The sequence below is a fragment of the Sinohyriopsis cumingii genome, chromosome 15, assembly GCF_028554795.1.
Source record: "Sinohyriopsis cumingii isolate HCF-2022 chromosome 15, ASM2855479v2, whole genome shotgun sequence".
Lineage (NCBI taxonomy): Eukaryota > Metazoa > Mollusca > Bivalvia > Unionida > Unionidae > Sinohyriopsis > Sinohyriopsis cumingii.
In genome coordinates this window covers 112,946,073-113,018,161 of record NC_142975.1, presented here as the reverse complement: position 1 = coordinate 113,018,161, position 72,089 = coordinate 112,946,073, and the positions used below count along the sequence as shown (strand labels likewise).

Genomic DNA, 72,089 nt, shown 5'->3' with positions numbered 1-72,089 from the left:
ACATCAAGTGTCGTGGCCTGGCCTAGGGTCCATTCAATACTGGACAAATAATGTTGTTATGCCATCAGACATGGATGTTGATACAAAAACTAGAGAAACGTGAAAACACTTATTTGTATAACATGAGATATAAATAGTATTGGAACAATTTCTAGAAATTGCATCATACTGACCCCGATTTCTTAGAACAGTACAATGGAAGTAACCTACAATATGAATATTTAGAATCCTATGCGTATGGTTATCTGATATTTTCGCCTCCTGAAAACGTTTACAACAAATATATTTTTTAATAATAAAAAAGATGCATACATGACACTAGACTGTGGTCTTGTGGCTTTAGCGCCATTATGCAGCACACGATACATTGCAGGCAGAATATATGGTAGACCAAGAACCGGCGAAAATCCTTGGAAGAAACACTCGCCCAATTGAAGCTACTGGCAAGCATTTTCACATGCTCATGTTGGCACAGCCGAGACTCGAACCCACGCAGAGAGAGTTGAGATGTCAGTGATCAGTAAATTTGAGTTCCTTTGACCACTCGGCCAGATGGGGCACCTAATTTCAGTTGAACACGTTAGCAATAACACTTGAAGCTGATAATAATTTCTTAATATAGTTATATTTATAAAACTAGCTTGCAATATTAATATATATATATATATAGTTAACGTGCTGAACCGCTGCACAATCGTACCTGGTTCGAATAAAATACACGCAGAACTGGCTGGCATTTTGTGTCTTTGAGGTAGATTATTTATTCTCATCGTAGAACAAAAGAGCAAACTTTGAAAGAAGCCGCTAGTCAAAACACGTTAATGCTGGCCTAGCGTATCAACAACAAGAACACCGTGCACCTATGATACACACTATGATACGCACTATGATACACACTATTATTTGTTTTTTGTCTTGAAAAACAGTTGTGAAAGAATTTATTAATGTAGCCTCTGGACTCAAGAATTAAAAGCATCGCGGATTGTAAACGATTAAATGATTAATTAAGTATCTGCTTCTGTTTACATTTTTAATTTTATGTAAGAGAAAGATTTTTTTTATGAGGAACATACTTCTTGTAAAATAAAAAATGAACAAAATTTCAAATTTATACCATTATTTATGGATAATTGTTGATAAAATATTTTAACTACTTTTGTAATTTTGTATTTTCTTTAAGCAAATTTTTTAAAATAAGTTTTGTCAAAAAAGCGTTTTAAAGTTTTAGTATTTCTCAGTTAAAGTGCGTGAAATATATTATCGCAACGTTTGTTGTTTAGAACTTATCATGTATTTAAAGTCATTTCGGTTATTCAATGTCACTGCCTACAAAATACTATATCGGCATAGCTGTTTCTTTTTCAGGCTTTTAATAACAGCTAAATAAACACAATATTTTTTCTTCTTAAACACTTTAAAATGTAATTACTTAGAGGAAAGAAACAATGACCTTAAAAATAAAAAATAATAATTTGCTAGTAGATCCAGGATGATCAGATGGAAGGACTTGAACCTGCAACCTTCTGGTCCTCTGAGCCTCTACATCTCCCTTGGGTGCAGATCTCAGCAAGATAAGAGTTGATATTCCAGGGGCAGAGCCCCATTGACTAAGCACAGAGTAAGGAATCCATGCTGACTAGACAGATTTACTCCAGTGAATATGTCAAGTAAGTTTCGGGTTGGGCTATCAACAGTTTCCGTGTTATGAATTAAGACCAAGTTCTCAGGGCTTACGAGATGCCAAGGGGACAATGTAAGTGTGTGAATATGCATGGGCAATTTTAGATATCTTAAGTACCAGGTGAACGATATCAGGCCCATCTGAACCTCCTGTTGATGATTACAAACACCCTGAAATCTACGACGTAGCCATTAGAAGAAAAAACAGCCCAGTACCATGTTGTAGTAATCGACTATTGATACCATAGCGACGATTACAGCTGGTTTTACCAGTTTCTGACAGAACATGATATAGCCATACGTTTTGTGTCCATTCTGTGTGCTTTGTGCTGTCCTACCCCCTTTTGTGTTGGTTTCTATGAATTTTAAGAGAGGGGGTCTGATTCCACTTCCTTATTATTATTATTATTATTATTGGGAAAGCTTGCCTGGCGGACGGATATTGGATTTGGCTCGGCCTTCCTTAGCGGTATTACTTTAATCCAAGAATCGAGACTAATGGTGCCAAGGGCTGGTTATTATTTTCTCTACTCAGTTGTGACCTTCAAGTGCCAACATAATTCAAAGACCCACATACATTTGATCAACAAACAAAAGAGATTGCTTCCGAATGCAGGAATTCGGGAATTTACTGTTGAGCAAGAGTAGTGAATGCGGACCTGATGGATTCTACACTAGCTTCCTGAGTGGCGTGCTGCAATTGACAAGTAATGACGAAATATCCGTCAATTTGACGGATGAATCTCTCTCCAGTGTATATGCATCATCGCTTTCTAATTTCTTTGGTGTTTATGTAATATAGTTTTGATAGATTCTTTGCATATACATCATTCACCTATCTGCCTACACGGATACACCCGTCACCTATCTACCTACATACATATATTCAGACAGACAAACTTACAGCGTGGCCACGATATAATGGCATAGTGTTTGCATAACAAAGAGGAGCATATTGGACGGAAATGGTGGGGTTCTTCTGTTTGACATCAACTATTAGCTTGTGTAAGTCCAGTGCCCATCCTGATTGCTTTTGACACATTTCATGTTAATCATATACAATCCTATTTTAGACTATTAAGGAACACAGACTGTTCCTTCTGTCTTATCTTTTGATTTATCCGATAAGATAATCTTAAAATAAGGAAAAACAGACAAATGACACCCACCCCCGCCCCAAAAACGAACGACAGTGAATTGAGTACCCTCATATTATTTTCTGATGAGTAAATGTAAACCACCAATCAGGAGATTTATCTTGGTCACAGGAACCTATTTATAAAAGCAATTTTTTCGTAAAGTTATGTCTTCATAATTTGATCATTTCATTTGTCTGTCATTAAATACCGAGATCAACGGCATAAGCAATGCTAATACTGAATATGATTTACCCCAACTATACGGACGATGCGTCTAATATCTTAGAGGTTACTTTAAAGTACATTTAATGCACTGAGGTTATATGCAAAGATTTCCCACCCGATCAGTAACATACATGTGCATTAATATTAGAGATTATCACACTCTTGATTTTGTCACGTGAATATCTATGCAACAGAAGGTGTCTTGTAAAACGAAGATTATTAGAGTTTATATTCCAGTATGTGTCCGTTTGATTTTGCTCACGTACTCTTCTTCTTCTTCTTCTTCTTCTTCTTCTTATTATTATTATTATTACTATTGTTGTTGTTGTTGCTTTTGTTGTTCACTTTGTATAGCCATCATATTGCAAAAATCGCGAAACCTTAATGGGATTGGTGTCGATTATCGATGGAGAGGGCAATGCCGAACAATTTATTCAATCAGTGAACAGAAATTTCATATGGTTAATCCTACAGTAAAAGACAACAGTTTTGACTTCAGGCAGTTATTACATCTTCGTCTAATTTTGAGGAAATTCTCTGCAAAATAAGGAAAACACATTTGTATGTCTTTATATTTTCTAACATATCATGGTTGTACTGTGGACAGTTTTACTTTTTAGTGGCTCCTTTCACGGGTCGCCTTTAATACTGTCACTGCACAGCAATGGACATAAGTCGGCAAATGCGACAACACGGAACCGTTATCTCATAGTGAGGAACTAAATTATTCTCATTAGATACAACTTAATTTGACTTGTCATCCGTTGCGTATCCTTAGCCTTAGCATTATACAAAGTATGTAAAGAACGATATATACTTTCAAATGTTATTTTTAATCTAACATCACCAAAAATGCATTTGTAACATTTTAGAAATACGTGTACTTTGGATTAAATCAGATGTATCTATATTTGTCTAACTGTATGGATAAATAATTGTACAGTTTAACAGTACGTGTGAAAAACGATAATCATTTCCTCATGCAGCTAAAAAGTATGGATATAACTATTACATAAGAGGCTCAAAGGCTTCACGTCTTCTACCATGAAAGGCTTCACGTGTTCTACCATGAAAGGCTTCACGTTTTCTACCATGAAAGGCTTTACGTGTTCCATCATGAAATGCTTAACGTGTTCATCAAGAAAGGCTTCACGCGTTCCACCATGAAACGCTTCATGTGTTAATCATGAAAGGCTTCACGTTTTCTACCATGAAAGGCTTTACGTGTTCTACCATGAAAGACTTTACGTGTTCCACCATGAAATTCTACACGTGTTCCCTCATGGAAATCTTCACGTGTTCCACCATGAAATTCTTCACGTGTTCCCTCATGGAAATCTTCACGTGTTCCACCATGAAATTCTTCACGTGTTCCCTCATGGAAATCTTCACGTGTTCCACCATGAAAATAGTCATAATAAAAAAAAAAGAACAGACAAATAGTTAATATCCGGTACGAACACTTGTTAAGTAGATCACCCAGTTTTTAAACATCGGGATAATCTTTTAGCAAATCAAATTATATTTTTATTTATATCAGTTATATATATGTCAGACTCCATGTCAAGATAAACATACAAAACACATGGTCAGCTCTTGACGATACACTACATATATAGGAAAGATCTGCAAACAAGACAGACACACAAGCTTATGTTGGAGTGGCGTACACGCTTTATGAATATTGTAGAAATACAAAATGTTTTATGAAGATAGTAAAATTCAAAGCCTTGCCTCTCAAACTCAAATTGTTATATTGTAATATAACACATCGTGTTCCAATTGATGTTTTCCTTTTTAAATTGTTTTTTGCATATATATATATATATATATATATATATATATATATATATATATATATATATATATATATATATATATATATATTCTATCTCATTCTCTCTCGCTGAAAACAAGTCCGGATTTTGGCTAAAGCTGCATTTTCTTCCAGTCGCTCATCTTAACTTAATCTGAGCTAGCAAGTGTTTACTAGCTAAACTATCACACGTATATTTTAACATAGAAAAAAGACAGTTGATGTTTGAAAAGTTAGTCTGTGATGTTTCAAAACTGTTTCCTGTTAAACCAATATAATTACTACATTTAGCCTCTTACTGTATGAATTTCACACCGAACTTTGGTACGAGAATCGATCCAACTCTACATGAGTTACCTTCCCTTCCCATGGTTATAACGAGAGAGAGAGAGAGAGAGAGAGAGAGAGAGAGAGAGAGAGAGATGAAATGTGGGTCCGAAACCTGACAATAAAGGAATTTATAAATGTGTGGCCTCTCTTTGTTTGCATTTGAAATCGTCCTGTCCACTGACTGATAATCTGTCAACAGTTATTCACTCATTTGCAAAGTATTATTACTACGCTAATTAAATTCTGTATATACTTCATATCCGTTTCCGTATTTTTGATGGCATCCAGTATGGGCGCCTGAGCACAGGGGCAAGAGGTGGGGCACTTGACCCCATTCCCGGATTTTACTTCTAAACATGTTTTGACCTTCATCCGTAAAACGTAATCGCTCACCATTGCATGTTTGTTCCATCTCTCCCGAAAATGGCATCAAGTGAAAAAATTATAAGTTCAGATTTATAGGATATCTTGTGTACATAAGGCACTAACATGGACACCAGATATACAAATAGGTTTATGTCGCATTTTCTAGAAATAGTTGCATTAGCATGAAATGACTGGAAAGTTTAGTTTTAATAAGCCTAACAATGCGGCTGAATCACACCTGCCTTCTTTGTTACTCTACACAAAAGCAAGTAACTGAACTCAAAGAACAGATCGGCTGCCACATTGTGTCCTTCGACAGCTCCCTATGCTTCCATTTCCTCAGCATGATATCCACAATAATGTTTTGAAAGTGATGCAACCACCAATCAAAACAAAACAAAACAAACAATAGATGATTAGATTATAAAGCTGCTGTCTACTGAATATAAACGAACATTCTTTATTAATTAGCAAACTTCATGAAACATTAGAGAACAAAGATGTACGATTTGATTCTTTGATAGCTGAAAGGTTGAATTAGTGTAGTTATTCCATGAAGAGGTGACGATCATTGCACTCATTTAAGGTAACTGTTATATGTTTCTTTGTATTTTCTTCAATGTGGTTTATTCGAGAATAGAATATATTTTACGTGAGAGTTTGTCTAAGCGGAGCGTCGTGCCATGCCATAGGTGACAAAAATACGTTGAAACGGACACATTAGCTATACTTATAATAAAAACGATGGAATTCTACGGGAAGTTATCATTGCGCAGAATGACACTATAGATCTTTACGGAGATTTAACATTACCGCGTATCTTATGGAACTTGACTGAGAGCTTCTCTTGAGGGGTCTTCGAGAAATTAACATGTTCGTACACATTGTTACAGTGTTAGAATTGCATGACCTGTAATGGGATCACATGGTAAGACTTTTAGATGCCGTTAAGCTCAGCACTTGAGAGCTCAACGGGATGTAACATTCCGCTGTAGGTTGACAATGATAAGATACTTGAGGGGCCTACGAGAAATTTAACGTGGGAGCCAGACTTGAGGAGTTAACTGGAATTTAACATTACTTTACAGTCCGTTTCCATTTTGAAATATTTATAGGGGCTACAGGAAACGTAATGTTAAACTTTTTATATACTATCCAACACCTATTTTCTAGAGTACTAATCAACAAAGGATTTGTTGATTACTCTCCAAAACACTCTTTTGATATAGCATCCACCACATCATGGGTAGTGACCGAACTCCCAGTCATCTACTAACCAATACTCCACATTATACTATCAACACGCCGTTTATAGTGACCAATACCCCACACATACTATCCAACATGCCGTTTGTAGAGACGAACACCCAAACTTCTGCTATCGTAAACCACACATTATACCATTAACACGCCGTGGGTAGTAACCTGCTGACTGGTGTCTCTATGCAAATTTCCGATATAGAGCATTACTTAAACCTCATATCATGTTCAATTTGTCAGTTAATTTGCATTTATTGTACTGATGTTATACACATCTACAACATAGGGAACCAACTCACAATAATACTGGAATTGCCTTGATTAAAGGTAGCGCTAAATTACGAAACTCTCGATGACTTTAAAAGAGAATTAAATAATTACGAGAAAAAAGATTTAGTCTAGACAAATTGTAATTCTAAAATTCTTAAATTGCACCTGACTTTAGCATAAACTGAAGAAACTGAATCAGGAAAAATGTTTAAAAAAATTGTTCGAGACTAAAAGTGGTACTACAGTTCCTAAACTGTACCTGACTTTAGCACATACTTAAAAGTAGGATGTTTAGTGGAGATTGAAAACAAATCAGGACAAAACGTAAATAAAAATTGGTCTATACTGAAAGTATTATTTAATTCCTGAAAATGTGCCGGACTTTCGCGGCGACTGGACAAATATTCAAAATTTGGCTTAAAATAGTTTTAAAATTCCGAAACTCATACGGACAAACAAATTATCCCTGAGATTTAAAGTAATACTAATATTTCTAAACAACGTAATGGAGAATAAAAATAAATCAACCCAAAATGTATAAATTGCAATTTTTTCAAAAATTGGACAGATCTATTTTTGTTTGCAAATAAAATGTTATCAAATTTGAAGAATGTAGCAAAATCTGACAGATGTCAGGTCAAATAAAAAATGCCCAGAACGTTTAAAAAAATGTTAAACAAAAGTGTAACAATTCTTTTTAAATATTGTGAAAAACATGTATAAAAATTTCACACATATTTGAGTGACAAACACCATACGCTTACTATCCAACAAAGGGGGCCCCGAGTGGCCGAGTGGTCTAAAGCCCTCTCCGTTACGGATCACTGCCATCTCACCTCTGTCTGCGGAGGTTCGAGTCTCAGATTCAGCCAATGTGGGTATGTGAGAAGGCTTGCCAGTAGCTTCTCGTGGGTCGGTGGTTCTTTCCGAGGTTTTCCCGGGTTCTTCTTCCACCATTAATACTGGTCGCCATGTATAGCCTATCGTGTGCTGAAAAATGGCGTTAAACGCCACAACAGCAACAACAACAACATCTATCCAACAAAATCTCAACCAAGGCGCGGACGTGAAGGTAAGCATCTTTCTTAGAAAAAACAAATCAAAGGTCGGCAGAGAGAATGTAAAAGAGCATATAACAATTCTTTGTTTCTAAAAAACGAGAAAGCACTTTCTTTTTCGTAACTCAACAATTTTAATCAGCTCCGTTCATCGAAACATTGACGGAACAAATGAAGAGGGAGATTAAGGGCTAGTCCGTCTGTCTTCATTTACAAATACCGAACATTAAACATGAACGGATTTAGATTGTTAGCAACTTTGTTGAGCCAGACTAGGCTTCCAATGATATCATACAGAGTTATCTTACCATCGATACAAACTACGTTTATGTGCTAAATAAATAGGTGCATATAGTGTTCACAAAACCATCGTTCTATTTTAGCATGCGTTCTATAATACATTCGGTCAAAACATGCCACTTAATGTTCTAAGGGAAATCAAGTACCGCGTTTATGAGAAAATACTCACAATATTGTCCATATACAGTTGAATCCGATCTTTGTACTCTCACATTATTGAATTGAGTGTGAACAGGATTTCTTCTCATAGCTTTGATGGTATCGTCTTCTAGAGAAAGTAATATATAAGAATCAAGATGTTTCACATAGGGTCGTTGGGAAAGTAGACGACTGACCAGTGGGTTCCTAGGTGATTGTTGTTCGTGTTGATGACATAGGCTTGAAAGACTTTAGGTTTTCAATCTTTAGCACACACCATTAGATTCCAATAAGCTGTGTAAGAACTGTGAATCAGAAAGTAATGAAGTTTTAGGCAATCATTTTATTCACATGTAAATGTAAGTCTTGAAAGGGATATCTCCGTATGCTTTCGCAAGAGGGCTTCTCTGTGTTTAGTTTCCAAAGAAATCAATGGAGGTAAGGAGGTAAGGAATACATCTATATACCCCTCGTTCAAAATGTTCCCTCCTGCGATGAGAGTCCATGCATCTTCCAGATATTCTTCCAATTGTTCTTTTTGACTCATCATTAAATATTTTGTCGTGTTGTTTCGGACTAGGATGATTAATTTGGTAAAAATGACAATATTCTCAGGTACGTTATGTGCTTCTCTTAGCCAAATTACTAGCAATACAAGAGACTAAGTGTTGTTCTTTATCTGGTCATCTTGATATCATGACTGTATTTGTTTCTTTTTTACTTCTGGTCTGTGACTATTGTTGTTCTTGATAGAAAACATCCACATTATCTATCACCATCGCTTCTGTTCCATCTTTTTTCTAATAGTCAGGGATCACTTCTCTCAGACTGTTTACTTCCAAAGCCTTGTCTGATACTGCATACAAGATGACGTTTACTGTGCTCGACAGAGTTAGTGAAAACAGAAGCTCATCGCGATATTGGCTGGAATTTATATGGTGGAAATGTCCTTCGTTGCTGCCTTATTCTTTAGGGAAATCAAATCTTCACAAAGCGTATCATCCTGCATAATAGTCTTACCAAACGCTGTGGTTTCAAACAGAGTCAAGTAAGATCTTAAGTAATATTTCTTGGCAAAGTTAGGTTCAGAAGGACTAGTGTACAGAGTTTGGCAATCATGGATGACTTCTATCATGGACACGTTGAAATGCTGGGACTCGAAGGAAGTTGAGAGATGTACGATGCGCAAGCGTTTTGGTAGTTGACCTCATAAAAAACACAATCTTCGATCTTGGATCTGAGTCCAGAGGCCATGGTGAAGCTTTTTACTTCCACTCGTCGGAGAGGATACTTGGCTGTCATTCAGTTCAGGGTTTCACTGATGTAATTTCCCATTTTAGGTAAGTCACACGTCGCGCGTAAAGTCTGGCTTCTTTGATGTTTGGTTTGTACTCATTAGCATTAGCCTTGAAATGGGACAACGAACTACTTCTATTCAGTCTCATACACACACCCATACCATTCAAGAAATACTTCTCTTGTAATCACAAGTCCAAATGCAAACAATCCATCATTTCTGAACTACTTCCTTGTTTGATTTGCTTTTGACTTTTGTTTAATCCAACGTTGTGATCTACATCATCATCTGCAATCACCGCTTTGTCGTTGAACTTGTCAGCGTGATAGGTTTCCACATCAATGAAGCATCCAGATGTGTGTTCTTAACTTCTTTTCCGTACGTCAAAAATTTTGCCAGTTATTCCAGCTACATGGAATTAGGGAGCGGAAAATTGATAGGGAATTAGTGGATATGTGTTTTACAAACACTCTAGTTGTAATTAGAAAGTATAATGATCCGAATATCAATTGACCGAAGATTTAACTATTTCGTTGTTTGTAGACGATTAGTCAACATTTGATATACTTAAAGTGGTCTAATTGCGTTCGCCTTTGCAGAGAACTCACTCATTTCACCTCTCCACACGAGTTCGTGTCTCGGTTCAACCAACGCGAGTATGTGAGAAAGCTTGCCAGTAACTCCCCGTGGGTCGGTGGTTCTTCCAATGGTATTGGTGGGTTCTTCCTCCACCAAATATACTGGCTGCCATGTATATAACTATACCAAACCGGAAGCGCTTAAATGTTCACTTTTTGCAAACTGATCTATTTCGTACACTATAGCTACAAGAAGCCTGAAAACTAAGTAGATTATCTTTTGAAAGAATTATGTTGCTTACTAAAAAATTGAGGAGGAGAAATTTGACGGTGAAAATTTGCATTCTAGTGGCAAAGAAATGTTCTGCTGGAATTTTTAACGATGTTTACTACTGTACTAAAACTGTTACAACACTGGTGTAAGCAACTGCTCTGATCTGTATGACAATATAAGACGAAGCAAAAGAAAACAGCCTAAAGCTTCCAAATCAATCGCATAGAAATTTAGCACCTTTGGGACTAGCCATGGTAAGTTTCTAAATGAGGAGTGGCTGTGATATTTTTAGAATCATGATATTATGTTTTTCACCTCAATATAATTAGTTTCCTTAAACTTACATAATGTATATAATTAATTCTTTTTTTCTAAAATTCAGAGAAAAAATAACTATTTCAAGCGTTAAGGTTGCCGTAAATTATTTTTGAAAAAATATTACCAGGATCCTAGAGAAAATTTAATGGTTGCTTCCTAATTCATTTCTACATAACGTCTCAAATGCAAGTTCTTAATTTTTCCTCCAGTATTCATCTATATAGTATGGCAAATAGAACAGAACTTAAAAGTAGATTATATTATTTAAGCTAGACAAGAGTAAAAAGAGGATTTAGTATGAATATAGCACAACACGGTATAGTAAAATCAAGTATTTTTTAAATTTTTATTTAAATCTGTGAATATTGAATTTTTTTACTGAAAAGTTGTCTCATAATGCTATTGATACATAACAATAATAAGAAGTCAGATATAGTTTTAATTTATTAGGGTCTGAACATTTAATTCCCGGTTCGAACAAACAATAAAAACAAAACAACCTCCCCCAAAACATTCCAGGCTCCGCCAATCAGAAAATTGAATGGTTGGTAATTTTATACAAATTATAGATAAAATTTACATTAAAATCATGTAGGTATTTATTCAAATCTACAATGGGGGAGGTTAACAAACAAATAAAAAGCATTACAAGCGAATTAGATGTCAAATTTGAAGCTAAGCTCTCCTTTACGTCAATGCATTTGATGCCAAGTGTTTGTTGTGAGATATAATTGGAATTCGTTTGGCTTACTTACCTGTAAATATATTTCTCTTGTCTTGATAATTTTCAATTATTATTGGATTCATTTTATATCAAATCATTAATTAAAATGTATGAATAAGCTAATTTTGAACTTTATTTAATGATTTAAATTTTCACAGAATCTAGAACATCTAGATAAAAGCGGGATCTGTCGAGTCTTCGTTTGCTACGTTTTGAAATGTACAAATTGTTGAATCCCATCCATGTCTGTGTTCGAAGATCTCTTTTGTAGAATTTCTGTGCTGATTGTTCCACATGGCAAAGAAAATTAAACCTAATAGTATGATAAACAATGCCTGATAGATAAATATAATTAATTATTACTTTTTGAACTACTATTGGTAAAACTCAATCTGATTAAAATGATATTACTAAAATTAAAATAAAGTTAGACTCTCAGATATTCTTAATTGAGATCGTTCCTCTTGTAAGACGAATTTCATTGACACGCCAAATCTATTCAGGAAATCTTATATCTAATGTGAGGTTAGAATTTGGGTTTCTTGATTGACAAGTTTCAGAAAACAACATTGCTTTATACTCCATCATCTACATATAATTCGTAGCACGTAGGGTCCAGCAGCTAGACTCTAGGAAATTGAGATCTATTATTAGCATATTTGTAGGTATTTATTATTATACATTTTACTTTTATAAATATAACAAATTTGTAATGGCAAGGAAAGGAAAGAAAAGAAATCAACACCTGAGCAATTAGCGCACTACATGCTCAGAATAGGATAATTATAAATAGAATCTATTGTAAACTTTTGCAATGTTCTATTGTAAACTTTTGCAATGTTGGTTATTACTGGAACAATCCAAATCAAGAATGCATAAACAAACAATATGTATACCGTCGAACACCTGATCAAATAGAGGGTAGATTTACCATAAAGATTATTGTACCTTTTGCAGACAACAACACCTTTATAAACTCTGATTAATGCCACGTTAATGCCAACAAAAGTAAAACTTTCTTTGGTCACCAATCTGTTGTAGCACAGACCTATCTCCGCATTACCGTTTGAAAAAATTCAAAGTGAGATCCTAAGCTAATATTTGTAGTTATATGGATCCATTTTACAAATATTATATGACTGATACACGAGCAAAGGTAATTTCAGTGCAAATAAGGAATGCCTGAACATAACGTTTCAATTTTACAGAGACGAAATTAAGAAAGAGATAACTTTACAATTTATATAGCTTATAAAGAGTTCTACACACTTAGTGTCTTTTGTATTTCATGAACCTCTTAGAACAGTAGTTGAATTTGATTTTAGCTGCTTCAGGAAGACTGACAATTGATCAAAGCATGCAATAGACCCAATCAATGCACAAATTCCTTTGTTGGGGTAGAATATTATGGTAATTTATTAACATGTTGTCATGCACATATTCCATTTTTGTAGTCGCGACGGTTTTAGGATGTAGCCATATTTTTAATGTCGCACAGTTAGACACTAAATTGATTTCAATAATTTGATGGAAGACATAAAAAGGCAGAAAATAAAGGTCTGTTAAAATAGAAATGGATGAAATGTTAAGACTCTCGGAACATAAAACCGGATTGTTTTTGTAATTAAGCAACACAGGAAAAATGGTTTTCCTGCAAAAAGTCAATGGTGATTTCTAAAACAAATGCTTTCATTCGTAACACTTATTTGGATACAGGTAGTAAGTCATCCGGAGTAAATATTTAATAACTCCCACTATAATTAAATTTGAAACCATGCATAGGATTTTGGTTGTGCTACAAGCAAGGAAGCATTAAGCTTAATGTTGTCTTAGATATATTAACTCTGCAAGGGTACTATAACAAGACGTTTTTAGAAATGAAAATTATAGAAATAAAACATGAAAGTAGCATAGATTTCAGTTTTAAAAATGTTTAAAAATGCATGTATATAATAGTGTTTGTATTCTGTTAAGAACATTCTGTATTCTGCAAATTACAATTGGCAGCTAAACCGAGCAACCTTGTTATGGCTCCTTTTTGGACATATTCAAAATTTCTTTCTCAAGAATATAAATTCTTATGGTTTCATTCATTTGTTATCTTGAATAGTGGTTTCGTATTTTTGCTTGATGTCACATATCTGTTGAGCTTACATTATGTATGCATTTCGATTACCATTAAATCTTTCAGCCGTTTATAGTTGTAATTACTTTTATTTTTTATTTTGATTTTGCTACGGCGTGAAGGATATTTGACATGCTCAAATATTTACTTGCTTATATATTTACAACGGTAAATTGACTTCGTGAGAAACATATGAAATATAAGAATCAAACGATTCCATCATCTATTTTGTTTATGATCGGATATTAAAGAAGATTTCATCACAGTAATTTAATTAAATTCGGAATGAAATCCATTGATCTGTTTTCACCTTTCTGATTCAGTGGTTTAAGTGTGTTTGTTGTTGCAATAAAATCGAGATCAAGCTCTTTAAACTTTTTCATGGCTGACGTTGACTCTTGAACCAATTTACTTGCTATTTTCACTTTGTATCATTATAAAGACAATACAAGTCCACATTTGTTTCGTTTTAGTAAAAAGGTTTAATTGGTTCTTTTAAAAATTGTTAATGGGATCGGACCATACTTTATCACAACATCAAAGTCTTCTTCATTACAATTATTAAACAGACCAATCAGCAGCCTAGTTCCTAAATATTACATATTTTTCAAAGATGTGAAAATAATAACTAAATAAATAAATACGGACGAGACAGGTCCTTAGATTGTCATTTCTGTCAAAAGTAATCATGTATTTATATTACAATTTAAGTCACATACGTAGGTTATGTTGTAATTTCTGTCACATATGTTGCTCTCTTTTATAATTTATATGATATCAGTAAGTTGGCATATATGGAACATAATATATATGTCAACTATGTTTGGAAAGAAGGTATGGTTTACACTGCTCCAAAATTATCATGAAGCTTTATTACCTGTCCGATTCGAGTTCAATAGTAATATGTTAAAATCATTCCAACCTTTGTTACTGCGAAGAAACAGGTTAATGGTGAGCAACAAAAAGGTCTGGCATTCGTGCTAGTGTTCCATTTTAGTTTTGAATGTTATACATAACGACTTAATGGTTTGAATGACGACCTTAATTTTCAACCAAGACGTTGGATTTAAAGTTTTGTTCATACTAGAAACTAATTTGAGGAAAATACATAAAATAACCCTATGTCATCTCATATTGTCTTCCCCACAGACATTTTTAACAAATGATTTTGAAGTGGGTATTTACTATGTTTTGCCTGAGCATGATGGTACCTTACAAATTTGTTGTTTCATAATCTGATATCCGTTCGTCCTTGTAGTTATGTTTAGGTCTTATACACAGTTGGCGTACAATATTCAGTTATAGACGAAAGTTTTGAGGCAACAAAAGTGAGCTATTTAAAATACAACTAAGTCATATCATTGTCCGAAGAACTGAACTTCATCACACATACATACATACATACATGCACACACACACACACACACACACACACACACACACACACACACACAAACAAACATACATGCATACATACACACATACATACATACATACATACAAGTGGATCCTTAATTTGCTATATTTATAGATTAACTATTTCGGTTCTGAAGTGAAGCATTTATAAACTTTTGAACTGTCACATTCTTTGTCGTACGGCCTGTATATCAACCTGGGCTTTATAAAACTACACCAGCCTTGCAGTGTTCACTATTAAACTTAAATCAAAAGCGCTAGTTTTTTTTATGATAAGATATAGTTTGAGATAATGTTGCTCCCTGAACCAGGAAGCGCCACTTATGAAATCGATACGCGTTGAAAGGTATAGCACCATTTTGAACAAGGAAGACAAAATAAAGTAAATCCACATGACTCAACCCGGTTTTGAATTGATCAAAGGCTGAGGTCTTGTGTTAGTGAGCACGTGTGTGTGTGTGTGTGTGTGAAATTGAGAATGTAAATTAACGCGTGTGATATTTACGTGTCTTGCTAAAAAATGAACGAAATATTGCTTAAATAATTTTAAAAATCGCAGTAAGATTCGTGTAAAAGAAAATGATAAAGTCGAAAGAAACGTTTATGAGATATCCCAACATCGTTAGCGATTTACGGTCCTCACATACCTTCTGTTGCAGTAATGCAATGCAATCTCAAGAACGTTCGCAAGCCGATATCATATCCTGACAACTAGAAAAATATTTGTCTCACCATTGGTTTGTCCGTGACGTGAAGTTTGCTCCCCACCTGAAGAAAAACAAATCTGCAGGGATTTGCTGGTATCACATTGACGCGGATTGTTATTATCAAAAAAGTACTAAGTTTGTATACGTTATTTAATCGTTATTGTGGTTGATAGTTATGTTCACGAACACAGGAATGACAAAGCAATCCGTGAGTTAATAACTGTCTTTTGAAACTATTCACTTATCAACATACGCTTTTCCGTGCAATTGATAAGTCCACTGTCTTCGACCGGTACAAATTTGATGAATTTTAGATACTCATTTAGCCAGGCCAAGTCATACCAAAGACTTATAAAAATGGTACTAACAGTTGCCTCGCCTGGCGCTTAGCATTAAGAAGTTAGTGTTAGGACTGGTCGGCCTGGTGTCAGGATAATGTGACTTGGTGGGACATCATGCTACATGTCTGTGGCATGATGCTCCAGTGCTAGACGTCATTATAAACTGCCACACCGCATACGCCGTAGCGATATGACTGGAAAACTGTTAAAGCTTCGTTAAAAATCAAAATAACACACACACACACACACACACACACACACATATATATATATATATATATATATATATATATATATATATATATATATATATATATATATATATATATATTCATTTAGATATTATTTATGGACAATTAATTACAGAGTACTTTCTTTATACTTTGTCATAACCATTTTTGGGGAAAGAGATTCAAGTGAGTAAGACTCAAGTATTGCCCAGTTTTTCTAAAGCTGCTTGATAGTCAGGTTTTGGTCAGGCTAACATACCACGTGATAGTGGAGCGTCTATGTTGGAATAGTAACTCTTCATGCCACGTCATCAAGATTTTCTCTTCATTGATGCGAGTCTAAGCTTCTTTGAGACAAGACTTGGACTTTTCAGATAGGTCATCGTCAAGTATCTGTCGTGTTCAACTTGTCTTGGATGATCAACTTGACATCCGTAACAACGTCATCTCTATAGTAGTGTCATTCTCTTGACAATGTATTGAGCAGAACAAGTTACTAACATGTTTTTACTAACATGTTTTCCTGTTCCGAACATCGTGCAGATACTTTTCTTTCTTCCTCCTTCATTTGTTCCTTCTATTGCACTTTCACTTTGTTGCAGCTGTTGTGGCTGTTGAAGTTACCGTTCCTGATTGTCTATTTCCATCTTGTTAAGTCGATGATCACTTTTATTAGAATGTTCATTCCAAGGGTATTTTCGAATTCTGCTAACATGATCTCGTTCCTGAGGACTAATGCAAACTTAATTTCCATACGCAATTCTCCCGATATTTGGGATCTAAATATCCTGCCCCACGACATTCATCTGGTGTGAAATAAAAATCTCCACAAACAGTTATCTCTTATATATTTGTCGAAAGCAATTCTGTTTGTATTATTCGTACCCAACTGTCCCGTGGCTCCAAACAGGGTCACGTTAAATCACAAATAATTCTTATCGGCTTTTATGTATATCTATATTTTTATAACTCCTGTTACATGATTTTATTTAAGTTTTATAATTTTTATTCATGGCTATAAATTGTAAAGAATATCTTTAGTTAGATTGTGCCTACGTGACCTGAGTCTGTTAAGAGCGTAATATTACATAGGATATCTAAATAGATGCTTACGTATGTGTTGACTATTGATAATCTGAATATTAAGACTTAATGGCATCTTTGAATTAATTTCTCATTGGCTGATGAAGTTGATAAGATTCTTGAAGAATTCAGTAACTTCCCATTGGTTGGACTAGGCCAAACAAATAGGCAATTGCGAGGCAAAATGAGAACGTGTGGTATATTGTGAAATATAGTCGCAATAAAAAGTGTATATAATGAGGGAACTGAACGATCAGATTCATTCCGATTTTGGAGTCATCCTCATTTCTTGTGTTCCTGTTGCAAGTCTACAGACGTGTTTTATGTTGTACTTAGATATTATACGAGAGGACAAACACTGTTTGGACTGCTTAGTGGAAATAGAAAGTGCTCATAAGTTGGACGATACTATTTTTTTTCTGGAACTGTCGTAAAGTATTAGAAGGAGTACTGGACAACGCCATCTTTACAACGTCATGACTCCTGGGGGAGCAGTACATTTCTGATGTTGAAATTTATACGGCATTTTCATTCATTTTGGACTTTCAAAGAACTCTGTCAGGATTATTTTAAATTCATTTCATAATACTGTAGGTTCCTCTCACATTTTCATTTATAACTTAGAAAAGTAAATTAATTCTAAAGTTTTATAAACCTTGTTGGTTTTGCTTCTTTCTGTTACTCAGTTTATTGCCGTAGAGTCGTAACAGGGCAAATATACTTTCAAAGTATCGGGTACACACATTTCGGCAGAATAAGATGACCTCTATATTGGAGACGTGGTAGTAAACAAGAAAGAGTGTTGATAAATAACTAAATAGAGGGCTTCGTTGTTGACGATTCAAATGAAATGACGCTTAGGAAAATATACTGAAACACGTCATATTGTATTGGATTCCATCAGCAATTGTGATGCTTTTAAGCCATACATTCTATGTGATACTTGGCAATGTTTCTGATCAAAACCTGATCCTAGACTAGATAAGACGTCAACACGTCGCTCGTGCATTCTCACTTCTTCGATGACGGTTTGAAATAGTCGGCGTCGGCCATAAAATGAAAGACGGCGCTACTTCAATTCAGTCTCAGCCCCACATCCAAACCGTTGAACAACTACTTTTCTCTCAAATGCCAGACGACAACCAATTCTAAGGATTATGGTGCACCTGACAGTCCTCTGCGATAGGATCAAGGAGGCTTGATTACGTCCAATCAATCGGGATATCCTATCGAAACAAAAGGTTAGGATCTGAAGTATTTAATCAAGATAGTTTGCGAAATATCCGCTGTGAGGCAATATGGTGTGCTGGAAGTTCATACCTCTGGTAATGTAAATCATTCCAACTTATATCCTTGGCACACATTTGTTGCGATACGTGCAAGAGACCAGCGAGATTAAGCAGATGTGCGGAGTTAATAAGGAAAATAGTATACATGTGCCAGGCCTAAAACATGTACTGATAGTGCCTTTGTGTCCAGAAATCGTCATTGCTACCTATCGGAAATGGCAGACATTAAAATTATCAATGAACAAAATCGACTTTAGGCTATCATCTAGCTGTTATTAACTACACAGCTAAGTTCTAAACAGAAAACGTAAGTAACCTTACATACACCATATCATCTAGCTGTTATTAAGTACACAGTTAAGTTCTAAACAGAATACATAAGTAACCTTACATACACCGTATCATCTAGCTGTTATTAACTACACAGTTAATTTCTAAACAGAATACATAAGTAACCTTACATACACCATATCATCTAGCTGTTATTAACTACACAATTAAGTTCTAAAAAGAAAACGTAAATAACCTTACACACCATATCATCTAGCTGTTATTAAGTACACAGTTAAGTTCTAAACAGAATACGTAAGTAACCTTACATACACCATATCATCTAGCTGTTATTAACTACACAGTTAAAATCTAAACAGAATACGTAAGCAACCTTACATACACCATATCATCTAGCTGTTATTAAAAACACAGTTAAGTTCTAAGCAGAATACATAAGTAACCTTACATACACCATATCATCTAGCTGTTATTAACTACACAATTAAGTTCTAAACAGAAAACGTAAGTAACCTTACATACACCATATCATCTAGCTGTTATTAACTACGCAATTAAGTTCTAAACAGAAAACGTAAATAACCTTACACACACCATATCATCTAGCTGTTATTAACTACACAGTTAAGTTCTAAACAGAATACGTAAGTAACCTTACACACACCATATCATCTAGCTGTTATTAACTACACAGTTAAGTTCTAAACAGAATACGTAAGTAACCTTACATACACCATATCATCTAGCTGTTATTAACTACACAGTTAAGTTCTAAACAGAAAACGTAAGTAACCTTACATACACCATATCATCTAGCTGTTATTAACTACACAGTTAAGTTCTAAACAGAATACATAAGTAACCTTACATACACCATATCATCTAGCTGTTATAAACTACACAGTTAAGTTCTAAACAGAATACGTAAGTAACCTTACATACACCATATCATCTAGCTGTTATTAACTACACAGTTAAGTTCTAAACAGAAAACGTAAGTAACCTTACATACATCATATCATCTAGCTGTTATTAACAACACAGTTAAAATCTAAACAGAATACGTAAGCAACCTTACATACACCATATCATCTAGCTGTTATTAAAAACACAGTTAAGTTCTAAACAGAATACATAAGTAACCTTACATACACCATATCATCTAGCTGTTATTAACTACACAGTTAAGTTCTAAACAGAAAACGTAAGTAACCTTACATACACCATATCATCTAGCTGTTATTAACTACACAGTTAAGTTCTAAACAGAATACATAAGTAACCTTACATACACCATATCATCTAGCTGTTATAAACTACACAGTTAAGTTCTAAACAGAATACGTAAGTAACCTTACATACACCATATCATCTAGCTGTTATTAACTACACAGTTAAGTTCTAAACAGAAAACGTAAGTAACCTTACATACATCATATCATCTAGCTGTTATTAACAACACAGTTAAAATCTAAACAGAATACGTAAGCAACCTTACATACACCATATCATCTAGCTGTTATTAAAAACACAGTTAAGTTCTAAACAGAATACATAAGTAACCTTACATACACCATATCATCTAGCTGTTATTAACTACACAGTAAAGTTCTAAACAGAATACGTAAGTAACCTTACATACACCATATCATCTAGCTGTTATTAACTACACAGTTAAGTTCTAAACAGAATACGTAAGTAACCTTACATACACCATATCATCTAGCTGTTATTAACTACACAGTTAAGTTCTAAACAGAAAACGTAAGTAACCTTACATACATCATATCATCTAGCTGTTATTAACAACACAGTTAAAATCTAAACAGAATACGTAAGCAACCTTACATACACCATATCATCTAGCTGTTATTAAAAACACAGTTAAGTTCTAAACAGAATACATAAGTAACCTTACATACACCATATCATCTAGCTGTTATTAACTACACAGTAAAGTTCTAAACAGAATACGTAAGTAACCTTACATACACCATATCATCTAGCTGTTATTAACTACACAGTTAAGTTCTAAACAGAAAACGTAAGTAACCTTACATACACCATATCATCTAGCTGTTATTAACTACACAGTAAAATCAAAACAGAATACGTAAGCAACCTTACATACACCATATCATCTAGTTGTTATTAAAAACACAGTTAAGTTCTAAACAGAATACATAAATAACCTTACATACACCATATCATCTAGCTGTTGTTAACTACACAGTTAAAATCTAAACAGAATACGTAAGCAACCTTACATACACCATATCATCTAGCTGTTATTAAAAACACAGTTAAGTTCTAAGCAGAATACATAAGTAACCTTACATACACCATATCATCTAGCTGTTATTAACTACACAGTTAAGTTCTAAACAGAATACATAAGTAACCTTACATACACCATATCATCTAGCTGTTATTAACTACACAGTTAAAATCTAAACAGAATACGTAAGCAACCTTACATACACCATATCATCTAGCTGTTATTAAAAACACAGTTAAGTTCTAAGCAGAATACATAAGTAACCTTACATACACCATATCATCTAGCTGTTATTAACTACGCAATTAAGTTCTAAACAGAAAACGTAAATAACCTTACACACACCATATCATCTAGCTGTTATTAACTACACAGTTAAGTTCTAAACAGAATACGTAAGTAACCTTACACACACCATATCATCTAGCTGTTATTAACTACACAGTTACGTTCTAAACAGAATACGTAAGTAACCTTACATACACCATATCATCTAGCTGTTATTAACTACACAGTTAAGTTCTAAACAGAAAACGTAAGTAACCTTACACACACCATATCATCTAGCTGTTATTAACTACACAGTTAAGTTCTAAACAGAATACATAAGTAACCTTACATGCACCATATCATCTAGCTGTTATAAACTACACAGTTAAGTTCTAAACAGAATACGTAAGTAACCTTACATACACCATATCATCTAGCTGTTATTAACTACACAGTTAAGTTCTAAACAGAAAACGTAAGTAACCTTACATACACCATATCATCTAGCTGTTATTAACAACACAGTTAAAATCTAAACAGAATACGTAAGCAACCTTACATACACCATATCATCTAGCTGTTATTAAAAACACAGTTAAGTTCTAAACAGAATACATAAGTAACCTTACATACACCATATCATCTAGCTGTTATTAACTACACAGTAAAGTTCTAAACAGAATACGTAAGTAACCTTACATACACCATATCATCTAGCTGTTATTAACTACACAGTTAAGTTCTAAACAGAAAACGTAAGTAACCTTACATACACCATATCATCTAGCTGTTATTAACTACACAGTAAAATCAAAACAGAATACGTAAGCAACCTTACATACACCATATCATCTAGTTGTTATTAAAAACACAGTTAAGTTCTAAACAGAATACATAAGTAACCTTACATACACCATATCATCTAGCTGTTATTAACTACACAGTTAAGTTCTAAACAGAATACATAAGTAACCTTACATACACAATATCATCTAGCTGTTATTAACTACACAGTTAAGTTCTAAACAGAATACGTAAGTAACCTTACATACACCATATCATCTAGCTGTTATTAACTACACAGTTAAGTTCTAAACAGAAAACGTAAGTAACCTTACATACACCATATCATCTAGCTGTTATTAACTACACAGTTAAAATCTAAACAGAATACGTAAGCAACCTTACATACACCATATCATCTAGCTGTTATTAGGTACACAGTTAAGTTCTAAACAGAATACATAAGTAACCTTACATACACCATATCATCTAGCTGTTATTAAAAACACAGTTAAGTTCTAAACAGAATACGTAAGTAACCTTACATACACCATATCATCTAGCTGTTATTAACTACACAGTTAAGTTCTAAACAGAATAGATAAGTAACCTTACATACACCATATCATCTAGCTGTTATTAGGTACACAGTTAAGTTCTAAACAGAATACATAAGTAACCTTACATACACCATATCATCTAGCTGTTATTAGGTACACAGTTAAGTTCTAAACAGAATACGTAAGTAACCTTACATACACCATATCATCTAGCTGTTATTAACTACACAGTTAAGTTCTAAACAGAATAGGTAAGTAACCTTACATACACCATATCATCTAGCTGTTATTAGGTACACAGTTAAGTTCTAAACAGAATACATAAGTAACCTTACATACACCATATCATCTAGCTGTTATTAGGTACACAGTTAAGTTCTAAACAGAATACGTAAGTAACCTTACATACACCATATCATCTAGCTGTTATTAACTACACAGTTAAGTTCTAAACAGAATACATAAGTAACCTTACATACACGATATCATGTAACTGTTATTAGGTACACAGTTAAGTTCTAAACAGAATACATAAGTAACCTTACATACACCATATCATCTAGCTGTTATTAACTACACAGTAAAGTTCTAAACAGAATACGTAAGTAACCTTACATACACCATATCATCTAGCTGTTATTAAAAACACAGTTAAGTTCTAAACAGAATACATAAGTAACCTTACATACACCATATCATCTAGCTGTTATTAGGTACACAGTTAAGTTCTAAACAGAATACGTATGTAACCTTACATACACCATATCATCTAGCTGTTATTAGGTACACAGTTAAGTTCTAAACAGAATACATAAGTGACCTTACATACACCATATCATCTAGCTGTTATTAGGTACACAGTTAAGTTCTAAACAGAATAGGTAAGTAACCTTACATACACCATATCATCTAGCTGTTATTAGGTACACAGTTAAGTTCTAAACAGAATACATAAGTAACCTTACATACACCATATCATCTAGCTGTTATTAGGTACACAGTTAAGTTCTAAACAGAATACATAAGTAACCTTACATACACCATATCATCTAGCTGTTATTAGGTACACAGTTAAGTTCTAAACAGAAAACGTAAGTAACCTTACATACACCATATCATCTAGCTGTTATTAACTACACAGTTAAGTTCTAAACAGAAAACGTAAGTAACCTTGCATACACCATATCATCATAGCCGTATAAATCTTGATTATTTCTGTTCATATTTAACTAGAGTAAAACATGATAACTTATACACCATAAACAATATATGAGTTTTAGATAAGAGTTGTATTGATGGCACCTTTGCCTTTGTGGGAAATTCAATAGTGTTTTAGTAGATATGATGCAATTAATAACATCACTATACATTATGCCACAGTGATCCCTTTCAAGAGTGCTCTTAAAACTCACCTATTTCGACTGCAAGAAGAAACTTAACGACCTAACTATGTTTCCTACCTTAAATTTTTTCAGCATGTTTTTTATGTTTTCTAATTTAATGGTGTTTGTTTTTGTAATCATATCATTATATATGTTTTTATGTTATAGGTGTTGTCTAATGTTGTAAAGTGCTTAGAGCTTCTAACGATTAGGCGCTATACAAAGTTCTCATTATTATTATTATTATTATTATTATACGTTCTATATAATTTGTGTATTCCAATTGCAAATATAAGAGATAAAGACCGATAAGTATGTACACGTCCGCTATAGCGTAATAAAACGATTTTCTAGAAGTCAATTAATGCGATACGTATTAGAATGAGGAATACCATTTCAGGATGGTTGTGGTAACTTCATATTGATTATTTCTACGATAAGATATATTATTGAAAACTATAGACTACATATTTACTCTATTATGAAGTTGATCTAGAGAATCTATTGATTAAATATTTTGAATTAAATCGCAAATTAATAGAATATACTCATAATGTAGATACAACGAAGGTTACAATTCATATGCCTGTGATATATAAGGTATTTCGTGGTACCTCTTGGTAGTGAGCATGTTTGTGAATCTATGTTTATTGAAAGTTACGACCTATGTAGTTAATCTATTTAATATACCACTGATTTAATACCTGAAACTCTGAACACAATGTATTAGTGAAACAATAGCGTTAACGTTCATACATATAAAATATAAATGACATCCGTATATAGTATCAACTCCGCTGCAAACATGTAGAACCGTATTTACCCGTGTGGTCTGGACGACAATAGGTTTTCACTAATAGACACTAACAACTTCCATACTTGCAAGATGTTCAGTTGGTACCCACACCAGTACATAAAATAGTGATACCAACTGTTCAGTGCATTAGTATTAGTATCTGTAGTCATAATAATCTTAGTTTAAGACAGCAGTCATTGTAACTAATTCTTATTACTCTGAGGATTGTATGATGAATGAATCGGTATCCTGTTTTCTATACAACTCAGCGTGATAGACTCATTACATTGAACACTCATTTCGGATCTTAACAAGTTATCCAACAATCTTGACTAATGTTTGATTCTTTTAAACTTTTGTATCAAAAATGTATAATGAAAAACGGTGAAATATTGAAACATATGATTTTGTTTAAAATGTATGTGAAAATAAACTAAACACATTAGTGCTGTAATAAATTTAGACTCTTACATCTTGTATTGTTAATGTTAAATTAAGACCTACTGAAAATTATTTCAAGCTAATGGCACATACTGTACTGAAGCATACAAATGGGATATTGTGTCACAAAATAATAAATGCTGATGTCTTTCTTGGTGGTTATATACACATTATTCTGACCATTAAATAATATGTACCAGTTCGAGCCACAAATTTGTATCTATCGATTGCACATTTCCCGAAACATGAATATAGGAATTTCAACGGAATTCAGATGAAATGATTATAGAGAGACGGTTTTTCAAAGTGTCGTATCTTTGTTAATGTACAGGCCTGGTGTTAAAAATTTCCTATCATTTGATGTGGTTTGATCATTGTGGAATTACATACATGTCTTGTATTATTGTAAAATAGCAACATATTGTTTTTAAAACAAAGTTGTCATAATGATCATATAACTTGCAATTGTTGGATTAAATTTTGTTAATGAGATATTTAGAAATGAACATTTTACTCGTACACTGATGATCTCGACCAAAATAAAGCAACTGAAAAAAATCTATACAAAAGGTGGATTGTCCTACAAGGAACTACGTGTACTCCTTAATAGATGTTGAATGACCCATCTAAACTTGGGTTTGTCTTCATCAGTTCTACAGCTTAAAACTAACTAAATTTTGAAGGGGTAGGGCCAAGAGAAAGATGTGTATATGGGTCGGTGGGTGGGTTGGGTAACTCGCATGTTAAATGTTGCGTAAAAAGCTTTTAAATAAATGCCTTATATCATTTTGGGGTGGGGGTGCGGGGGTGGAGTGAGTATGAGAGTTATTATTATTATTATTAGTAGTAGTAGTAGTAGTATTACAGCAATTACAAAGCAAAATGATTCCGACGTAAATGAAATTCTTAGCAGCTGGCGTTCAAGAAACATTGTAGCTCACCTGTATGCAAGTGAGTTGTCTTTACCGGTGATATATTATTCCTCGAATGATTATTCTTATGAATAAGGAAGCAAACCTGTGCATAAATATCATTAACAAAATCGCTTCTGTTTCATACCTGATACAAATATTTACCACCACGGATGTTATGTTACGACCAGAATTTGATCTATCTAGCGATATTATATTATGTGATATATATTCATTACGCCATTCTATGTTTATAATCTTCCGGTTTAATCAGAGTCGTCTTCTTTTGCTCTAACCAGTCTAGACGTATTCTTAGGCTGAGTCTGACATTTGCAAATTATGAACCACTCTCAGCTAACCGGAGTGTGGAATGTAACCTCAGCTAGATGAATCAGTCAGGTGGGATACGCTGTGTATGTACCAATCTTAGCTATATACTTGTATCATAGTATAAATGACTAGCAGGTTGTTAAAAGTGAAGGGATTGATTTTTGACCATATTACACGGAAACAACACGTCACCGATAGCCAAATTTACCTTCATCTAAACTGGACAATAATGAAGACGAATTTTAATCTAGCTTTAGTTTAGTGTGTCAATCACATTTCTCTGAGGGCTTTGCAAAGAAAAGAAAGGATTTTTATAAATTTTCTTGACTTTTTGCTATTTTCTTGATATAATGGTCTATTTTCTATTTCTTAGTATAATGTTCTTTTTCATGCTTGATAATAAGCGTGAATCCCTATATTTGAAAACAAAGCATGTCTATATTTCAAATATTTATTCTTGGCTGCTAATTTCCATATTTTAGGTGAACCAATACCTTGTAAAAGAATTATGTGGTCAAAAACAAAGAGTGGAAATGAGAAGATAAATTCATTGTAAAAATGTACTGAGAGTAGTAATATAAATAACCGTGTTGAAAAACCAGAATTAACATTATGCTGTAGGTTTACACTATGTTTGTGTGTGTGTGTGGGGGGGGGGTGGGGGTGTCAGGGGTCCAGCGGGAAATGTAATGTAAAAATTAAAATGGGATTTCTCGTTTGTCCTTATATAATTTTTTTTAATAAAATGGCAGCCTTAGCATACGCTGTAGGTTTAGAAGGAAAATATAATGCAAAATAGTGATAAACTATCCACAATTTAGTGATCTAATATACAACACCCCATATATAACATCAGTACCCTACATTTACTACCCAATACGCCGCGAGTAGTGATCACTACTTAGTCATCTACTATTCAACATTCCACATATCTATCCAACATTCAGTTATCTACTGACCTTCACCGAGTTATTTACTATCCGATAGCACATATATACAATTTAGCATGTGTGTAGTGACTTGAAACCCCAACACCTACTAATCAATGAAACGGATAGGATGACACAGAAAAGGGATGAAATCGCACAAAGATTAAGCGTAGTATTATTTTATATACAGAATTCCCAAGAAGAAACAAACACAAAAGGGTAGAATGGGATTTTAATTTTTAGTTGATTGTGAACAGACATAGATATAAACGTAGACAAACATATAACGTACAATGTATATAGTGGGTACGATTTTCAGTGCTATCCCTCTATTCGAAGAGATCTGAGTGGACCTGGCGCCGGTTACCACAGAGGGGTAAATATAGGGAGCACCGCGTTACAGTTCTTCTTCGCAAGCTTCTCCTTACAGCCGGACCACAGAGTAATACCCTCTTGAGGTATCCTAGCCTTTCGACATATATTCTTTTTTTCTAAATAGCCGTTCCTACGATGCGTGTGATCTCCCACATTGCCTTAATATACACGGGATACTCCGGGTCAAAGAGCATGCTTGAAATGATGGTAGATGATTCAACATTTGTCCACATCTTGTTAGGTTGTCTTGAGAACAGATAACACAGTAGGTCAACACACCACAATAGGTAGTCTAGGATCGGAACTAAACGGTTTGGTAAGTTATACCAATCAAAATGCGTGTAACATAATTCAACCAGTGCCTGTTGTCTATCTTACAACGAGAATACAGCGGATGTGTAACGTCACTTTCAAAATATATTTGCGTAAGAACATCCTATATCTGTTCCATTTCTAAACATTTCAAGGACAATACCTCTAGGTTGAAATAAAAATAATGTATTGAGGCGCAGCTGCAATTCATAGTTATTATACTTCGAGTGATAGTACGACTACTACTGCTGCTGTTGTAGCAAGCATTCTTCAAGAAGAGAATGACTTCCAATTGGCTTTATACGAATATTTTTTATCTTCTTAGCAAGATGTTTTGCTTATAGCACCATCTTCACCTCCTCCTACATCATTACTAGTTTCTGACATTTGTAGAAAAAGAAACAGTAGGAAGGGTTGGAGAGTATTTTGTCAAGTCAGAAATAAGAAGAAGTGTATGTTTAAAATCAACCACAACAGCTAGATGTATAAAGAACACAATAAGAGAAGATGAAAACTTTGAACAGTGATAAAAAGGAATATGGTAAAAACAAAACGGTCAGTTTATTGCAATATATTTTGGCAAAGTTAAAGCGTATTTAGCTAAACTGAAGAGAAGGAGACATTCACGATCCAAGACCTCTAAACCTTCTACGGCTGTATCGACGTTCACCATCACAACTGAGACGCCAGCATCATCAGCAATCACCACTACCACTACAACAGCAGTATTAGGAGTATAACTTATACGTAGAAAACTTTTAAAACAGTTGCACTTGATGTTAAAATGTCCCCCAAAAATATTATATAAAAAAGCAACGGCCCTTTTTAGGGCAACCAAAATCACTAAGGAAAAGGTCTACTATTTAATGATTCCCATACCAAGCAAAACCCAGATCGCTCCAAGAAAATATGTGATTGAGTGTATGTTATCTTATCCATATTAAAAAGCACAAACCAAAACAAAAAGACTATTACGAATCTATTGTCACGGAATTGTACAAATTCTTTCATTTATTAAATATATGTACTCGGGTTTTGTTTTTTGTGTACAACGAGGGTGATTTATGTATATTGTGTTGTATTTCGAATAGTGAGTTCGGTTCATCCTATGCCGCACGTGCGAAGTGCTCTCGATGGGAAGAACCAAATGCCTTCAGTGCACAGACTATATCTGTGTATAAATACCTCACCGTAGGTAAAATTCTTTACATTACGGATAGTCTTGTCAGTCAGCGGTCTACTTTAAGGATTTGCACATCTTCAGCTGTAGAGGTGTGTAAGTTTCTATATTTCTTGTATATAAGTTATAACTATTGTACTACCACGTTTATCTTTGTATGTTTGCTATGTAGCTTTGGTTTACGCAGTATAATGCACATATTTCTATTCTTGTTTGCGACTTAGCAAGGGATTTATATTGGTAATACAAAGCTACATTTTTAAGAAATGTTTAGTACAGTAGGATTCTTATCGAGCAGGGTTAGGTTTATTTCTGAACCTGTTTTGGATTATTGTGCCGATAATGTAATCTGTATAACTTGCCCGTGTATAACGTCATTACGTTTTACCTTGTATGCCCATATCATGTATAGTACACGGTAATGGATATATTTTCAGCTGTCCAGAGTGACCCGAGCGTTCAAAGTTATCGAAGTGATCGGGGTCGACATGGTGCAAGCTGTAAAACCAACCGCAAGAATTAACCGTAGCAGCTGTGAAGCTGAACTGTAGCAGCCGTGGAGCTGAAATAAGGTGTGCTGATGACGGAGTGTATCTCCTTACATATAAGCTTTTAGCCGTGGGCTAATTTTGGGGTTCGTAAAACCCATTGTATCTTTCGGGAATGGAAAGATGATTTGTATATCTTTCTCTTTGTTTGCATAATTTAACTGAGTGAATTCATTTTGCTACACGAGCAAAATTCTACATATTTACTAGCTTTTCATTATGAAATCTCTGTGAACCATTCACCCATTGCTCATTCAAGTCATTCATTATTAAACATTGTATTTATATCATCGTCAAAAGTGTTCTGCTGTGAATCTGGAAATCCCACCCGGTTATATCTATGTTCTTAAAATAAGTCGTAGAATAGAGAAGTAACTAGTTTTGAAAATTCAAAATATAATTTATATCCCTAGAATACAAAGTGAAAATGTAAAAGAGGAACTTACGGTATTGCGAATTATTTCCCAACTAATCATAGAATTAGACATAATTCATAATGATCAAAAGTTCTGAATACACTTTATTGGAAATCCAAATTAATCCAACGCTGAAGGTGTGGATGCGTCTGTGGTGGCCCGTATAGTGGTGATACGCCACCAGTCTTTTTGTTGGATCACAATAATACAATCCAAGAATCATAACCACAGGCCACAATTAGCATTTTCTAAAAAAATGCTTGTTACCTAATCGAAAATTACCTTCTATAACCCATACTGATAGGAAACTATTTACTATGTAGTAGGTCTTTACAGAATTAAAAAAAAAAAACAAATCAGTTCAGGTGAAGTAGAAAATGAAATTGATTTTTGACGAGGTGAAGTCCAACATACAATCTTACATTATCAATAGCATATAATGAAATGAAAAAATTAAAACAACAAATAATACAAATTAAATATACATAACATACGTTTACGTTATCTTCGGGATATTCTCTTGTATGTTTCTTTAGCTTGCCTCACCTTCTTGAAGTTCGTTACTAGAATGAGTTCTTGTTTTATTTTCTGCTTCTGCAGATCGTTCCTTATCCTTGTTTTGTTTTTTCTTGGGACACGCTGAAGACCAAATGTCTTTTATATTGACATTGATAATAGGTCTTTACTTTTGTACCTCTTTTAGTTGTTTCCTTTCCTATTCGCTTCAGGAGCCCAATGTCCTTTCTCTTGACTGACACAGAAGGTATGTTGACTTTTATCTTAAGAGGAGTAGTCAGATATTTTGTTGGCATTGTTGTACTTCGGAATGACCCACTGTAAATATTTGACGGGAAGCGTGATCTGTTGTGATTCGTCCATCCTCACAGACGGAAAAGCTGTACAACTGTATTCTGTTAGGCAGAGGTCTCTCAATATATAAGGAGAATGTTAAAATTCAACGTGTCCGCAAAGCGACTTCCAGTAAATGTCGAACGACTGCTTACACTTACGCAGTGAAATATAAAGTATTTAAGTCTGAAGTTCCACCAGGGAGACAGCTGAATTCATTGATTATTGATTAAAACAATTGGAATAATTGAAACTACATTGCCAAGGTCAAGATCGTTGGAAACTTATCGCTCGCGACGGTTTGAGATCTCGTGTATGGATAAAGTTAGTGCACATGTAGAGTAGAATTAATTGCTTTCAAAATCTTGGCCAATTTTTAACACGTCAAACAATTCAACGATGCATTTGACATGACCATTGTAAAAACTACTGTTCAATTCACACAAGTTTCACCTGCAAGAGGTAACGGACGATGTTCAGTTTTATAGGTGGAACAACTTCGCAGAGGATAGTCCAGATTGAACAACCAAAACCAGACGTGTTTCTGCCGTTCAATCGATGTGGCTCGAACTCCTGCTGAGAAAAACGAAACAGCCAAATGGGAGAGTATTAGAAAATCGGACAGATCCAAACAATGTACTATGCCAGAACTGCTTTTGCAAAACAGCAGGTATTTCCAAGGAGACCGTATGTGGAGTTCTTACAATGAAGAACGTCGAGACGTATTGGCACTAAGTTATATGATCTAAGTGTACCCTCGTGTCGTTCGTGGTTCTCTCGTGTTTCAATGACAGCATTTAACAGATGGAAAATACATTTACATTTATCATCACCAAGATAATTTCGATGCTATTACATTCGCTATTGCGAGAAATGTGACCAAGGATTACCAATTACATTCTGTTTGTGGAGAGATGTCATGTGAGTTTAGCTTCTAGACCTTGTATTCCTGAAGGAAAGGAAAAAAGTAATTGGTCTACTTGCAAGTGAACATTCGTCAGTGCAACCTGTTACAAGCAACATTGCACGAAACGATTCCAATAAGAGAATGGTGCTGGCGAATTATCGAGAGTGTGCCAAACATGTAGACATATTCGAACGAACAATGAAAAGTCACAAGTTCATCGAGGAAAGTAATGTTATTTTACCGAAGTCCTTAACTTGAATCGTAAGTGCTACAAAGATATGACAATACTATCGAGGAAGTGTTACATGAATATCAGAACAATAATAATAAGAAACTTGTAGATTTTCTTTCTTTCACTTTAAATGTTTGCAACAGCCTGTCATACGCATTCCTCATTTTTGTGTGACACATCGCGCTTGTAACAATTGCATTAAATAACGCTTATGTCATTTTTAAAGATTCCGTGATTTACATGGATTTCTCTTTGAGCAGAATGCCTAAAACGATTGGAATGATAGAAATGGCTAAGTGGCTATTTACCACACGTTTTCAATACCGAAACTAATGAGCACTTCGTGCTAGCTCTTTTCCCAGAAGATCGCTACTACGATCCATACGGTATGCGAACAGAAAACTTGAGATGCTTTCTCCGCTTGATATCAAACTCACACTTTAGTCCTTTTTGATTTTCAAGAAGAAATGTTGTCTATTTGATGCGGTAATTCTAAGACCTTGTTGGGGAAACTCTCGACAGCTATTTCTGGATCAAGGAGTTTTTGATCGATTTTAAAGGGCTTTTGCTATTGCCAGTACGTGTGAATCAGTATATCTAAAGAAATTCAAACCAGAGAACAAACTAGCCAACATTCCACCTCAATCCTTTCGAAATGCCTGCCCGAAAACAGCAGCGCTGTATCAGATTTTTGTCGCCTTTTCATTGTGTACAATGCTACATCTCACCAGCGAGAGATCCCGTAGTTCTACGGTCTTTATTTTTTTAAGTTTTCATTAATGTATTTTTCTGTTTTCTTCTCTCCAATTATCTTTGTACTCCTTGCTGTATTTATTGCAGTGTTCTCTTTTTCCCCTTTTTCTGTTTAGTTTATCCTTTAAAATTGTTGTCCTCATAGCTTTCTTGTCATTCTTTCATACAAGATTTGCAAAAAGCACTGCACAATTCATTTATGTAATTTATAGTTTGCATTTGCAATATATCGTGGCCTCCATTAATATTTTACTATTATATTTCAATGAACTTTGCACTATTAAAAAAAATTGTACTCCTGTCATTTTGCACCATGTAGTTCTGTTTAGTTTAAGTTGGTGTACTGATTAGTTTGAATAAGGAGCATTTTAATTTGAAGGGAATCTTGGGATAATATTTGTTATATATTTATGATTTCGCAGAGAAAAGAATTGAAAATGGCGGGGAAAAAACAATGGAGTTATTCTGGAGGACCCAACACTGATTTGCATTATAAGCGAAGACTTACATAAAAGCAATTTACAGGCCGTTCCATGGTCAATACATTTAGATTCAAACAATACTAAAAATCAATGTCCATATTCAGAAAATCTCAAACGGAGTACAACTAACCACCTTTAATGTATCATGCTGCTATTACTAATGTCAGTTCTTATAAATTTGAACTTAGCTCTTTATTAATCCTTATCTTTACATACACACGTATAGGAAATAACTACAGTAGTCTGGAAAAAGAATTGGTATATTACAAAGTATTAAATTCAGACTCGATAGATTTTCATTAATGACTCTTTGTTTCACCTTGATAAGACCTATTTTGGTGTGTGTGTGTGTGTATTAGTTGGGATAGCTGTAATCCGTATCTAAGAACGAAATATAAAAAAAGCTGCATCAACATAAATCGTTTGCGTGGCAACACAATCTACATAATATGTATTAATTTTGGAACATGGAAATTGGGAACGACTTTCAACAGGACGTTGTAAACACAGAATAATCACTTTGCAATAGGTTCAACGCCGGATACCCTTGGGCCTTCGTTCCGCCAAGTGACCAACAGGAATAATAATAGACATCTTCGTTACAGATGTAACCTTCATCTTCCTTTTTTCAAGACTAAATTATCTCAAAGTTCATTTTTACCAAAGTAAAACTTAAAATTTATTCTTCTCCCTTTGAAGAATAGGAACAAGCCTTCCTTGTACTCCTATTAATATCTAGGTGAAAGTTAGAATAATTTTACTCTGAAGACTTCGGCATTGTTTTAAAAGTTGTATCAAATATATTGTTATCAGGAACCATACGGTAGATACATTGTCATAGAATATATATACATTTTCATTACTAATGGGCAACACTTGAGGCATGCGAGAAGGTATTCGGCAAATTCCAACAAATCGTAACAGAACCCTTTTCTTGTTTGTCTTCACAATCCTGGTGCGTAGTATGTTCACGAACATCATCCGAGTTGAAGTTAAAATTTAGTCATCATCAACTTTCTATGAATTTTGTTTAGCAGCATCTAACAACATATTTCACTGCCAATACTATTTAATCACTACCTGATGTTGTATTATAATATTGCACGCACCATTGTCCATAAATATTGCATTAGTTAGCATCGAATTTCGCATTTATAATTTCAACGTTATTTGTATTAACATAAGCGCATCACCTTCGTTTTTCTAAATGCTGAGAGTGGTTTGTGTATATCATTTATGCTGTTCCACAGGGTATGTCAGAGTTCATTTTGATACAGGACTGAGCAGGTATGGATGCCGTCGCATGCCAAGTGTAAACAAACATCGTCTACTCATTAAACAACTTTTGAGACGCTTACGTGAAAATTTACTCAGCTACATTCACAATGCTTAGCTGAACGAACTATATAGCTCAGTCAAAGTTATGAATGCACGAAAGATAGGTCATCGTGACACACTTTTGATGTGATGATATATTAGTCAGAATAATGGATCCATTCACAAGACGACAGGACTATACACTCGAATTTATAGAACACACAGATCATATGCCAAAGGTACAAGAAGTCGATGAATAGTAACATAAAGATGACCTCCATTTTACTCTTCATCAACTGATTAATCCTATGGCAAATGGCAGTAACTTAATTTTGCCATGACAGTTCAGTTATCAAGGTTGGATCCATATCAGAAACTAAATGATTCTACAAATGAAATTGCCTGACAAATAATTCACATCAAACAATGCAAAACTAAACCAAGGAATGATACAAACCGATAAAAAGACAAAATTAGGGATGAGTAGGTAGACTTGGTTTAGACTAAATGACTCATTTACGTTATTTTCGATCATAAAGGAATGGTGAAAGAGGATTTCAAAATGTGGGCCTGAAAGCAAATGAAAAAAGATTTAATCTCTTATTTTTCATTTTAAATAGTAAAAACGATAAGTAAAAACTGTTTTTGAAAAAGAACAACAAGGGCCAAAAAGAAGTGAAATTGAAATGCGCTGTTATACACTTTAACTTTGTCTATATATAATATACCGTAGAAAAAACTTTAACCTCAAATGTTCCCATAATATGCAGGAAAAAGAAGTAAAAACTTGGGTTAAGAAAACAGCGCCGATGTCAAGCACAAGTTACGTATCATGTGGAAATAAAAGCTTAAAGTTTAGCTCCGTTCTACAAGCAATAAATACAACCAGTAAAACTGGGTGAAAAAGTATTAAATAAGGCAAAGCCTATGCTAAGCAACACAAAGCAGTGATATTAAAACGCATAGATCCTCATATGAGGCATACTCATACCATTAAACAATGGCCGAGACCTGATGTCCACATTTACACAGACGTAGACATCGCCAAGGTCAATACATAAGCTCTCCTCTCTTTTGTACAGCAAGCTAAAATTGAAAACGAATGCACGTCGACAATGACTAGAGAAGGTAACACAAAAGAAGAAAGATCCAAGAAGCGTTGAACTTAAAAGACAACTTGGGAAACGTTCGCAATAGTTAAAAAAATCTGCTTTAGTCTGCTGGTCGAAACTTGTTACAGTACTGTGCCAATGTAGAGAAAAAATCGTGACCTGATTTCCTGAACTCTTGAGAGGTGCTCTACGATTTGAACTATGTGGGTCGATGTCCTTGGCCAGTTTCTACAAAATTTATGGATACATTCTTATAGCATTTGCTAACAAACTTTTAGCTATTATGGTGATATAAAGTTTTTAAAAATTAAAAGGTTAATATCTTGAATGCTGGACACACGTATAAATTTTTTGATTGAAATATTGTACAAGTATATATAGTCTCGTGAGAAAGACCGCACAGTGGCCTAAGTGGTTAGAGCGTCCGCGTCGGATGCGGGGGATCGTGGGTTCGAACCCAGGCCGAGTCATGCCAAAGACTTATGAAAATGGTACAAGCAGCTGTCTTGCTTGGCATCCAACATTAAGGGGTTAGTGTTAGGACTGGACTGGTTGGCCACGTGTCAGGATAATGTGACTCGGTGGGACATGATGTTATGTCTGCGTCATGATGCACCAGTGCAAAACATCACAATAAACTGCCACACTGCAGACATCGTAGCGGAATGACTAAAAAATTGTTAAAGCTCCGATAACAATCCGAATCACACACACATGCACATACACTATCGTGAGAAAAAAGAAAATGAATACACCAATAGTTTATAATCAGCGTTACTGTAACAGTTAATGGATACACATATTAGGAAGAAACAGTTGTGATTATGTAAGTATTCTCCCACGGACGGCAAAAGGTTTACTAATGGAGGAATGGGGGTTGGGACATATGCCATAGTTTTTTTTTGGGGGGGGGCTTTTTTTCTCAATGAATTATTTCACGTAACCTTAAATAAGGGTATATATTGACGGGAGGTGAAATAGAGATTTTGATGTTTTCTTTGCAAAGTGGTAATTAGATTTAAATATTCTCAGCATTGCAAAATGTTTTCGAAGGTTCTTGTTACCCAGGAAGTTAAAGTGGGTGAATTATTTCTTCTGTTGAGTTTTGTATACAATACGGATTTATGCTTCCGGGCGTCTTCCATTGGTTTATTTTGTCTATGCGTTTAATGAACTGTGACCTATACGTAAAAAGAGACTACCGTTACAGGATTTTAAAAATGAATTTGAGACGTGATAACAGAGGGCAAGAATAACAGTATGTAAAAGGACAAACCAAAATTAGGAGCACTTACAACTGCTTTAAATCTCGAGTATTAAGCCTTATTTATATGGAGAGAGAGAGAGAGAGAGAGAGAGAGAGAGAGAGAGAGAGAGAGATGACAGATGAGAGAGAGAGATGACAGATGAGAGAGAGATGAGAGAGAAGAGACGAGAGAGAGAGAGATGAGAGAGAGAGATGAGAGAGAAGAGACGAGAGAGAGAGAGAGAGAGATATTTGGATTATTATCGTAGCTTTAACAAAAATTTCAGTCATATCCTAACCTTGAACTCACATCCGCCCCCGTTTTCGTTCGGGGGCCCTGAATTCCATAAAAAATCAAATTGTTTAGACGAAAATGTTTATCAAACTTGTTGAAGTGGCTCTCCATTGACTCCAATTTGTCGTTTCGAATTTTTTTCACAGATTTCATACTCTCGCTGTCTTGTTTTTGGAATATCAGTGTTAGCCTTCAAATTATTAGTGATGCAAAAATAGTATTTGTTATATGGACTTTAATGTATTTTGTCTTACACAAAAATCAAGGGTCTACTAATGTTATCGTAGGTAGGGATACAGGTTTCTAAGTTTTGATATTGCATGTGGTCGAGAACTCATTATCGTGGAACTATGGCTGTCTGACCTTGAACGGGAAATCCCCGTCTCAAACCCAAACGTAGTAATTATTAGAATTAATACTGTTGCAGTTTAAACGTCCGGGTCCAAGTTTACAGTTTGAAGTCAATATTTTATCGGATTTATTTTAAAGTGCCGGTATCTGTACTTTGCATTAGTGGTATGGTCAGAAGCAGAAAGAGTTGTGTTATGTATTTATGCGCAAACTGCTTGAAGTCCATGTTCCTTGCCGGTGAGTAGCTTTTGTTTACATTTTGAAATGTAGGTCAGTAAGTAAGATCATTGTGGGCCACATATGCTACAAGTTATCTGCAACATATTAACCATGCTTAGGAACGGATATATTACTGAGTCGATTTCAAATTAAAGGCGTTTTTATATAAATTTAAGCACCGCATAAGTTGGCAAGAAACAGAACCTTAAATTAAATAAAGTGGTTGAACAAACAATTATACTGACAGGACGACATGAGGAATCATTTAAAACGCCTTTGTATCAATTTGAATGATATGCTGTCTCTCAGCTTTGTTCCGATTTTTTTAATTTTTTTTATTTTATCGATTATGACTGTAACCAATCACCCGGACAAAAATTTTCAAAGCTAAATATTGGTCATTTATTTATGAGTACCTACCTACCTACACACGGTGGAGTCACAACATTATAACGTACATGAGACAGTTTCTGTCCTAATTATCTAATGCGAGTTTCAAATTACATTAAAAAAATATCAAATTGCTTGTTGAAGTAAATACGGGGACTATCTGCATATAAATGGTACATGCATGACGGTGCAAGTACGTTCTTGCGTTTGTGCTTGTACAGCGTTTGTATGAAAAGTATCAGGTACGCATACGCTGCTCAACTTGTATCAAACTTTTGCTTAATGAATTTGAATTAAATTGAAATGTGGTCAGCGGTTTCAGACGTGTGATCCTTCTTCCAGGGAAGGGGTCGTTGAAGAGCACCTTGTACATGGCATATATTGATTAAGTAGGAGTAAAGCTAAGTTATAGTTTATATTGTTTGGTCTTAGAGGCACCACTCTGAGTGTTTCAATTACGTTGCCCAGATATTAATAGAGTCTGTTCTCTACACTTCTACCCTCGTTCCATCAACCCATAAGTAACAGGTTTTCATCTATAATACGCCAATCCTGATGTCTCTTTTTCCTAGGAAGTAAATATGTAACACGTTTTATGGCTTAGTTTTAATAAACTAGCGGGATGTGGATTTCTTTATTTTTAAACTGTGAATCTGGCAGATCAAACAACAATCCCTTTCTTTTTTTGTTACTAATTATAAATTAACAACGACATGGTCAAAGTGGGGTTAACTATAGATATGAGCTTGTATCAGCTATAGAATAAGAAATATAACATATCTTTTAGTATTGCATCGGTCAATACCTCTTGCTCTTCTGATTGGATTATATTGCCATCTGGAATACGCTTATTAGTGCAAAAAAATATGGCTTCAGAAATTACAAGAAGTCGACAATAAACCAAACACTCAACCAGCAGAAGATTTTATAAACTTTAAATCTAAGCAAGGTTTGAAATTGTCCGTTTGCAGAGCATATTGCATTTCTTCTTATTTTCGAGGAACTTGATTGACTAAAAATGGTATGGGACACATGAAATGCATCTTTCAAAAACATTTTGTAATAATTTTCACAATGTTTCGACTAATAATAACTTATCTGACAACTCAGCGAAATGAAACAATTGAGATTCAGTTGGCATAGTTCAATATATTATTTGTACATGCATTGCAAAGGATAATGTTACATTAGCCAATGTTACGCACACACATTTGTAGATTTATCTCGAGATACCCTAGCCTTAAGTATGACTAAACTTCTGAACATGGAATGGAAATTCGAAATATTTATATACTAGCTTTGGAGCTAGTTGCATAACTTTACACTAAACTAAGAGACAAATATACAAAATGAATGTTCCCATGATTAACATTTTCTAACTTGGAACTCGTATTGATAGACTTCGCATCAGTAGAATATCTAACATTAATCAGATCATCGTTTTCCATCCCATATGATCTTTCCTCGATAAGATAAAGTGTTATGTGTACATAAAAAATCTATGTGACTGTTTCAAAAGCAATAATCTCTGTTACCACAGGATCTGGATCAAGGTGAGTCAGAAGTAACAAAAATGACACGAACATTTGACAATATGTCCCAGGGAAACGTAGAACCTGGTCACCAGGGGACAACAGAATGTCACGAAGATTACGTTTTCTTGATGGAAAGTGAACAAGAAAGTCACGAACATGCGCAGAATTGTCATCTTTACGTAGGCGAGAGCAAAACATTCGATTCTAGTCATAGTTCGGTTGATTCAGGTTATGAAACCAAAGACCCGAGTCAATGCCAATTAATATTAATAAACGATGCACCACAAGAGAAACCAGGACTTGGAAGATCTCCTGACGTAAATCAGGATGCCGGAAAAGCCTCATTCCTTTCACACGGTGTAGAACTAGAAAATAAGTGTGGAAATCGTCAAAGAGTGAGGAAACCGAAATGTATTCACATTTGCCTGTCAGTGTCAGTCTCGGTGAATATTGTGCTCGTATTAGTTGTAGTACTGCTGGCCACAAACACTATAAATATTGTTGAGAACGAAGGAGAAAATTGTGATTTACAACATTTATCGAAACAGGTCTTACAAGACTCCTTGTGCATCCCTTGTAACAACCCTGGATTACAGGTGACGGCAGAAGACGCGTTGTTTGACGTTATTTCAACTTGTGGCTTTAAGTTTTGTTGTGTGAGAAATGCTGCTATACAGAAGTTTTTCATCCTCGTAAGTATACTTTATTCGTTTGTCTGTCTGTATGTCTGTCTTTTTATATATATTGAATATCTAGCACAAGTTACTCCATGAAATAAATTTCTTATTAACGAGTAGACACAATTACAGGATTATGGAGTGGAATTGAACATTTCTGCAAGATTTGCAAGCAAAAGATAACAAAGTTGACTAAACCTTAATCAACAATGTAAAATGGCAGTCACAAGACTTTTCAGTGGACAATGTACCACAGATACCTAATTATGACTTTTTTCTAAAAGTATTTTTCATATTTATCTGTGATTGAGTTTGTGTCAATAATAGTAAAAACATTTGCTTATCAAATACGTAACTGGCAGAGTGTTTTAGGTCTCACAAAGGTTCAACTTTAGCGTCATATTTTTGTTCAATACATATAAAAATGAACTTATCCATTACAGCTATAATCGTTTGAGTATAACGGTCTCAGAAGGCAATTGCCATGCAGATATATTCAACGTTTACAATTAGTAAAGTAATTCTGCATTAGTTTTAAGGTATTTTCAGTGTGTTGCAAAATCTTGTGAACACTAAGCTAAGTGTATTTATACTGCGTCGTCCGCAACTTTGGACTCAACGTGTTTGTATCAATAGACCAACGGAATCAAACATATAATTTTTCAACAGGGGAAAAATCTCAGAGAGGTTATATAATAGATGCACATATGCTACGCATAAAGAACGCTACTATTGCTTTGGACTGAGCATGGCGTTTATCTGTGCTGCGCAGACATAGCAATGACAGCGGTCATCAGTCAACTTGAATACTGTTTCGCATCTCTTGTTGGGATCAGTAGGGATCGTCTAATATAGCAAATATACTACTTTCTCTGAAAGGCACTGTACTTAACAGTTAGCTTTGTGATAATACATAACCATATTACAAACCTTACACACACACACACACACACACACACACACACACACACATATATATATATATATATATATATATATATATATATATATATATATATATATATATATATATATATATATATATATATATATATAACAATATGTAACATTTTATCCACAGGTGTTACAGGAAGGATATACAAGCGAAGGTAACTTTTGTACCTTAGTATACAAGTCTTTAAATACTTTACATAGTATCAATATGAATATATATATATATATATATATATATATATATATATATATATATATATATATATATATATATATATATATAAGAAAGACTATATATCAGTATAAAATAAAAATTATCAGTAAAAGTGGTCATTATCTGTTTAAGAGCATATTTTCACTCTCACATTAACGCGTGATTACAATTACCTTATCAGCAAACAAGCAAGAGAGTATAGAGCATGCAGAATAATATCTTCTCCGAGTGTTACCGGTACATTTAAAATATGTAATTGTGGCAAGAAATCAAGGTTTTAATCTGATATTACAGAAAGAAGAAAATATCAATTTTAATCACGTAATGTCTGTGAAAATGAAAGCTATTTGCTTTATTCAAGTACATGTATTTCCTAGGGTGAATCTGTACATAAAGATTTTATAATTAGTATCGCTATTATACGCACATTACAGCCACCAATAATCGCCGTATAGCCTTTAACAACGCCGATGTTAACAGAACGCTGAACACCTGGCGTTCCAGAGAAATAGCAGCTCACCTGTATGCAAATATCACGTCACTGCCAGGTGAGACTACATGAATTAATCTGATTCACTCATATGGGTTTGGGAATTAAACGGTTAATGCTGATAGACAAGGGAAACGTTCTGCTGAGATTTTGTCCAACATTCGCACATTAACGCATATGACTGATAATTTTTCTTTCATTTCTGTGACAATTATGTTTTGAAAATCGTAATGCTGAATACTCTGCCATACACGTATAATGTGAAATGAAGAAGGACATGCATGATAGGTGTTATCCATCTAGTTGTCTCACATACACATACACTATTACGTATAGATCACACATGAATCAGGGCAATGAAAATTCTCTTTGTAAGGTTGTAAAGCACGCAAGATTTTATATACAAAGAAAGATGTGTATTCTCTCCTCAGAATGCCAATTTTATCGTTTATTCATCAGCTCATAAGGCCAAGTGAGCTTATGACACGTTAATTGATTCGACGTGCGCAGTCTGTCCTCTGTTCACAATTACTATTTACACCGCTCCGGTGGCCTAGTGGTTAGAGCGTCCGTCTCAGATGCGGGAGGTCGTGGGTTCGATCCCTGGCCAAGTCATACCAAAGACTTATAAAAATGGTACTAATAGCTGCTTCGCTTGGGGCTCAGCATTAAGATGTTAGTGTTAGGACTGGTCGGCCTGGTGTCAGGATAATGTGACTGGGTGGAACATCATGCTACATGTCTGCCTCATGATACCCCAGTATTATACATCACTATAAACTGTCACACTGCAGACATCGTAGCGATATGACTGAAAAATTGTTAAAGCTACGTTAAAAAATCCAAATCACAAACACACGCACACACACACGTACGCACACACACACACACACACTATTTACAATTTCTTCTCAAAAGTCTGCTAAAAAGAAAACATCCTCATATCAGGGCGTTTCAAATTGGTTAAAATTATTCCAATCCACCATCAAAACTGGCCGCCTGGCTAAAGATAGAGAAAGATTTAAACGACTTCTTTTCAAACACAGCTCAACAGAATTTCAACAAATTTGACATTTAAATTTGAAACAATTTCAAATTGCAGAGCGACATTTGACCGAATTTGACAGAAAGTATACTGGCATAGATGGCTTTCACTTTATACGTATGATGCCGATCTACCGTCAAATATGGCATTTGCACTAAAATTTTAAATCCTAAAACAAATTTGTCTTCAACACCGGTCAAAATAATTTGACAGAAAGCATTCTATTATGACGGTCGTTCCAATTCATTGAAATTATTCCGTACGCCACCAAATTTGGCTACCTTTGCGAAAATAGAAGAACCTTAAAACATCCATGCATATATGACTTTCAGTTTACGCAAAAGTCGCCGATCTGCCACCAGACACGGCATCTGTTACTAAATATACAAAAATCATAAAACCTCTTTATTCTCAAACAAAGGTCAACGTAACTAGAACTTGACAGAAATCAATCAGGTATGAAGTTTCTTCAGATTTTCATCAAATGATGCCGATCCATTGCCAAATATGGACACCGTTACTAGCGACAGGTAACCTTTAAATCTTAAACTAACTTCTTTTCAAAGGATGCTCAACATCATTCAACCAAATTTGACAGAAAGCTGTCTGGCATAGACGGCTTTCAGTTTTTGGACACGATACCGAGAGGCAAAATACAGAGTAGCTGTTACTAAAACTTTAAAATCGATATCGACGTTTTCTTAAACACCGGCCAACAACACTTGACTAAAGTAAAAGAGTTTTCAAATTTATACATGTTATGTCAGTCCATCAACAAGTATGGCTTTCACTGCTAAAAATAGGCAAAAATGCAAAGGACTTCTTCTAAGAAACCGCTCAGCAAAAATTGACAACGTTTGACAGAAATCATTCTAGCAATAAAAGCTTTTACATTTTATAACGGATACAATGTGCCATCAAATATCCCGCTGGTACTAAACCTGGAAACCCAATTAAACGGCTTCTTTTCCAACACTACTCAAAATAACTTCATAAAATTCTACAGACAGCACTTAGACATAAAAAGCTTTAAAGTTTATATAAACGATACCAATTTGTCATCAATAATGGCGGCTGTTACTAAAAAAAAAAAGAAAAACTTTGTATAACTTCTAATGAAATGCCACTTGACGCACTTTGATTAAATTAACAGTAAGTGCTCTAGCGAAAACCCCTTCAGACTGCTACAAATGATCTGTTTTCGCCATCAAATATGGCTGCCGTCAGTTAAAGTAGAAGAACATTAACACAACGTTAACCAACAAATCTGCACATAATCTGACCAGCTTTGACATCAGTGGTCGTGGCCTGGTCAAGGGGACGTTCAATACTGGGCTAATGATGTTGTTAAATTTGGATGTTGATACAAGAACTTTAGAAACTTGAAAATATCTACTTTTATAACGTATGCTACAAACAATAATGGAGTAAATTTCTAGAGAATGCAGGGTTCACGGTACTAATTCAGTTCCCATAGTAAACCTATGTAAACACCATGATATTAAAAATCCAATAACTTAAAATTTCTGAATGCTCGTGATCAAACATATCTTTATTAGTATAGATGAAACCTGGATGTCTGCTTCAATTCCGCACCAAAGAGTCAGGTGCTAATTTTAGTAATGAGTTTCGAAACTCAAGACAATTAAAGGACTGAAACTTCATCAGTAAAACAATGTCTCTATTTTTTTTTTCACTGATAACTTGGATAAGCTCTAAAAAGATTCTTTTTCCTAAAAACATAACTTACATTATTAACCAATCCTGGTCAGCCAAACTCATGTATACTCTATTTTATGTTCACCCATTTCCAGGCTGGTTCCCATTTTTCGATACAGTTAGTACCGTGTGTCCTGCATCATACCAACCAATATTTCTTATTAATAAATAAAGGGAAGTAACCTATGACATGATTATGTAGTGTCATAGATTCAAGGTTGAGCTGAATTCTCTCCCTTCAAGTAAAAATATAAAAATATTTTTTTTTTAGAATACAAGATTCACAAATTTGAGTAGCTTGTGGTTTATGGCTTTGTGGGTTTATGCCATCTTTCACCACATGATAGGCTATAATACATAGCGACCGTAATATATGATGGGCGAAGAACCCGGACAAAACTGTGGGAAGAACCACCAATCCACGGGAAGCTATTGACAAGCTTTTTCACATGCTCACGTTAGCTCAGCTGGGACTTGAACCCACGCAGAGAGGTGCGATGTCAATCATCTGTAAATCTGAGCGCCTTAGACCACTCGGCCAGACGGGGCACCACATTTCAGGTAAACAAGTTAGCAATAACACTTAAAGCTGATAACAATTTCAAAATATAATTATATTGTAAAATCCATGCGGTTAGCGTGCCGAATCCCTTATACAGTTGTACCTGGTACGAATCCAACACCATGCAGATTTGTCTGTCGTGTTGTGTCTTTAGGGAAGACAAATGACTCTCATTGTCCAGCAAACACGAACCAATGCCACTAGACAAAACACCTTTAAAGCTGTCCTAGCGTATCCACAACAAGAATGTCGTGCATATCTAATACACACTAATACTTGTTCTGTTCAGGAAAACAGTTGTGAAGGAATTTCTTAATGTAGCCTCTAAGTTCAAAAACTAAGAGCGTTTCGGATACACGCGACTAATTAACTGATTTGATGTACACTTTTAATTATATGCAAGAGAAACATTTTCCTTTCAGAGAAACATATTTCTTGTATAAAGAAACTAAAACGTTCCAAGGCCATACTTTTATTTGTAAAAAATAGTTGCTAATAAGCTTAACCACATTGTAATTTTTTAATATCTATAGATTTTTATAAGTTTGGTTAAAAAGCGTTTGGCAGATGCTAGCATTGCCCAAGTAAAGTGCGTGAATTTGTTTCTGACATGATTGTTGTTTGCATGTTATCACATAATTTACGGCATCATTGCCCACACATTACTGTATATTCATATTTGTTTTATTTTTTAGCTTTTAGAAACAGCAAATATATTAACTCAGTATGTTTCCACAACCACAAAATATAACAATTTTAGGATTAACACACGGATTCTCTCACTTTTAAAGATTTTGCGAGATAAAAAAATAGTTGTAGCAATATTATTAGTATTAGTAGTCGCCCAATTATTATTATTATTATTATTATTATTATTATTATTGTTGTTGTTGTTGTTTTTGTTCTTAGTAGTAGTAGTTGTAGTAGTAATAGTAGTAGTGTTGTTGTTATTATTATTATTATTATTATTGTTGTTGTTGTTGTTGGTTTTGTTAGTAGTAGTAGTAGTAGTTGTAGTAGTAATAGTAGTAGTGTTGTTGTTATTATTATTATTATTATTATTATTATTATTGTTATTATTATTATTATTATTGTTGTTGTTGTTGTTTTTGTTAGTAGTAGTAGTAATAGTTGTAGTAGTAATAGTAGTAGTGTTGTTGTTGTTGTTATTATTATTATTATTATTGTTGTTGTTGTTGTTGTTGTCTTTGTTAGTAGTAGTAGTAGTAGTAGTTGCAGTAGTAATAGTAGTAGTAGTGTTGTTGTTATTATTATTATTATTATTATTAGAGAAGCTTACATGGCAGAAGGATGTTGGCTTTGGCTCGGCTTTCCTTAACGGTATAACATTGACTCAAGAATCAAGACTAATGGTTCCACGGGCTGGATATTACTTTATCTACTCAGCTGTGACCTTCAAGTGCCAACATAATTCAAAGACCCACGTACATTTGATCAACAGACAGCACAGAGGGCGTCCGATTGCAGGCGTTCAGCAGTTACTGTTGAGAAAGAGTAGTGAATGCGGACCTGATGGATTCATAACTAGCTTCCTGAGTGGCGTGCTGAAATTGACAAGCAATGACGAAATATCCGTCAATTTGACGGAGGATTCTATCTCCAGTGTATATGCATCATCGCTTTCTAATTTCTTTGGTGGTTATGTATTATAGGTTTGACAGATTCTTTATTGCTACATCATGGTCACCTATCTGCCTTGATACCTACATACATGCATACAAGCATATAGACAAACTTACATTCTGTTTGAATGGTCGACCTGATGTCAGGATAATGTGGCTGGGTGGGACATCGTGCTAGATGTCTGCGGCATGTTGCCCCAGTGATAGACATCACTGTAATCTGCCACATTGCAGATATCGTAGCGATCTGACTGAAAAATTGTTGAAGCTACGTTAAAAATCCAAATTACACACACACACACACACACACACCACACACACCACACAAAATATTTTCTAGGGCCTTTGTGACAAGATGAGTTTCATTTTGTCAGTTCTTTCTTCATAATTTAATTCTTTCGTTTGTCTACCAGTAAGTCCCGATATCAACGGCATAAACAAATTATAATATTGAGTATGATTTATCTCAATATGCCGACGATGCGTCTAATATTTTAGATTCTACTGAAATGTACCTAAGATACATTGAAATTCTAAACAAATATTTCCCACCCAATCTGTAACATACACATACACGTACTTCTGATATCATTGTGTATTTCTTCAATATTCATTAGGCGTGTACTTCAGAATTAACAATTTAATTAATCAGAGATGAGAAATTTCATATGGATAATACTATAGTATAACACTACAGTTCTGACTTCATAACTGACTCTACAGAGCAAAGTTTCTACAAAATAGAGATAACACTTGTGTGTCTTTATATTTTATAACATATCAGAGCATACCCTTCCCATCGATAATCAACGCCAATCCCCTTAAGGTTTGACAATTTTTGGCAGTTTGTAGTTGGTGTTAGCTTATAAGCGAATACATACTATAATTGAATGCGTTATTAAAATTGGGATAATGTTTTAAGGCATTTGTATGGTTTAAAAAACTTTTGGATGCCACATTCTTTGATTGGTCAAGCATATGGTAAACTGTGTATTTATAACACAGAGTATATCTGCAATATCAGATTTTCAAGGGCACAGGAGTATTAATTTGCAATTGTAGATTTTATTTCTGCATATTGTAAGCGCATCGTACTGATAGGAAAGCTTGTGAGATAGCATTTGTCATTGAAAGCAAAACTGCAATCAAGATTGATTGCTGAAATTAAGAATTTTACTTTTGCTGTTAGATCAGATCACAGGCGGTTAATATAATTGAAAAGCTTGTGTTAGTAATTTAGCAGATCCGAGTCAATGAAGTCGCTACTACTGCCGGAAACATTACCAAATTCATTTCTACAGTGCAAACAATATAACACAATTTCTTTTAAATCATCACTGTTAAATTTATATCCATTTTCAGCATTATAGTTATATCGATCCCAACCATCGTACTTCCGTCATTACTTGTAATTGGAACCCCTTGCACACTCATCTGTTTTTCTCCTAGATTCCAAAGTCATTAATTGTGTATTTATAGTAGCTTGATGTAGGCATTTCATATCGTTCAGATAACATATTTTAAGTTTTACTGCATACAATGTTCGAGAATATTATTTGTTGAATTTTATTAAATAATAAAAAAGCTATTTTCCGTTTCAAGAAAGTAGTTGTAGATCAATTCAAAGTTAAGTTTACCAAACACTGGCCGTTATAATGATAGATACAAAATTTATTTTGCTTTTCTTTACATATGCACAGCATTGTCACCATTATATGTAGTACATAGTTTGAATAATATACAGCATGCTTATGATTCAGTATCTTGATTTTAATTATAGGCATACATTTTGCTTCAATGAACAATGTGCTGTTAAAGAATAAAATGCCTAAATAATCCCTGTGAATAGCTAATTTGTGATAACAAGAACACAGTAGTGTGCAAATGTTGTATGTGCCATCTTGAAAATGTTAACTATTTATATAATGAAGAGTCAGTGATGTGTTGATGGTGTGCTATTTCGAGAGTTTTTAATAAATATTTTGAATTATTATGAGTTCATGATTTACTTTTACTCACTGTGCATCATATATATTTTCAATATTCTTCTTGTGACAGATTAATTCAAATGATTTAAGTTTGTAAAATGCGTTCAGGTTCTTAATTCATCTTTATGTTATATTTCATTTCCATTATCATAACTATAAATAATAGTTATTTGGTAATTTTTCCTACGGTAGAATTGTGTTTGGTATCTGACCAAAATTGAGTGCCTAATCACGACTGCTTACCCTGTATTAAATTATTCAAGTCAGTTGTGCTCATATGATACGTTCGTAAATAAAACAGATTTAACAGTGAAATTCGTTTTTTTAGGGAAAAAAAAAATAACGCATCAAAAACCTGACAACTAAATTACTAAATTACTATCATTGCGTACTCTGAGACTTTCAAAAGACAAGTATAAATCAGTTTAAAACTTTAAAACTTCATAAAAAGTTTACTTTACATAAGAAAGGCTTCCGACTTAATTGATATATATATATATATATATATATATATATATATATATATATATATATATATATATATATAACGCGTGGCAGAAATTGTTTGTTCTTTTTTAAATTTATTTGAAGAGGTGCCATAAAATTACATGACCCTTTACACAAGTGAAATCAAGGTTATATTCCAACAGTCATGAAAATGTGTATACATGCAATAATGACATATTTTTACCAATTCGCTGTAACAAGTATTTAAACTGGTTGACGTCGTGTTACTAGTTCATTACACCAAAGGTTACACAAAGAGACGTGTGTTTCTTTGCAAAATCCATCATCAATGCAGGTATATAGGTATGAATTCAAAACCTGCAACGGATCAGACTACTCATTAAAAACGCAATACTGTTTAGCCAGGTAAAATCAGTCAATTATTCTACACATAAACATCGGAAAAGCAAGATATGTAGTATGCAATGTATTCTACTTTTCTTTATAGTGGCTAATAATGCACTGGTGTTGCAATAGTGTCATGTGCAATTTCATTAACATCCCGAGAAGTCGTTCATCTTGCTTTGTCGTCTGAACACGTAACTTTGTCCTGATGAATATAATTTAATAAATAAAAAGGAACATTTATGTTTGCATGCCACCCTCCTATCAGTAAAACCATACCGAAAGAAATCATTGATAGTGCATATTTGTGACAAGTCAAACTCAACGGTTCTCAGTACAGATAAGGTTTTCAACATTACCAGGTACAATGACATAATTTATCTTTCTGAGATGAACATATGAACTCGTGTGGTGTGTGTGTGTGTGTGTGTGTGTGTGTGTGTGTGTGTGTGAAAGAGGGATATATTTTCCCTGACATTCCAATCATTGTCTTTGCAATTAGCCAGGGTTACGATGTTCCAACATCAAGGTGTAAAACACCTTCCAACTGTGTTCCCTTCTGTGTGGTACGGGGTGGGATGGGGTGATTTTCAACTTTGAAATGGACTAAAATTCTTCATGAAAATATTAATGTTTGTTTTCCTCAGATGCCTCCATTGATTGTATATAAGACTTTTAGCCGACTTCAAATTGGATTGTGAGCATTATCACCTCTGTATCATAGCGGATTATCCTTTCAAACTGATTGAAAAGCAAAAGGCCTGAATGTTTTGGAGCGGTAACAAAATTGCATTTGGTCGTATGATCCTCTCGAACACGGATTGTTGGAGCCTTACGCTGCTTCAGACAAATTGTAGAGAAAACTGGATATACGGGAATGAAGGCTAGTATGGTTTAGTCTTCAAATTCGGCATGTTTTAAACGACAGCAAGCTTGATGTTTGACTTTGTTAGTCCAGCAACCTCACCCCCAACCCCCAGTCCTCCTCTCTCTCTTTGTCTCGAAGCAAACGAACGAATTTTAATGCCGGATTGTGCCCGAAGCTGAATTTTCCAATCACTCGCCTTAATCCTCGTAGGCATCTAGCTAGCTTTAACTTGTTAAACTATGACACATAGATTTTATAATGTCTGCCGAGGTTGTAAAAGTTAGTCTGATATACTTAAAAAGTGTTTCATCGTAAACCAAAGTAATTCAATCATTGGAATAGTAATATCTGTTTCGTTCTAGACTCTTCAATTAGTTTCTTACTGTATGAATTTGATACAAAACTTTGCTCACGAGCGAAAGATCTTGCTTTGCACGAGTTACCTTCCTTCGTCATGGCAATCACCACCAAGAGAGAGAGAGAGAGAGAGAGAGAGAGAGAGAGAGATGATATGCATGTCCAAAAACTTTAAAGAAAGAAATTTATTAATGTGTGACCTCTCTTTGACCTTGTCTGTATTTGAAATTGTCCTGTCCACGTGCTGATGTGACGTCAACAGTTATTCAATATTTTGTAAGGTATTAATACACTAATTAAATTCCGTATTAACTAACGTTTCAACGTTTTAGATGGCATCCACTGCAATAGTTATTAGTTCATATGCACCAGAATATATTGCGTATGTTAGACTCTAACTTAGACAACATATATACAAAATACCGCATAGATTATCTCGCATTTTTCTAGAAGTAGTTCCATTTGCATGAAATGACTGGAAATTTTAGTTCCATTAAACTTTCGGAATTGGCCTAATCATACCTGTTTGCTGCATTATCCCAAGGGAAAGGCAAGGGCTTGAACTCGATGAACTGGTCGCTTCCCTCTGTGTGTTCTTCGGAAAGAACCTTAGCTTCAAATCCCTAAGCGTTACATCGCCAAAACATATGTTAAAACTGTCGTTAAAAGCAATAAAAGAAAAAACAACAATATATGATTGGATTGTAACGTTATTTGCTATTGACTGCAAGCAACATGCTTCGCTGATAAGAAGAACTCCATGAAAAATTAGAGAACAAAGATGAATGATTTTCTAAGGGATTGCAATAGGATGTAATAACAGCTACTTTATTAAATTAGTGTAGTTATACCTTGAAGAGACGACAGTGGTTGCATTTATTCAATTATTTTGCTCTTCTGTATGTATTGAAAGACTACAACGTAGCTGAAAAGCTTGGTTGTATTTTCTCCAGTGTGGTTTCCTCGAGCATTCAATTTGTCTTACAAGAGAGGTTGTCTAGGTGGAGTGTCCTGCCATGCCATAGGTGACAAATATATGTTGAAATACATTGACAAACGTGTCATACTTATAAAATTAAAGCTTCCTTTGTATGCTTGCACTAGCTAGAATACATGTCTGCGAATAAATCCTGATTTGAATTGTAAAGACCTATGTTATTAAAATTTCATTTAGTCTTAAATATCTCAACTCAAAAATTGATAAAAGTCACAATTTTGGGGCAAAAAGTCTCCACCAAGATTGTTGTTTTGGAAGTAATATACAGACAGAAAGTTTAAAAGGGTACTTCTGATCAGTATAAGAATCTCCTACGATGAATATAACAAGATGTGATATCGATCGACCACTTCCAGATGAACTGAATGTATAGTAGTTTTTCTTAACATTGACTTACACAATAAATAGGAGTGTCAAGTATTCATTTACTTGTTGATTTCCTATTGTCAGAAGATAATGGACTTGTTAAGAATAGTGAAATTTTGAATTTGATCCATTCAGAGCCGGACATGTATATTCCTTACAACTGACCAGACCAGGAGCTCCAGTGTATGCTTGGATGCCTTATCATAGTGAAAGTTGCGTCACGGTCTCTTATCTCATTGTAAGAATCAAACCTCCCATTTGTGTTATATGCGCACTGAAGTAGTGTAGTGTAGGCCGACAGACGATGGTCTTCCACGGGAAATTATTGCACAGAATGACACAAAAGATCTGTGCGGGAATTTAACATTACCGCGCATCGTATGGGGACTTTGATATGGGAGCTTCAGCAGCAAAGAGGTCGAACAGGCTCTAATTGGTCCACCCGTATTTTCGCAAAATACGCCTTCCTGGGAGATCACAAAAAAAACCACACACACACACTCAAGAAAAACGCGATATCCAGCGTAAGACAATTCCGTCGATGACAAATTGGCTTATCCGGTTATCGCTGATAAGTTTTTTACTTTGCGACGCCCCGAAGGAAAATACGTGATAGTGTCGGTGACAAGTTGGAGGCGCGCCCTCTCTGCTGCTATTAATTAAATCATTATTATATCAATAATGGCAAATATCGGAGAAGCATATACCACTAGATTAGCTCGAGAGCGACTAGAGGCAATAAAGAAATTTCTTCCCGTACGAGATAGTGTCAGACAAAAATTACAAGCGCGTCAAGAATCTCAGGTTGAATTTAGAGAGGGTACAGAACAATTATTTAAACCAGTTGTTGAACCAACCAAAAAGATCGCTGAGGGTACAACAGCATCACAGCAAGTTATCGAAGAATTACCAAAACAAATCAAAGAAGCAATGGAGTCTGCTGACAAAACACGTGCTGAAATCGGAGATGTCAAAAATATTGTCGAGGATTTATCGAAACCAAAATTAAAAACTAAATATTTTACTCAGGACGCCTATATGCAAGTTATGGCCGATCCTGTTAGTGTTGCTGTAAGCGGATATCAAATACGGCATCAGCTTCTAAAGCCAGACTTTTATAACACTCCAGAACACGAGTGGATTGCTAAAGTATTTCGTGAGTACAAGGATATTTCACAAATCAGCAAAATATATAAGCGCGAATATGATGATTTTGTTGAAAAAGTTCATGAAATAAAAAAGGTTGCTTCAACGCCAACAAAGCAGCGATTTCGACCACGGAGATAACCATCACCTGACCCGCGTGTAACCGGAAGTGGTTTGGGAAGTGGTCTTATTACCTCTCTTAACAATATTCTCAATGACGTGCAACGGTTAGAAGTTCTCACAGGAGGAAAACGAGCTGGAAATAACTCACCAGAAATAATTAATGAAGCAGCTAATATCTGTCGACGATTATTTCAAGACGGTATCATGGATACTAATATCTACCGAGAACTTATCGATGAGCTCGTTGATGACTATCATAGTGACTAGTTGTTAGATAAATGAATAATTAAATAAAAATGATCATACACACTTCTCATCGTGGGCCCGTACCGGTCAGGGTGATAAACTCGCGATTACCAACCTATAAAGCAACTTACGGAGACGGACTCGGTGATGTTGTTCAGGGTTTATTCAGAAGGATAGCTCCCAAAGCAGTACCGATCGCAAAACAATTATCAATGAAAGCTATTGACGTTGTTCGTGATAAAGCTACTGGCGCTATTGGTAACGTTGCCAGTAAAGCGTTTTTGGCAATCAAGGACAGACTAGCACGATTAATACGTAAACCACCACCGCTAGTCAAATTACCAAGCACTGAGGTGATGCCCGCGAATGTCAGCAAAGTAATAAATCAAGCCGCAAATCAAAAACTAGCAGCGCTGATAAATCAAAGGGCTGAACAAATAAATACAAGTTTTATATCAGGAAGTGGTCTTCGTTTTCGAAGATAACAAATTATAATAAAATGTTTAAACGTGTATCTGACCCAGCGTTTGACATGGATGCACCAGTACTCAAGGATGAGTCAGTGCATGATTATCAGTATTATTCTTATGAAGTAATATCGCCAAATCAACGTGGACGAATTGAATTACGAGTTCAGGATACAAGTAGGTATTTCTTGCCCGCTGCAGCATTTATTGAAGTCACAGGTGAACTTGTAACAAATGTTGCCGCTAATAACACCATACGGAGCTAATGTCAGAGTTGGATTTGTTAATAATGGCATCATGGCGCTATTCAAAAGTGCCGCCTATATGATTGATGGAAAAGAAATTGAGACAATCCAAGATAATGTTGACGTTGCTACAACGATTATAGGCCTAGCAAGATATTCAGATGATTATACTAAATCAGCTGGCCCAACTATGATGTTCGCTAAGGATAATTCTAACCATCCTGATGGGAGACCTGATACTGTAAGACGACTAAGAAACTTTGCCGACGCTGATATAAGGCCGGTGGTTCATAGCAATCCAAATTACAACTTAGGATTTAGAACGCGTCAATCAATGTTAAAAGGTGATCGTAAAAGATTTTCATGTGCAATTCCACTATCCCACATCTTTGGATTTTGCAGAAATGTCAGAAAAGTTATTTTTGCAGCCAAACACACAGTTGTTCTTCATCGAAAAGAGGACAATGATGCTATCTGGCGAGAAGCCGGCTCTGCTGATAGTAAAATAATATGATTTAAACTCGCGTTATGGATGCCGGTAATGTCACCATCAATCGCTGAAGAGCAGCGTCTACTTTACTTTATGGATCAAGGCGGTAAATCAATATTGTCGTGGTTAACGGTAACTACCGACAGTAATCAAAATCCTGTCAACGGTTTATTCACTTGGCATATATCATCACAGCAAGGTGTTTCTGCACCGAGACATGTCTTTATTGCTCTTCAAAGGGCTGACCGATTAAACACTCAAGAAGGAAATCCAATGTATTTGACGATCTTAACATCTCTGAAGTATCTTTAAGAATAAACGGGCATCAAGAACCATCCGAGGATATATCATTGGATTTTGGCGAAAATCAAGTAGCACGTGCATATCATCGCTTGATGACATTCATGGGACGTGATCAAAATATTGATACTGGTTTACAAATATCACAACTGGATTTTAGAACGCTGTACCCGATTTATTACTTTTCGCTGGAACATCTTGATTTAGTTAAGCAGTCTGTCGTTGATATACACTTCAGAGCTATCGTAAATTCAGCTGATAATTACAGAGCAATTGCTGTTATACTCAGTGACAAATCAATGATACTTGAAGGTTGGTGGACGAATGAGAGTTGTTGATGAACCAGTGGAAAACATGTAGACAATTAGATCAGTCGCGTTTATTATAAAAATGTCATACAATCACATTAATGTCACCCTGACTCCTGGTCAGGCGAAACAGTTACAATCAAAAACGCGAGGGCATGTGGGGCAACGATAAAACTAAAACAAAATCAAATTGCTAATGGTGGCCCAAACAAGTTATCGTTGACTAAAACCCAACTAAAACATTTCAATAAAGCGAAGCAGGCAAAAACCGGAGTTCAGCTTGATTTCGCTCCAAAATCCATCAGCGACATGATTAAAACCGGTGGTATATTTCCACTTCTCGCAGCGTTACCAGCGATAATAGCTGCTGCTGCCCCAGCTGTCCCAAAAGCAGCTGCGTTATGTGCTGTTGGAACCCCTGCTGGAATGGCTTTAAAGAAAGCAACTGGGCAGGGAATTTTATACAAGGAGAACTTAAAAAAAAAGATCATGACGGTCACAAAAACCAACAAGGCGTCCAAAAACGTCCAATATGCCTCAGCCGGGTCGTCTAAAATTACCAGTGGAACAATACGGGGCGGGTCTAAGACTTCCAGGAACTCCGCCTTCATGGTACCCGAAACGGTTTTGAAAACCAGCGACATCACGCCGATGTCAAATTTTGATTTGCTTGATGGCGCTAAACAATTAAATATAAAAAATTTCAGAGGTGTTTTATGAGACATCAGTTACCGAGACAACCGAATAATCCAGAAACTGGAATTATTAATCTCGATAACAGCTATGGTCCAGGAACTCACTGGGTTGCTTACGCGATACATCCAAGTGGAATTGTTTATTTCGATTCGTAAGGGTTAGCACCGCCAGTTGAATTTCTAAAATACGCACAAAACACTTCCACTCCCATTCCAGTTTGGTATTCAACGCTACCAACACAAACATTAACCGATCCACCAATATGTGGCCGTGAAGTAATTAATGTGCTTGCAGCGTTATCAAAGTCAACCAAAATCTCTCATCGAAACAAAGACAAAAAAAAAAAAAAACAACGCGGCGATGAGGATTTATCAAAGTATGGGACCAAAGATGAAATCGACAATCTTTTATTTCTCTCCGGGATAGACCCAGATGAGGTTGCTATTTTTCAGGACCGACATATCAAGCTAAAAACCAGCAATATCAAATGGAATGACATAGTTCGCAGGGTTCTTGGAGCTACCCCGGATAACATCCCTGTGTTTACTGACAGCGGAAAAATCAGGGATTCAAGTATATCTTTTACAACCATCAGAGATGAAACCATACAGAGAGTTGATAATCGAGTGAAAAATACCGGCGACACAATGACAGGTGAACTCAACATGAACGGAAACAAAATAGTGGTTTAAAGAGATCCAACATCCGACGAAGATGCCGCGACGAAAAAATATGTTGACGTTGACTACAGCACCGTTGACGATAAATTATCCACGTTGCGGGCCGAGTATGACATTCACGTAAACGCGTTTGCAAGACTTCGCAGAAATTTTCAAAAAACCGATGAGGCCATAGATAAATTCTTTGGTACCCCGCTCACCGTTGACGCAAAACTTTTTGATATCAAAACTAACATTGACACAATCAAGAAAACACTCGAAGATATCGTAAGTGGAATTCCTGAGATTGTTAACAAAATTGATCTAATTAAAATCCCGCCTGGAGTTACTCCCGGGCACATTACCAACATAGTATACACGGTATCATCCGGATTCGTAACATGGTCAAAACAAAATAATACTATCAAATATACCGCGTCAGTCACTGGCGTGTACAGGCTGTCTGTGTTCAGTGCTGAAAAATTTGAGATATTTACAGCATATCTTTGGAGGCATTCCACTGACAAGTTTTCCGGGGTTGTGACTATCATATTAAATAGCGGAACCGAAGAAACGTTTATACTGGAAGCAGCTGATAAGAAATTAACCACAACATCTTACTGGTGGTGTTTGGAATTCGTAGCTGAAACACCTCAATTGGTTACTGCGTAAAATAATAAATGGCCCCCTTAACAGATTTAAGGATGACGATGACAGCATCAACGACAACATTAGATGCGCAACAATATAGATACGATTAAGTGCGCGAATGGCTGTCAGAGTTAACAAATACCATCAACGAACATACAACAAAAGTAAAAAAATACCAGCGACGTGTAATTATCCTGGATGCGTTAGTATACTCAGTATCCGCGTTAGTTGCGTCCACTGGAGTACTATTATCAGCGCTAACGCCAGTAACAACTGCAATCGCAGTAACAATATGCGTTTTATCATCAGCGGCCGCGGCTGGTGTTTTTAATATAATCGCGAAAAAGATATCAACGTGCACGAGCACAAAACTACACGACGCTGTCACGCAGCTAAACACAGCAATAGCAGTATACTCAAAATTGTCGTCGTTGATATCATCAAGCCTGAACGATGAAACAATATCAGATTCCGAATTCACGAGCATGGCAAAGATATACAAAGACTACAAACAAGTCCCCATTTGAAAACAACGAAAATTAATAATGACAGAATTACTTCAGCAGATAGCCGCAAATACAAGCCCCGTGCAAAACCTCAATGATAACAGTAAGCTCGACCAAACCTGAATTCAGTATTAATTTTCCAACTGCGATTCCGGTAAGTGAATTCGCACTAGCACAGTTGTGAGTATATTACAGTTGGCCTAATATCAGATCAAAATCATTTGGTGGATTACCAGCAAATAATTCGTGTGTGTTTGCAAATAAAAATAAACAAGATGGCACACCCGACTGGAATGTTCCTGTTGAAATACCAACCGGGTCTTATCAAATTGATGAAATCAATGAGAAATTACAACGTCGAATAAAAAATATCACCGGAAAGGAATCTAAAATAGCAATAACCGTTCGTGAACCAACACTGTCTTCTGCAATCGAGATAAACTCTCCTGACTACTCCGTGGATATATATCAGAGTTCGATCAGATCAGTGTTAGGATGGCCTGAAATCCCACCCGAGGCGCCTCCATCGTTATCAGAACCGAAAAAGTCTGATTTTACCTCCGACAAAAGATCGTATCATAGTTATATTCCAAAATATGAAAATAATCCGTTATGGAAAGGTGTAAATATTAAACTGGATAATAGCAGATTTCATATTACATCGAGTGGTACTCAACGTTAGGGGTGGTATTATGGATCGCCGCAGTGACCGAATCTCGAGCAAGATATCAAAATTACTCTTGAAGATATTAGTCGCGAGCATGAGACGCAACAAAAAGTTACGTCAATTATTTACCTAGTATTTCCTTGACACGTCGTCGGCAAAAAATGAAATTATTAAGCAAATTGAAATATTAAATCAACTTGTATTCGACATGGAAACCGTTCATCAAGCTGTTATACAAATAGCAGTGGGATGGGATAAACAACAGTTTTTAACTATATATAAAATGACAGAAGCAGATCTACCGAATTTTAAATTTCCCCGGGTATAACGCAGACGAACTAAAAAATCCACCGCCAAAATCATTAATGAGTTCTTCGATGACATACTTGCCGAGTGGAGAAAAACACTACCACCGGCAACTATTATCCGGCACAACAATGACCCAGAAGGGCAAGGACGACATGTATCCCCGGAAATCGTAAATATAACCCCTGTGGTCGCGGTCAGTCTTGTGTGTGATGTAATCGATGGCAGCTACAGCACAGACACGACAGTATCAAATCAAGCCCAGCTAGTATTTGTTCTTTATTCATTCACACCAAAAGAAACACCACCTGGATTTCTGATTGTGCAAGAGCCGATCAACCCAGTCTATCTAAGATGCCATAGTCCACTGTTATCAAAAATAAATTTCAAACTAACTGACCAATCCGGCCGCTTGTTCGATATTCGAGGTGAAACTATAAATATTAATTTACTTGTGCGATCCTAAGGGTCTCGTCTTAGATTTTCTCATACTGATGTTACATTTTGCACGATTCGGAAAGTAATAAGGTCGTCAAAATCATGCGCATCGACTGATTTGTTAATTCTGAAGGGATAATTGCTAGTCAAAATCATGCGCATCGACTGATTTGTTAATTCTGAAGGGGTAATTACTAGTCAAAATCATGCGAATTTTTCAGTAAAAAGCAAAACAAAAATATATTGAAATCTGCAAGTGCATCATAAGAAATTTATTTTTTACTGACAGACCTTGATTTCTAACTTAAATTAATCAAGCGAGTATCATATAATGTACCAAAACGTGAAGGTTTTCATACACGACAAGAAGTACTTGAAATTTACATCAAAAAAATGTTTACACAGTTTCTAGTCGGCCCAGTTGATCTGGTTATTGATGTATACGGTAACGAAGATTTTTTATTGACACAATCGTAGTTGGATAAACTACAGCGAGAACATATTTCTATGGTCACGTGTGATAATGATCAGATTCTAAATTATGTGCACTCTTGCATTAAATTTGATCGACTTAAGGAAATATTATCTAACTCATCAGATTGATACAAGTAAAAAAATATATTGAAATCTGCAAGTGCACAAAAAATATTATAATTTTTTACTGCGCATCACACGATTTTGTTAATTTCATAGCAGTGATTACTAGTCAAAATCATGCGCATCGACTGATTTGCTAATTCTGATAGGGTATTTACTAGTCAAAATCGTGCAAATTATCTGATTTGCTAATTCGGAAAGTATTTAGCTAGTCAAAATCATGGAAATCGACTGGTTTGTTAATTCTGAAGGTGTAATTATTAGTCGAAATCGTGTGCATCGACTGATTAAACAGGCGAGTATAATAATTTTATTTTTTGTGCACGGGCAACAGTAAAAATATTTTATTTATATATATTTTGTGCACATCGACCGAGTTGTTAATTCTGATAGGGTATTTACTAGTAAGCATCATGGAAATCGACCGATTTGTTAATTATGAAGGGTACTTAGGTAGTCAAAATCATACGCATCGACTGATTTGCCAATTCTGATAGGGTGTTTATTTTTAAAAATCATGGAAATCGACTGGATTGTTAATTCTGAAGGGCAATTACTAGTCAAAATTGTGTGCATCGACTGATTTGCCAATTCTGATAGGGTGTTTACTTTTAAAAATCATGGAAATCGACTGGTTTGTTAATTCTGAAGGGGTAATTACTAGTCAAAATTGTGTGCATCGACTGATTTCACAGGCTAGTATAATAATTTTATTTATATATATATATATATATATTTTGTGCACATCGACCGATTTGCTAATTCGGAAAGGTATTTTACTAGTTAAAATCATGGAAATCGACCGATTTGTTAATTCTGATAGAGTATTTACTAGTAAAAATCATGACAATCGTCGGATTTGCTAATTCTGATAGGGTATTTACTAGTAAAAATCGTGCAAATCCAGTAATTTTCAGTGAAAAACAAAAAATATAATATTGTCAGTGAAAAAAAAAAAAAAAAATAAAAATATTGAAATCTGTCAACGGCGAAGGAAAAAAATGTATCCGTCCCTTGTATTAACAAGGTGGACTGACATACTATTTTCGATTTCATTTCCACGTACTTGATTTCCAAGTAAATCAAGGGAGTCTAACTTTCATTTTCGATCGCTTCACGATCTGACAAAATTTTTCTGAGTTGCCTTACGCAAGAATTAATTATCTTTTTTGATTCATATTCAAGAGACAATTCCGACCTAATTTTTTCAATTGCACGAGACAACGAAACACAATCCTTTATTCGTGTTTCTTCTACTGTGGCTAGTGATTGATACATAGCCGTCTGAATTTTCTTTATAAATCTATACTGAGCCGTCAGAATATATCTTCCTTGTTGTTTATCCTCTTGCAGTGTTTCAAAATCAGAAATGATTTTTTCATCGGATAAATTTATACCGTCATGTTCTAATATTTTAATAGCAACAATTATATCATTGATATTTTCGTAATTCATTATATCAAATGTTATATATTTAAAAGAAAAATATTTTAGACCAAAAATAAACAGTAGCTATGATGAGCGGTTATCAGTCATGGATCCCATGCACTGGCCTGAGTGTCTTTCATGGGAGTCCTTTGTTTGAGACTTTTGTCCTTGTTTGAGATCTTTTTATGATCTTCTCGGCTCCCATGGCCGTTTCTTTTAGCCAAACATTCTTTCTCTGGGGTACCCATTGACTCAGAGCTTATGCATCCACGCTACTGTTTATTTTGGGGCGCCAGCGAAACGTAATGTCTGTCTGTGCATGTACACACCCCTCCCAAGATCAAATCCCGGGTGAGTAAAACGTACTTACCACGGTTTGACGTGATAAGAGGGGGTGTACATGGGGCTGCTGCTGCTGGCGCCCCACTAAGAAAAACCCTATAAATCGGTACCGTCGACAATATGCCCGTTACGAGACTCGAACCGCCGACCCCTTGACAACGGCAAGGAACGAAAGTCAGCTGCGCTACCACTTGCGCCAATGGCTCTAATCTACTGATATAGGATTTTAAAATTATTATATAGTTAACCGTTTACAGACAGTTAACAATTCGCAGCTGAATTTTATTTCTGAACTGGATTTTAATTCTAAATTCTAAACATTACCAGTTAAAAACAAAGCCTACCTGTACAATTCTTGATTTTATCAACAGGGAAGTGTTATCCTTACTGGTGCAGTGTGTATACAATAAGACGGTTACGCCACGAAACTATATGGCTGTAAAAAGAATAACTGTATACAGTTCTGCCGCGCTGGATAATATATTATCTGTAAAATAAGTAATTATGTGTGTTGCATAATCTGAAGGGAGTATTGACTTTTACACAATCGCTGCAGAGTTATCTCCGTTATCTGTATCTACATAGCAAAACGAAATCCAACTTCCAAACCGGTATGAAAACGATGATTTGATTATTTCATCTGCAACACGTTGGACCGAACGCGAGTGAATACCGAAATACTCGCCAGCCGCGTTCATTAACTGAAAAATTCTCTCTTCACCGGTCGCTATATTTAAAGATTGAACCGCTTTCTTTCCAATGCTCCTAAACCGACCAGTCATTCCTCGTACAGAATTCTCCCTTTGTGTAATAGCCCGAAGATTCTGTAAAGAGTTATTAAGTTTATCTCTGTCAATGTGATTGATCACAAGACCTTCTTCGATCTCTCCAAAGAAACACTCGTACACGAAACGATGACAGAGATAACTTTTCTTCCCAGCGGTGAATCTAAGATAACCAGTATTAATAGCAACACCAACTGGTTTCTTCAGCCAGAAGTGTCCATCACGAGACGCTTCATAATCCTTGATGATGGGATGTCTGACAAATTCTTGGTTCATTTTGTATAATAATATCATTTGTTTAAATTATAATTTGTCTGAAAACTTATTTAAATAATCCTCTTCACACGCTATAACTCTACCCCTGATTTTGTCAGGGACAGAGTCTGTTTTTTTAATCATAATATCTTTTGAGTTCCCTGTATCGCTTACCACCGCCACTCGCACACAACTGTGTCTTTCTCCGGACTCCGACACCACATCGTAAGCAGATTATTGGACCTAAACTACCATTACGAACACATTGTGAATGTTGTCCGCAGAATTCGTTTACGCAGGATTTGCCACATGGAGTCACAGATCCTACCTTAAACCATTTACATTGATTTCTTGTTTGAGACATTTTATATATAATATTTTTTATTTAAATGTTTGTCTTAATTATATATGGATGAATTTGAGAGATTATCCAGAATCAAGCCCTGGAAAGCTTCTAAATTCGATCTTGACAGACTAACCCCTGACTCGCGGAGGCGAGCCCTGACTGATCTGATTGATATTATCAGAGATACCAAGAAAGAATTTCGTGATGATGGAGCATCTCATGTGTGGTCTACATTCAAAATTGTACGCGACGACTCTGTCATTGATGCTACAATGAACGATGCACGAGCGAAAGCGATTATCGATTACCTTGATATTCATCAAGGCAGTCAGAAATATTTAGCGAAGTGGGCTGAATCGGTCAAGGATACAGGAGCGTCAATAAATGATGTCGCTGAGTTATCGGGTAAATTAAAATTTCCAATGGTAGTAAAAACGTTAACGGGAGAGGTCTTATATGAATCCCTGAATAAGTCGAAAGGGACACCAATTGAAATTATTGACCATAACGCTCACGCTTGTACCAGTGCAGTAACAATATTTCCACGAAATCGTGTTCTGAGATATTACTCGTCAGAGAACTCTGGGAAAAAACATATTTGATGCTATCAACCGGATAAGTAAAAGAGATCCCGTGTCAGTGTGGTTGTTTAAGAGCGTTGAAGATGGCGAGTACGATCAATTTGTAAGACCTAACGGATGAATTATATCGTAAAGAATCTCTTCACGAAGAAATGAGAAAACTAGCACGGAAATATTCAGAAAACACTGAGCAATTATTAACCAATTGTTTTACAGTTCCGTCAGTTGCTGCCCATGCTGCTCGAGAAAAGAATTCATGGAAACCAACACGCGCTGAGTTTCTCGAAGATGTCCAGGCGAGTTGAGTCGAGTATGGTCACGGTGGTTTATGGAACACTGAGTATGATATCAACGAGATGGTTTCTGTGGACATGACCACGTGTTATCCGGGAAGTTTTCTCGGGATGGGCGAGTGTAGTGAGTATTTTACGCGATTTGGACATCCCGCAAACGAGATGACACGAGTGGCGATTAATGGTCCATTAAGCAATTTCCCCCTGACAGGATTTGCTCGTGTAGTGTCGTTTGAATTTGCTACGAATCTTCATCCGTGTTGTTATGTTTGGTTTGGCAGACACTTCTCGGAGCGACGTTGGGCACCAATAGTGTTATTGAGATATATGATCGACAACCGCGTATTGATATCGTTGACGGTCAGTGAAGCGATTATATCATATCGGAAGCAGAATTCGGTTTGGTTACCAACAACGGAGCGTATCAGTCTCAACGAAGCCATCGAAGAATATGCACGGGAATGCCCAAACGTTTCTGCTGATATCATTGTTAATGATGCTCCTAATATTCTCAGGATTAAACTCAGCAACAGTGAAAAAGCAGCAAAAGATTTCGGTAGACAAATAATCGGTCAATTTACTCAGGGTGGTGCATATCATCATAAAAAACTGTACGAGATTGATTATGGATGATATTGAATTAGATTTTATAATTGTTGATGCCGCTGCGAGAAATACATTTTGTAATCGGGAAAATGCTTACTTGTCTGACGGAACACGGTTGGGCACAATTGTTAGTTACATTAATGGAGAATCTCCTCAGTATACACATTTAAGATCTTCGATGCTAGCTTATGTTTGTATAAATTTGCTATCGATGATAAATAGATTTCCTCACACTGCAGTTAGAGTTGCAACAGATTCATTTTACTTGAATAAAAAATATTTAGAATTACTGGCTCGTTTCACAAGCAATGATGAATCATGGGGTTCCTGGAGAATAAAAAAGGAAATGCTACATTGTTAATGTGAATCCGCAGATGTTGCGGTTAAAGAGAGTTACCGCAAATCAGAATTATCAGAATTATCGTCGGAGCCATCCGTGTATGATCCAGTATCCAGACACAAAACGGTTTATTTGAACGGGCCGGGAGGGTCTGGTAAGACAACTCGGGTAATCGAATTATTTCGACAGAAACGCGATGATATGATTGCGCTTAGACCAACAAACAGACTTGCCAGGGAGATGAAACAACGAGGAGTTAATTCTTGTACTTAACACAGCTTTTTCAAATACAGCGGCCGTGTGTGGACTCCAGATCGAATGGGAGAAAAATATATTCCAAAGATCATCATTTGGGATGAAGTGTGCATAGTGTCGCTGGAAACACTAAAAACATTTCTGGATTGGTTGTTATTGAAAAATACAGCTGTGATAATGTGCGGCGATCACGGTAAACGGGGACCGTTTGTTTGGCCATCTCCACATGATTGGTTGAAGAATTTTGTTGATTATTACTCGGAGATAACTGATGATTATAGATCTCTTGATGCAGAATTAAACGAGTTCAAGAAATTAATCAGACTGCAACCGAACAAAATTCAATGTGAAATAGCGCGTAAAATAATTTCAGAAACTTCCATGAACGACTTTTGGGAAACATGGAGACCAAACGATTTAATAGTGGCAAATAGAAAGATAGTCAGAGACACACTTCAACAGCGGTTGTTTCAGTTACACAAAGAGAAATTCTCAACACTGCCAGTGCCGCTGTGTTATCGACCAGCTGATACGCGACTGCAGAATATTGACTTTGATATACCAGGACCCTTCACAGAGTCAAGGAGGAAACAGAATCTTGTGCTGAATGGTATTGTCGCAGTTGATGTCAATGTTGTTGAAGATGCGCTGCACGCTGACCAATCTCCGTGGACGCTAGGATACGCGATGACAATTCACTCATCACAAGGACTGACTATCACTGACACCATTGTTTGGATCGTTAATGATCGCATCGAATGGTCAAACTTAGTTTACTTAGCGGTGTCCAGAGTCAGAAGAATATTTCAACTGCGAAGAATTATCTTAGATGAGTCAATGACCGATAAAATTAGCGACGATAACAAGTGCAACGACGATATGATAAGAAAAAAATTAACTGGTGATAAACAAAGCGATAAAAAAAATAAACGCGATTTTGATCTCGACGTTGAATTTATTAACGCGCTGAAACAACAGCTGAATAATCACTGTTCGAGCTGTAATTGTATAATGATGTGGCAGTACTCGAGTAATAATCCAAGACAATTTACCGTAGATAAAAAAGATAACAATCGCGGTCAAACACTAGAAAATGTGATGCTGACCGGTCTTGAATGTAATCGACGTCGGGGTGCTAGTTAAGTGATCTGGGCGGTAATTGTGTGTCTTCGGGAATTACTTGTAATTGTTCCCGCTTAAATCCACGTTGAGGAGCAGTTGAATCCAGTCTGTAGATTGCGGGTCTGCCAGTAGATCTAGTTATGTTAGATATCTTGTGCGTCGTGATGCTCCAAATAGGATCAGTCGCTCTTTTATTACCACCTTCAAGTTCACCGGGTTCATATAAATATCTTACCGTGTCATTGCCCAACACCGGTTGTGTTGAAAAATCATGTCGTTGTACGGGTATATTCTTTTTGGTAATTGCGTTAATAGGTTTCATGTTGGTTGCTCGAGTAATTTCATTATTTAATGCGGTTATCACGCTTGGTAATCTTGCAACCCATTCGAGAGATCTCTTGTCTTGAATGAATTCCTTCGCGTATTGATATCCAAATCACCGCTCAGCAAGTGTTCGATTAAATCGTTCAACAAGTGCCTGATTACGATGAATGTCAGTATGCCCTCGTCTGATGTTGACATTATGTTGCTTCATCAGCGATGATACTGCACCCTGAAATTCTTTGCCAGGATCAACTTGTAACAGCTGTGGCCATTGTAGAGGTCCTCGTTGATAAATTCGTTTAAACGCATCGGCTACTTCAGTTGCTGTCTTTGTTGACAACGGTTCTGCTTCTTTATATCTACTTGCAACATCAACTACAGTTAGCACATACTTGTATGTTATTTGACGTCTTTGGATTTTAACGGTATCATGTGGTTGAAATAATATACCAGCTTGATGAACTTCATGAGGAACACTGCACTTGAAATGTGCAAAGTGAATTTGCTTAGGTGGTGCTTGATAAATTTGCCATATTGCCTGTCGGGATAACCATTTTATTTAGCAGTAACACGTGTACATTTTGCTGCTTCAGTGAGTTTACTAATCGCTTCGTTACCCTTCCAGTATCCTCTTGGGGAATAATAAATCGATTCCATTTATAAATTACCAGCACCTAGCGCTAATTTACCTTTCATTGCGGATTTTATTAACCAACTAGCTAACCTTTCCTTGAAAGATTTATCAGCGATGGAATTTAACGCGTGAATTAATTTCACATCTGCGAGATGTCGCTGCTGCAGATCCTTACTTCGGTAAGCTACATCATGAGCATGACACGCTTTATCAATAGCGTTTAGTGGTTCCTCGCCTGGTTTTGGTTGGTCTTGGTTGTCAAGTCTGATATCAAGTCGGGTTCCAGGCCGGCAGTAATTATATCCTGGAAGATGTTTTTCTCCTGGATATTTAGCACACGGAGTTCCAGGTAATTTTCCTAATTTTGTTGCAATATCACCTCCTCGTTCCTTTTTTAAACCCGACTGCACTGACTTGTCAGCGGGAATAAATTTAAATTTTTTTGTACCGCATCGTTCACACTTACCCGTAACCGCTGATCTGTTATTTTTTGTTGTAATGGTTGTTAAATCACCTGTTGGGGTACGCGCCCTGCATTTCACACAATATAAGTCCATATTCTTTTTATATATATCATGAATGTAATTGATTTTTCTGCAACACGAAAGCAAGAACCAGTCAAGCATCATGCTGCGCTACCAAATTCTGTCCGTATGATCATAATTGGACCATCTGGAAGTGGTAAAACACAAATGCTACTTAATTTGATAATGAAATGGCTTAGATGGGATAAGCTGTACTTGGTAGCTCCGTCTGTAGATGACCAGCGGTGCTATGATGTGCTAAAGGATTTTAATGAAAATGCAAAATCGTTAAAGTAAAACGGTGATGATGTTATCGAGTTTATCACTGATATCGATGAAGAGCCGTGTATTAACAATTTAGTCGTGTACGATGATGTGATGCTTGATAAACAATCAAATCCAGCTAGAATATTTTCCAGAGGCAGACACAAAATCACAGATGTGATTTATGTAACCCAGCAGTATACACAGATACCAAAAGTGATCAGGGATAATTGTAATATTCTTGCTGTGTTTAACGGAGTTGATACTCACACGTTACGAAATATTCATCAGACCTGGTGTAGCGGTGATATGGATACGAATAAGTTTAGAAATTTATTTAGTCAGGCTCAGTCAACCCCGCACGGATCTATAACAATACATTTACATGATCCTCGAGCACGATATCAAGTCGGTCTTGATAGGATTTTTGGATAATAGCAGCAGAGAAGGCGCGCTTCCAAATTGTCACCGACACTATCGCGTATTTTCCTTCGGGGCGTCGAAAGAAAAAACTTATCAGCGATAACCGGGTAAGCCAATTCGTCATCGACGGAGTTGTCTTATGCTGAATATCGCGGGTTGTTTGTGTGTTTTTTGTGATCTCCGAGGAAGGCGTATTTTGCGAAAATACGGGTGGACCAATTAGAGCCTGTTCGCCCTCTCTGCTGCTGCTTTACTTGAGGGATCTATGAGAAATTAACACTGTGGATACATTTTTAAATAGAAGTGCATGACCACAAATTGGGTTACATGGTAAGACAGTTAGACGTGGTTGACCTCAGCTTTTGGGGCCTCGAGGGGAAGTAACATTACGAAGTAGTTTATATTAATATAACGTTTGAGGGAGTCTACGGGAAATTAACATGGGAGCGACACTTGAGTGGTCAAGAGAATTTTAACATTATGTTTTAGTCCGTTTTCATGTTGAAATAGTTATAGGGATATACGGGAAAAGCAATGTTAAAACTTGTATATAGAATTAAACACATATTTTCTTGTGTACTATCCAACACAGAATTAATAATTGCTATCCGAATTACCATTATTGATATAGTGTACCCCCAAACCATGTATAGTGATCAAACACACAGTCATCTACTATCCAACATCCACATCATACCATTAATATATACTATCTTAAGAATCCCAGATTTTCTTAACTTAGATTCTTCCACTTGTAAAGTAAATTTTACCGACATGCTAAATTTCTGTGTGACTCATATATCTACCTGTTTGAGATTAGTATTTGGGTTTCTTGCTTCACAAGTTTCGAGACTAAGACCTTGTTTTATTTCCTACCATCTATGTATAACTTGTAGCACAGTCTGGTCAAGCAACTACATTGTATGAAGTTATAATCTAATAATTCCAATTTTTATGAATGTAACGGATTTTCTGCAATATGATTGGATGTAAATGGTCAAGTGATACTGATCTGGAAGTTTTTACACTTCGATAAATTCTGGGACTACTTTCGGTTTGCAATATAAATAAACATTGCAGACACGTCACTGTAAAACGATTGTTTCGTCTTTTAAATTTTTAATTCAGCAAATAAATATAACTTATACCCTTTTTATACATTTTCCAATATTCTTTGATTGATATTCATAGTTGACTATACAATTTAGTGTTCGTCTGCAACATAGCCTAGCAAAATGGCCGATTACGGTGATTTTTCACTGCAATTTTCTGCGGAGTTTTTTGAACAATTAGATGACAAGGAATTAAAAGAAATAACAGCAGCGATTGAAGCAGATGGAGATGGATTTGGTGATATTGCGATGGATGATACAAGCGCTGGAAATGAAATCGAACAGAGATTGACAAATTCCCTCACAGAGCACCCAATGACCGCCGTCACCCTAGCCATACATAACAACAACACTAATAGCGTGCGAACTGGGACAATACATTTTGAGGCCACTGAGGGATGTAAACCAAGATTCAAGAAATTATCTCAGGAGGACTTAAAAAGCTATTGAAATAAATCAATACTCAGAGGCTACTAAATGAAACACAAAATGGGGCATTGGCGTTTTAATGGTACATTTTTTAATTTTCTGTATATTTTTGTTTGCTTATTTTCAAACGTGTGTGGGTGTTGGTGGCATGGTGTGAATATGACCACTTATACAAAAATAAAAACAAATATTTATGAGACCATTATTCAAAGAGTGGATAAAGTTTATAAATGTTAAAATTACAAGAATAAAATAATCAGATTATTTACATGAAATATCTTTGATGGATAGACTTTGAACATATATAATAACATATCGCATAGTTTGTTGAGATGACAATGTTTTAATGATATATCCAACAATGTGTCTAAATACCTTTGAAAAATGTATATTATAATTCATAAAGTGATTGTTTTGTTAAGTTAAATAATTTTGGATGTGTAGTCATTAATTTCGATGAAAAGAAATTACATAACTTTTTGCGTTGCTATTCTTTTTCTCAAGAAATAAATCTTCTCTATAAATTTGAAAGACTTTAATGTTGAAGGATAAAATTACTAATGTCACAATATTACATACATAAATCCCATCCATAAGTAGACAAAATATGCACAAATTGCAGGACATGTTGTTTTTATGTGTATTTAAAAATGATCTTGCCAAGTGTAAGAATTGTATTGCTATGAATATTTTTCTATTTACTTACAGCTTGGTGTATTGAAATTAATGGATACAAACTTGACTTCAACACAATCAGACCAGACGAACTGAGTGGCCACTTAAGAAGATTCTGCGCTGAGGCACAACCAAAACGTTTATCATCCAGGGTCACAAAAATGCCAGCCAATCAGGCGCAAGAATATCACAAGAATTCCTTGAAAAACGTTCCTGCAGTCATAAACAGATAATTGAAGGACAATGGAAAAGATATTGACATTGTCAAAGACGAAGAATTCAAAAATGCTAATACAATGTTAAATGCAAAACTTAAATTG

The 72,089-nt window shown here is 35.4% G+C and overlaps 1 protein-coding gene and 1 long non-coding RNA gene across 3 annotated transcripts; both read left to right on the top strand.

The window, feature by feature from the left end:
- The first annotated feature begins 26,862 nt into the window (after positions 1-26,862).
- LOC149782507 (uncharacterized) lies at positions 26,863-30,649 on the top strand. The gene is made up of 2 exons (XR_016414604.1): positions 26,863-27,089; positions 30,240-30,649. It is a non-coding gene; the product is annotated as an uncharacterized LOC149782507 (long non-coding RNA).
- Positions 30,650-38,353: 7,704 nt separating this feature from the next.
- LOC149782506 (uncharacterized) lies at positions 38,354-49,749 on the top strand. 2 transcript variants are annotated; one of them, XM_089933927.1, is made up of 5 exons: positions 38,362-38,547; positions 40,460-41,146; positions 42,213-42,240; positions 42,734-42,847; positions 47,406-49,749. In XM_089933927.1, the coding sequence occupies exons 2-5, from the start codon at positions 40,493-40,495 to the stop codon at positions 47,786-47,788; spliced, it is 1,179 nt and encodes a 392-aa protein (XP_089790053.1). In that variant the 5' UTR covers positions 38,362-38,547; positions 40,460-40,492; the 3' UTR covers positions 47,789-49,749. The 2 variants fall into 2 exon arrangements, with proteins under 2 accessions (XP_089790054.1, XP_089790053.1); XM_089933928.1 differs by lacking the exon at positions 42,734-42,847 and having other exon boundaries at positions 38,354-38,547.
- Positions 49,750-72,089: the final 22,340 nt, after the last annotated feature.

Bases quoted from the DNA above. Each gene is read 5' to 3' on its own strand.
- LOC149782506 (XM_089933927.1), top strand. From the start codon at position 40,493: ATGACACGAACATTTGACAATATGTCCCAGGGAAACGTAGAACCTGGT. The intron at 41,147-42,212 runs GTAAGTATACTT...TTTTATCCACAG, and splicing joins TACAGAAGTTTTTCATCCTC to GTGTTACAGGAAGGATATAC. The intron at 42,241-42,733 runs GTAACTTTTGTA...CGCACATTACAG, and splicing joins GGAAGGATATACAAGCGAAG to CCACCAATAATCGCCGTATA.